Source organism: Jaculus jaculus, chromosome 1 (genome assembly GCF_020740685.1).
Source record: "Jaculus jaculus isolate mJacJac1 chromosome 1, mJacJac1.mat.Y.cur, whole genome shotgun sequence".
NCBI classification, from domain to species: domain Eukaryota; kingdom Metazoa; phylum Chordata; class Mammalia; order Rodentia; family Dipodidae; genus Jaculus; species Jaculus jaculus.
Window position 1 is genome coordinate 245702811 of NC_059102.1, and position 69917 is coordinate 245772727.

The 69917-nt window shown below is 44.7% G+C and overlaps 4 protein-coding genes across 8 annotated transcripts in view; 2 read left to right on the top strand and 2 right to left on the bottom strand.

Annotated features, from left to right (window-relative positions):
- Nucleotides 1-2319: 2319 nt before the first annotated feature.
- Utp4 (UTP4 small subunit processome component) lies at nucleotides 2320-36728 on the bottom strand. 2 transcript variants are annotated; one of them, XM_045155648.1, is made up of 17 exons: nucleotides 36662-36728; nucleotides 35800-35960; nucleotides 31143-31334; nucleotides 29048-29132; nucleotides 27449-27538; nucleotides 23411-23622; nucleotides 21603-21774; nucleotides 21407-21498; nucleotides 18302-18398; nucleotides 18137-18201; nucleotides 15740-15862; nucleotides 14201-14357; nucleotides 11440-11546; nucleotides 9612-9707; nucleotides 8034-8219; nucleotides 3058-3168; nucleotides 2320-2523 (listed from the first exon to the last, which is right to left on the bottom strand). In XM_045155648.1, exons 2-17 carry the CDS (start codon nucleotides 35956-35958, stop codon nucleotides 2407-2409), a joined length of 2061 nt encoding a protein of 686 aa, XP_045011583.1. In that variant the 5' UTR covers nucleotides 35959-35960; nucleotides 36662-36728; the 3' UTR covers nucleotides 2320-2406. The 2 variants fall into 2 exon arrangements, with proteins under 2 accessions (XP_045011583.1, XP_045011584.1); XM_045155649.1 differs by lacking the exon at nucleotides 8034-8219.
- Nucleotides 36729-36826: 98 nt separating this feature from the next.
- Nucleotides 36827-50318, top strand: Chtf8 (chromosome transmission fidelity factor 8). Of its 2 annotated transcripts, none has more exons than XM_045150677.1 (4): nucleotides 36827-36900; nucleotides 49057-49110; nucleotides 49359-49476; nucleotides 50094-50318. In XM_045150677.1, the coding sequence occupies exons 2-4, from the start codon at nucleotides 49088-49090 to the stop codon at nucleotides 50316-50318; spliced, it is 366 nt and encodes a 121-aa protein (XP_045006612.1). In that variant the 5' UTR covers nucleotides 36827-36900; nucleotides 49057-49087. The 2 variants fall into 2 exon arrangements, with proteins under 2 accessions (XP_045006612.1, XP_045006615.1); XM_045150680.1 differs by lacking the exon at nucleotides 36827-36900 and adding an exon at nucleotides 37234-37306.
- On the top strand, nucleotides 50315-52729 carry Derpc (DERPC proline and glycine rich nuclear protein). The gene has a single exon (XM_045150668.1). It carries the CDS (start codon nucleotides 50315-50317, stop codon nucleotides 51914-51916), a length of 1602 nt encoding a protein of 533 aa, XP_045006603.1. The 3' UTR covers nucleotides 51917-52729.
- Nucleotides 52730-58720: 5991 nt separating this feature from the next.
- Has3 (hyaluronan synthase 3) overlaps nucleotides 58721-69917 on the bottom strand; it is a 12905-nt gene continuing 1708 nt past the window's right edge. For all 3 annotated transcript variants that reach the window (XM_004661658.2, XM_045150653.1, XM_045150659.1), the window contains exons 2-4: nucleotides 65818-66453; nucleotides 61026-61127; nucleotides 58721-59675 (exon numbers count right to left, since the gene is read on the bottom strand). In XM_004661658.2, the coding sequence (XP_004661715.1) occupies nucleotides 58752-59675; nucleotides 61026-61127; nucleotides 65818-66453 (1662 nt within the window). In that variant the 3' untranslated portion in view covers nucleotides 58721-58751. The remainder of the gene's footprint in view (nucleotides 59676-61025; nucleotides 61128-65817; nucleotides 66454-69917) is intronic.

Here is a 69917-nt window from a genome sequence, read left to right on the forward strand (position 1 = left end):
AATTGCTTTTCACTTTCAGAAGTTCTACTTCACTGAGATGATCTGTGAGCCTTCTCTGTCAAAAATATATCCTCTACAGTCCATGAGGTTTTAAGACACGGCTGGGTGGACCGGAAGTATAATCCAGTGATATAACTTGCTTACTTACTCAAAGCATTCAAGAGTGAGGTTCAATACCCAGAGCCCCTCCCCCCCCAAAAAGGCTAAGTAACCAGGTCATAAACTAGCTTAGTTACAAGGATTCCCTTGAATTGATAACTCTACAGCCACTGAGAAGTGATTCAACAGTGACTTCAACTTTCTTTTTTTGAGGCAAGCCCAACAGACTGACTTTTAAAATAAAAGTATTTATTTATTTGAGAGTGACAGACAGGCAGAGAGAGAATGGGCGAGCCAGGGCCTCCAGCCACTGTAAAAGAACTCCAGATGTATGTGCCCCATTGTGCATCTGGCTAACATGGGTCCTGAGCCTCGAACCGGGGTCCTTAGGCTCCACAGGCAAGCACTTAACCACTAAGCCATCTCTCCAGCCCCAGACTGACCTTTTTACATGAGAGTGAGAAAGAATGAATTGACGTGCCAGGACCTCCGGCCACTGTAATCGGACTGTAGACATGTACACTCCTTATGTGCATGTATGACCTTGCACACTTGCATTACCTTTTGCATCTGGCTTATGTGGGACCTGGAGAGTTGAACATGGATTCTTGGGCTTTGCAGACAAGTGTCTTAACTGTTAAGCCTTCTCTCCATCCCTTGAACTTTAGATATAACCAGAAAGACTCAAAATAACCAGGGATGGTGGTGTACACCTTTAGTCTCAGTTCCTTGAACTCACAGCAATCTTCCTACATCTGCCTCCCAAGTGCTGGGATTAAAGGCGTGCACTACCATGCCTGGCTGAAAAACATTTTTTTTGAGGTCAGGACCGTTTATCCTGCTGAAATAAATCAATAGTCCCAGTCTAATGCAGACTGGGCACCTGCCTCATTTACATTAGGAAGTTTATTCAAGAAAGGATTCAAGGGCTAGAAGGATGGCTTAGCGGTTAAGGCGTTTGCCTGCAAACCTAAAGGGACCCAGGTCCGATTCCCCAGGACCCATATTAGCCAGATGCACGAAGGGGCGCATGTGTCAGGAGTTTATTTGCAGTGGCTGGAGGCCCTGGCATGCCCATTCTCTCCTCTTTCTCTCTGTCAAATAAACTAAAAATAAATTTTTTAAAAAGGATTCAACACAGATGACCTAAGAAGTGGCAGCTACGCTTACATCACTCCTTGTACTCTAAGACCTAACAGGTAGAGCAGAGAAAGGGTAACCAGTGAGAATAGTGTTGCGTACGTTACTTCTAATCAAACCTGAAATACACCATCCTTCCTTCATCATGAACGAATGACTGAGTTCTGCAAGGCTCTCTTCTAACCTCAGTTAACTCTCTTCCCACAAATCTGCTTTAAATTTTCATTTTCTTTTCCCATTGCAGAAGGGGGGGTGGGAATTCATCTTAGCAAAATGTTTTCTACCAGCATTGTATATGATGTCATCATAACACATGTACTTTTCTGCTCATACCTCAGAACTCCCACCACCATACAAAACCACATATACTGGGTTTCCACAGAAGGCAACAAAATACATCCACTGAGATGGGAAAGAAATCTATCTCCTGGGTTCAGGTTAACTACTGTTCTTCATGTTCTAATTTAAAGATCTCATTAACACTAGTCAGTCGAGAGCACTCAAGGGAATAACAATGTCAAAACAGGTGACATATATGGTGGGCTATCAGTTCTCCATCTCCACTCCTACTCCCTAACAAAACCTCCCTGCCCAGTGTTTCCTTATCTTCTGAAAGTGGCATATGATAGGTGAAAAGACTGGTAATAGCATGCAGTCTACCTCTGAACTACACCCATTTAACAACTGCCAAAGGCACCTATTTTTCAAATGGAGCACTCCCTTATGAAGTTGCAGTTGAATGACTTCCTTGAACTGTAAGGCTGATTTTGGCGGTTAGTGGTGAGGCTGTAAGTGATTAGTTCCTGCCCTATGTGGGGCTGGTGCCCATGACTGGTAGAGAGTGAAGCCTCATCCCTCTGAAGCTACACCACCAACAAGCCAACAGAGGTCACATATCATCTTTTTCCCCCCCCCGCATAGACAGGATCTTGAAAAAGCAGGATAAGTTTGTAGCTAGTAAGAGTATTATTGCAACTTACAAATACCTTGGAGTTTATAGAGACCTTCCCTTCTCATTCATCCAGACCAAGAAAATTATTGCTGATTAGTCTGGAAAATAACATTTATAATGACTACTCCTAAAGAATAACTTTTTTATTATCATGATTAGGAGGAAAGAAAATCCAGGGAAGACAGTTCAAAGATGGACACAGGCAGTGCCCAGTTTTAAGTTCCAAATTTCTTCTTTTTGATAGGTGGTGGGAGCTGAGCAATAATGTCATCTAGAGGCCGTTCAACTGCCACGAGTGTCCTTTCATCCAAAAGATCCATGAAGAGTAAGGGCTGCAGAGAGATGAGAGTGATAACACCAGGAGTTATTCTCCAGCACCAATTCTGAGCAAGTAAAGTTAAAAGAATAGCTCTATTTGAGCTCAAGGAAGCTAAATCCTCAACAGTTTGGGTGAAAAGGTTGTGAGCTTTTAACAATTCATTCATAAGGAGTAAAGAGTATGACTCTGGAAATTCTGAGTTGGACCAGTTGGTATCATGATCTTAATAAGAAAAAAAACTATTAAATTCGATGACTTCCATTTGCTTGAAATTTATATTGTGAAACAGTCTCCAATTATGTAAGTTACATCGCATAGTGTTCTAATAACAAAGACCTCCAGATGAGCACCAACATCAGCTCTCAATGCAAATACATTTCATATGAAGAACGAGGCATTTGCCCCCAACCTACTGAGTTAAGAGCAGCGAGATACAATGACAAGGTAAAGACAATTCCAAAAAGGCTACCCATCTCCCCCAAGCCAGGGTCTCTAAGTGTAAAGTTGTTTCATTTTAATAGTATAACAGAAAAAAAAAAAATTTTACCTTATATATTTTAGAAATTTTAAAAGCATGGGCGGTGCGCCTCAGGACGACATCTGATTCATTTGTTGGAGGAAGCGGATTGTAGAGAACAGTTTTGTCATTTGGAAGGGGCTAAAAAGACAAAGATATAACATGCATCTATAATATGCATCTAAGAGTCCACTGGGCTATATACTCAGGTTTATTTTTATTTCCGGCTGGCTTTAAACTCATTCAATAGCTTAAACAGGTCTTGAACTTGGGTTCTCAACCTCCCAAGTAATTATTCTTTTTTGAAAATTATTATTATTTTATTTTTACTTTTTGTTTAGTCCCCCCCCCCCCCCAAGGTTGAATCTCATTCTAGCCCAGGCTGACCTGGAATTCACCATTGTCATCTCAGGGTGGCCTTGAACTCATGCAATCCTACTTCCGCCTCCCAAAAGTGCTGGGATTATTATTATTATTTTTATCTTTTTTGGTTTCTCAAAGTAGAGTCTCACACTAGTCCAGGCTGACCTGGAATTCACTATGTAGTCTCAGGGTGGCCTTGAACTCACAGCGATCCTCTGCCTCCTGAGTGCTGGGATTAAAGGCGTACCACCACACCCAGCTTAAATATTTTTAAATTTTTATTTATGTGAAAGAAGCAGATACACACACACACACAGAGGGGGGGGGGAGAGGGAGGGGAAGGGAGAGAGAGAGAGAGGGAGGGGGAGGGAGAGAGGGAGAGAGAGAGAGAGAGAGAGGGAGAAAATGAATAAGCATGCCAGGGCCTTAGGCCACTGGTACTGGGGAATTGAGCCTAGGTCCTCAAGACTTTGTAGGCAAGAACCTTAACCACTAAGCCACTTCCTCAGCCCCCAAGTAGTTACTCTTAACAACTGACCCACTTCTGTCACTTTGTACTATGCATTTATGTAAAACAGTTTTCAGTATTGAGATTAAAAAATTAAAATATCAGGGGCTGGGGAGCTGGCTCAGTGGTTAAAGGCACTTGCTCATGAAGCATACTAACCTGGAGTTCAATTCCCCAGCCAACCATATATGTCATACTCAAAAGTGGCACAAGCATCTGATGTGCCCACCCCCCCCCAAACATCCCTATATACATAATACATACCTAAATGTTCACAAGATCAGTGCCAAGTGTGGTGACAAATGGTTGTAATCCCAGCACTTAGAGGGCAGAGGCAGGAGAATGTTTACATGTCTAAGGCTAGCCTGGACTACATAGTTTCAGGTTAGCCATGGGTAAGTGAGATTCTGTTTCAAAAAGCCAAAATTCCCAGCCTTCAGGAGGTAGAGGCAAGATGATTAGGAGTTTAAACCCAGCCTAGGTTACATGAAATCCAGTTTCAAAAAACTAACAAGAGGGCTGGAAAGATGGCTTACTGGTGAAGGTGCTTGCTTGAGAAGCCTAAAGAACCAGGTTCCATTCCCCAGTAACCACGTAAGCCAGATAACATGGTGGTGCATGTGTCTGGAGTTCATTTACAGTGGCTAGAGGCCCTGGAACACCTATTCTCTCTCTCTCTCTTCCAAATCAATCAATAAATAAATAAAATTGAAAAGATCGCTGAGAGTTCAAATCCAGACTGAGACTACATATTGGATTCAAGGTCAGCCTGAGCCACAGTGAGACCCTACCATGAAAACCAAAACCAAATAAAACAGACTAGCAGCTTATGTTAAGTAGTCATTATTATTAGCATTCAAATTTCACTTTGTCTAATAAACAGAAAAATTATATGTATAGCAAAATACTTTTATTTTTGTTTTGTTTGTTTTTCAAGAAACGGTCTCACTCTAAAGAACCCAGGCTGACCTGGAACTCACTCCACAGTCCTAGGTTGGCTTCAAACTCATGGCAATGCTACCTCTGCTCCCAAATGCTGTGATTAAAGGCACGCCTAGCTTTCAAAATAATTTTTTGTGATTACCAGAACATGCTGATTTGTACACCTATCTTATGTATCGATATACTAGAATTCATGTAAAAACTTCTCAGACTAAAGAGGTAACAAGTGGAAAAGCTTAACAATCTCTGCTATAGACCAAAGGACTATATTGGGTTTTCAGGCCAACGCTATCTTCCAACCATCATGCTATAAATCTATTACATCCTTGACTGTCCTGACTTCCGAGAGAGAGCGCTAACACCTTCTGTCCGCATTGTTGGTGGGCAGGATAAAGAAAGGGCTTGGTCAGGCAGGACTTAAGGGCCCTCTGAGGCTTTTGGCCAGTCTTGTAAGACTTTGCCAGAAAGGAACAAATTAGCATGCACAGGAATTCATCCCATAAAAGCGCTGTCCTTTCTAGATGTATGCCAACCATACTACAGGGCAGGCAAAAGTGTGAGGGTGTTCTTAGGCGAGGTTGCTGAAAAAACCACTCCCACTGATGTTACAGACACTCAAGACATGGCTAAGTGAATGATACTTCATCTTTAGCTTCCCAGGGAACTAGCTCTGCCCAGTACAGGACGTGACGGACTTAGCACTAGGGCTTGGGAGAAAGCCATCTGGACTGAGTTTCAGAGAGGCAAGTGAGTGAGTGGGAGGGGCTCTTCCTTTACCACTCAGCTCACAGAAGGCACTTGTCAGCCAGCTCTGCTTCCCACACCTCCAGGGCACAGGGCTCATGAGATGAGTTTCAGTGACACGTCCGTGTGCATACCTCCTCTAAAGCCATCTGCTTCATGACCCACGCACTGGTACCCTCACTTTCACAGATCTACTGAAGCAGCCTGTGTTGTTTTAATCTAAACCCAAAGTGCAATACAGACAAGCATGTGGCTCATGAGACTCCTAAGGAGAAAAAAAAAAAAAAAGGCCCTGTCCCAAAAAGACACGTACATTTGGGGAGAATCAAAATAGGAGCTGGCAACTCAAACTGAAGAAAACACATATGTCCCCAACTAAATCATGAAGGGTGGACTTTTTTTTTTTTATTTAATTTATTTATTTGAGAGCGACAGACACAGAGAGAAAGACAGATAGAGGGAGAGAGAGACAATGGGTGCGCCAGGGCTTCTAGCCTCTGCAAACGAACTCCAGACGCGTGCGCCCCCTTGTGCATCTGGCTAATGTGGGACCTGGAGAACCGAGCCTCGAACCGGGGTCCTTAGGCTTCACAGGCAAGCACTTAACCGCTAAGCCATCTCTCCAGCCCAAGGGTGGACTTTTCATAAAACACGAAGCTCAATTCCTCAAGCTTGTAATATCTTCAGGTATGAGCACAGTACTCAAAATGTCAGCCTGTCTCTCTTTTTTATTTTTTTTCCAGGTAGGGTCTCACTCTAGACCAGACTGACCTGAAAGTGACTCTGTAGTCCCAGGCTGTCCTCCAACTCACAGTGATCCTCCCATCTCTGCCTCCTGAGTTCTGATATTAAAAGCATGCTCCAACACATGTAGCCCAGCTGCCTTTTTTAATGACCTGTTTTGGGGGCCTAATTCTGGATCTTCTTTATTTACATATAGAATATATGAGAGGGGAATGGAGGGAGGAAGGGAAGGAGAGTGAAAGTGAAGGAATGAACGGGCCCGCCAGGACTTGCTGCCATTACAAATAAACTCCAGACATATGTGTTTCTTTGTCCATCTGGCTTTAGGTGGGTACTAGGGAATCAAACTTGGGCCAGCAGGGTTTATAAGCAAGTGCCTCCTTTAACCACTAAGCTCAGTAGCTTGTGTATTTTTTTTTCTCCTTTTCTTTTCTGAGGTAGGGTCTCATTCTATCCCAGGCTGACCTGAAATTACAATGTAGTCTCAGGTAGGTTGGCCTCAAACTCAGTGATCCTCCTACCTTTGCCTCCCAAGCGCTGAGATTAAAGGCATGCCAGCCCAAAGATTTAAAAATTTTTTTTTTATTTTAGAAAGATACAGGTAGATGGGGCGGAGAGATGGTTTAGTAGTTAAACACTTGCCTGTGAAGCCTAAGGATCCCAGTTTGAGGCCTGATTCCCCAGGACCCACGTTAGCTAGATGCACAAGGGGGTGCACATGTCTGGAGTTTGTTTGCAGTGGCTGGAGGCCCTGGCAGCCCATTCCCTTTCTGCCTTTTTCTCTCTCTGTCTCTCTCAAATAATTAAATAAAAATAAACAAAAATATATAAAAGAATTAATCACTGTCCTTAAAAAAAAAAAAGATACAGATAGAGAAATAAGAGGAAGAGGGAGAGAATTAGCATGCCAGGGCCTCAGTCACTGCAATTGAACTCTAGATGCGTGCACCACCAGGTGGGCATGTGCAACCTTGTACTTGTGAGTCTGGCTTACACGGGATCTGGAGAGTTGAACATGAGTCCTTAGGCTTCACAGGCAAATGCTTTAGCCACTAAGCCATCTCTCCAGCCCTAAATAAAATATTAAAAAAGGGGCTGAAAAGATGGTTTAGTGGTTAAGGTGATTGCCTACAAAACCTAAGGACCCAGGTTTGATTCCCCAGTACTCATATAAGCCAGATGCACAATGTGGTGCATGTGTGTGGAGTCTGTTTGCAGTGGCTAGATGCCCTGGCGTGCCCATTGCCTCTCTTCTGCATCTGGCTTAGACAGGAACTGGGGAATCAAACCTGGGGACTATACTTTGCAGGCAAGTGCCTTAACTGCTAGGCCACCTACCTCACCAGCCTCTACTTAAAGATTTAAAGGTCACACACCTATAATTTCAGCAGCACTCACGATGCAGAGGCAAAAGGATTGCTACAAGTTTAAAACCAGAGTAGTCCATACAGAGTTCTAGGCTAGCCAGAGTTATATAGCTTCAACAAAAAAGTAAAGGGACTGGGAAAGATGGCCCAGCAGTTAAAGGTACTTGCTTGTACAGCTTGCCTGCCTGGGTTCCATTCTCAAGTTGCTCATTTAGGTCACATGCAAAACTTGGAACAAGCATCTGGTGTTCTTTTGCAGCAGCGTAACACCCCAGCAACAAAAACGATTTCCAAGTAAAGATCCACTGAGGTGCTAGTCTTCACTAGTCTTCACTCACCAATGACTTGTCAATGATGCAGAACATATAGGTATCATGGAGGAGGATGTGCATTGGTCTCTTGGGATGAAAACTAATGTGTGTGATGGGAGTATCCCTCTGTAGCCACAAGTGGTGAAACCCCTGCTTCTGGACAGTCCGGCTCCATTCTGTATACTGCTTCTCTGGGATGCTGAACTCAAATAACTGGGAAGAGATATAAGAGAAAGTGCAGTGTATTCCTATGAAGTTCAGAGGATCTTGTTCATTTTTTGGTTTTAGCCTTCTTTTCTTCACACAAAATATCTAAGCAAACCTTGACTGTAATCATATTCAGACTTACATTTTCCCACCACTTTCTTTTTCCCCTTAAAAAAGCTTTAGGGGCTGGAGAGATGGCTTAGAGCTTAAGTGCTTGCCTATGAAGCCTAAGACCCTGGTTTGAGGCTTGATTCCCCAGTACCCATGTAAGCCAGATGCGCAAGGTAGCACATGCATCTGGAGTTCATTTACAGTGGCTGGAGGCACCGGTGAGCCCATTCTCTCTCTCTCGCTTGCTTTGCAGGCAAATGCCTTAACCGCTAAGCCATTTCCCCAGCCCCCATTCTCTCTCTTTGTGTCACTGTCAAAACAAACATACAAACAAACAAACAAACAAGCTTCAGCCAGACATGGTGGTATATGCTTTTAATCCCAGCACTCAGGAGGCAGAGGTAGGCAGGTCAGCCTGGGCTACATCAAGATCTTACCTCAAAAAAACCAAAATGAAGGAAATAGAAAATAAACACTAAAAAAAAAAGGGGCGGGGGACGTTTCTATATCTGCAAAAATGCAAGTGAACTATGCTTTTTATCTTTGGTTTTTTTGAGATAAGGTCTCACTCTAGCCCAGGCTGACCTGGAATTCACGATGTAGACTCAGGTGGCCTCAAACTCATGGTGATCCATCCTCCTACCTCTGCCTCTCAAGTGCTGGGATTATAGCCATGCGCTACCACACCTGGCATTCTTTTTGTTGTTTTTGAGATACGGTCTCATTAGCCAAGAACTATATATGCATATTAATATTTTATTTACTAGAGAAAGAAGCAACACATTTAGAGAGAATTGGTGTGCCAGGGCCCCTAGCCACTGCAAAAGAATCGCAGACACATACATTACCTTGTGCATCTGGCTTTATGTGGATACTGAGGACTCAAACCTGGGCCCTTTGGCTTTGCATGCAAATGCCTTAACCACTGAGGAATATCTCCAGCCCCATACATTCCTTTATGGTCACTTTGTTGACTCAAAACTTTATTCCATCCCACATTGTTTAGTGGCTTAGCCTGTATCATTGCTAGTCTAATTTAGTGAAGTGCTTCTAAATTCTTTCACCATCCTGTGCTTCCTGCATCTAGAATTGCAGTAATTCAACATGTAGACTATCCTATCAAACCTCTGATGAAAATGGGCTATGCAAAGAAGTTTCATTTAACACAGCAGAAAACTCTCCACCTCTAGCATTTTCAATAGAAAGTTCCTTTAAATTGTTCATCATTTCAACTGCTGGTTTCCTATCCAATGGGTGGGGATTATAAAGAACTGAAATTTTTCTTACCTGCTGGTCAGAGTGAGCGATGACAAGGTTGTTGGTATTGGGGGCGATGGCAAGAGCAGTCACTGGAAAATTGTAAGCAGGTACTGTGCAATGAAGCTGGGAAAAAGATAACAGGAGCAACAGATAAATTTATAGGACACCTTCCCTCAAGAAAGGCTGGATGAGAGGCAGGGAAAATGGCTTCACATTGCTTTTCAAGCATGAGGACCTGAGTTTAATCCCAGAGTACCCATGTGAAAAGCTGGGCATAGCTTTGGATGCCTGTAACGCCAGCACTGGGGGTGACAGTGGGGGACAGAGACAGAAGCATCATTGGGACTCCCTGGTCGGTCAGTCAAACAGAAATACTGCGAACTCAGATTCTGTGAATACTTTGTCATAGGAGAAATAAGGCAGAAAAGAAATAGATGACACCCAATGTCCTTCTCTGGCCTCTGCACATGTGTGCATGGGCATATATAGCTGAACATACACATGCAACAACACATAACCAAATAAAACAAGTGGGCATGGAGGAGACGCCTTTAATTCCAGCACTTGAGAAGCTGAGGTAGGAGGATCATCATGAGTTTGAGGCAAGCCTGAGACTACATAGTGAATTTCAGGTCAGCCTGGACTACAGTGAAACCCTATCTTGAAAAAAAAAAAAAAAGGCTGGATAATATAGGTTAGTGGTTTTATCACTGTTGTTTCTTGTGCTAGGGACTGAACTTGGGGTCTTATGCTAAGCAAGGCCCCTGCCACTGTGCTAAAGGCTCAGCCCCAAGTCAGTTTTATGCATTCATGAATGTTATGTATGTGTAACATGCATGCAAGAAAGTGTGTGGGTACACCAGGGTCTCTTGCCACGGAAAATCAACTTCAGACTCAGCGCTACTTTGTGCATCTGGTTTTACACAGGTTCTGGGGAACTGAACTGGGGCCTTCAGCAAGAGCCTGTAATAGCTACATCATCTCTCCAGGTCGGTTGTTTGGTTATGTTCATACTAGGTTTTGAGCATTTTAACCTAATTTTTAATGATAAAGATTTTGAAGGATCACATGATACAGTATATGACTGATAGTACTATTAATCATCAGTCCAAAGAATTTCCTCAAATTTTTTTCCTCAATTTTTTTGCTTCTGTTTAATTTACAAAGCTATGCTGAGCTGGGTGTGGTGGTGCACGCCTTTAATCCCAGCAGTCGGGAGGCAGAGGCAGGTGGATTGCTGTTAAGTTCGAGGCCACCCTGAAACTACATGGTGAATTCCAGGTCGCCTGAGCTACAGCGAAACACTACCTCAGAAAACAAAACAACAAAAACTATATAGATTAAAAGACAAGCCATAAAAAGGAAAACTTAGTATCTCCAACTATACACCTGTAGATCTGAATTTCTTCCTTCTCTTAATCCACAAATAACCTGGACGTAGGATTTCCTTTTTCTTTTCAATTTATTATCGCTTTTATGGTAGTGGGGATTGAATCTAGGATCCCCCCCACCCCGCAACGTGCTGGACAAGTACTCTACTACTCTGTCATTCTGTGCGTATGTGTGTGTGTGTGTGTATATACATATATATATCTGTATCCTTAGTCTGGGTGTGAATTCATGGCCCACGAACGCTGAATTTCAAATTTGTGTGCATGAATGATTCCACCTGAAAACATGTGAGCGTAGCTTTGGGATTCTAAAGTAAAACAGAAATCTTAAAATGGGAAAAATTCTTATAATAGGAAAAGGTCTAGTCATTTCTAGGTCATTCTAACCTACGTTGACTCTTGTAAACATGGGATTTGCAGCTTCCTGTATGACTCCAACTGCTGCTATGAAAGTCGACACTCACCTTTAGGCGCTTCAGGTTGAACACGTGAACGCCGGCATCGGTACCTGACGCGGCTAGCCAGTTCCCATCTGGGCTGACTGCTAGAAGACACATGGCCTCCACTGTCCCTGAGGGAAAAGATTATGTCTCTGAATACAGCATCCACAGCCGGGCCTACCCTGAAGATGATGGCAGGGGCCAATGACACACACAATTATAAATCACTGAGAGAATTTGAGAATTTTGTAAATTACTTCCTATTTTTAAATTATTCTTTGTTTGATGAGACTGAGTTGTGATCTTACAGTTTCCAGAGTTCTGAGCAAGAGTGCTTGTCATCATACCTTGCAAACCTTTTCTTTGAGGTAGGGTCTCTCTCTAGCCCAGGCTGACCTGGAATTCACTATGTAGTCTCAGGGTGGTCTTGAACTCACAGCGATCCTCCTACCTCTGTCTCCCAGTGCTGAGACTAAAGGTGTGTGCCACCATGCCCAGTACCTTGCATACTTAAAAAAAAAAAAAAAATTGTAAGCTGGGCATGGTGGCGTACGCCTTTAATCCCAGCACTTGGGAGGCAGAGGTAGGAGGATTGCCGTGAGTTCGAGGCCACCCTGAAACTACAGAGTGAATTCCAGGTCAGCCTGGGATACAGTGAGATCCTACCTCAGAAAAAAAAAATTGAACTCGAGCTTGACCAGTGAACCCTATAATCTTTTTCTTTCTGTTTCTTTCATGGTTGGGGTTACAGGTGATGAGGCACACTTAGGTTTTTACATGGATGCTAGGGATTGAACTCAGGTCCTCACACTAGGGCTGCAAGCAATCTTATTCATCCCTAAGCCGACCTTACACACTTTATTTTTGGCTTTTTGAGATAAGTGTCTCGCTATCTACTCCAAGCTGATGTTGAATTCTCAGGGTGGCCTTGAACTCAGAGCAATCCTCCTACCTCTGTCTCCCAAATGTAGGGATTAAAGGTGTGCTCCACCACACCTGGCTTCACCTTACATACTTTTAAGATGATTAACTATCTCTCATGTGAAGAGAAGCCAGAGATAAAACTAAAGGCACCCCTGGGGCTGGAGAGATGGCTTAGCGGTCAAGCACTTGCCTGTGAAGCCTAAGGACCCCGATTCGAGGCTCGGTTCCCCAGGTCCCACGTTAGCCAGATGCACAAGGGGGCGCACGTGTCTGGAGTTCGTTTACAGAGGCTGGAAGCCCTGGCGCGCCCATTCTCTCTCTCCCTCTACCTGTCTTTCTCTCTGTGTCTGTCGCTCTCAAATAAATAAATAAAAAATTAAAAAAAAAAAAAAAAAAAACATTTTAAAGGCACCCCTGGATCAGGTCTGAGTAAAACAGTAAAGCCTATGCTTTAAGTTAATTGTTTCAGACTCCTTTTTTCTACTAAATGCTTTGAAGTCAAAGACATAGCAGGGCGTGGTGGTGCAGACCTTTAATCCCAGCACTCCAGAGGCAGAGGTAGAAGTAGAAGGATCATTGTGAGTTCAAGGCCACCCTGAGACTAATTCCAAGTTGGCTGACTAGAGTGAAGCCTTACCTCAAAAAAACAAAAAAAGAGATATAGATACAAAAAGCATTTAATAGATTTAAAGCATATATTTGTTTATTAGACACTAAGGGGCATAGATGAAACAACTCTATCACCAAAGGGCTTTCTTTATACCAATTTGCAACATGATGTGGGATGAAAATCAGAAACAATGAAAAAGCTTAATTAACGTTTTTTTTTGCTGGGTGTGGTGGCACACACCTTTAATCCTAGCGCACTTGGGAGACAGACATAGGAGGACTGCAGTGAGTTCAAGGCTACCTTGAGACTACACAGTGAATTCCAGGTCAGCATGAGCTACAGTGAGACCCTGCATAAAAAAAAAAAAAAAACAATTTGCCAGGTGTAGTGGGCTCACGCCTTTTAAAAATCTCAGCATTTGGGAAGCAGAAGTAGAAGATCACTGAGTCCAAGCCCAGCCTGGGACTACAGAGTGAGACCCTACATTCAAAAACACAAAACAATTATAGAATAAATTAAAAAGGTATTCAATACTGTTGCTTTAACATATCTGACTGCTAAATGGTAGGTTTCTCCTGAATGCTTCTGAAGTAATTTTTTCAACACTGAGAGATACAAGAGGTTGATTAAGTCTAAATAACAATGAGGCAGGTGAAGGCCAGGGCCAACACAAAGGCCCAGGAAGTACCCAATTGTCCACGTGTAACTTGATGGGAAGTTAAGTCCTGAACATAAATAAATAAATCAGCAATAGTAAGAACACGAGTCATTAAGGCAAGCTCATGTTCTCAAGAATCGAAGAATGGTCATGATCATCAAAGGACACAGGACTGTACACAAGGACATTTTCATCATATATAAACATCTCATAACCAAAACCCTAACATATCTACAAAATCTCAACATATACACACTGGGAAATATCAGAATATTAAAGGGAGTTACTTCTAGGTGTCAGGATTACTGGTGATTTTTACTTTCTTACTGTGCTAACAGAAGTCCAAGAAGGATGACGAAACTTTTCAAGGAATCAAAAACCTAGTGAGAAAAGAGTAGGTGTGAGGAACATTTTAGATCTCATCGAGTCTTCATCTGCCAAATCCCTCCTCCTACTTTAAATTACAAACATGTGAGTGAGTGTATGTGAAGGGTGGGAAGCGTGTGCAAGCGTCCCTAACACTAAGGTATAAAAGGAAAAATGTCACACTGCGACACAGAATTTCCCCACAAAGACAGTTACCGAATTCCTACCTGACTGAGGCTGGAAAGTATGCAGGTGTTTGAAGCTTCCTTCCAAGAGCTGAATGATATGTAGAGGTCCTTGATTTGATGCCACAAAGAGCTTTGTTGAATCTTCAGAAAATAAAATATGAAGGGCAGAACGAAGGAATGCTGGCATTTTGGAAATCTTTGGATAAACCAATAGTGAAAACCAGTGAGAAAGTAAATTATATAAGCTTATAAATTATATTAACACCTTTTAAATTATATTTTAATATAGTATTTGAATAATAAAAATTATTTAAGGGGCTGGAGAGAGAGCTTAGAAGTTAAGGCGCTAGCCTGTGCAGCCAAAGAACCCAGGTTCGATTCCCCCAGTACCCACACAAACCAGATGCACAAGGTGGTGCATGCATCTGGAGTTAAGTTTGCTATGGCTAGAGGCCCTGGTGTACCCATTCTCTCTATCTGCCTCTCTCTCAAATAAATAAATTGTATCTCTAAGTGAGCCAATTGACAAAGGGAGTAGGACTCTGTCATACCCCCTGCAACCTCTATAGCCTCCTTTCATCCCAATAGTAAATGCTCAATTCCCCACTTAAGGGGCTGGAGAGATGGTTCAGTGGTTAAAGGTGTTTGCTTGCCAAGCCTCATGACCTGAATTTAATTCCTCAGTACCCATCCAGATGTACAGAGTGGCGCATGTGTCTGGAGTTAATCTGCAGTGACTGGAGGCCCTGGTGTACCCATACTCAATTTCTCTCTCTCTTTTCTCAGTCTCTCTCTGCTTATGAAAAAGAACAGACACAGGACTGGAGAGAGATGGTTTAGCAATTAAGGCACTTGCCTGCAAGCCAATGGACCCAGGTTTGATTCCCCAGGACCCTTGTAAGCCAGATGCACAAGGTGGCCTACATGGCTGGAGTTCTTTTGCAGTGGCTAGATGTCTTGACATGCACATTCACTTTCTCTCTACCTGCCTCTTTCCCTCTCTCTCAAGTAAGTAAATAAAAACATTTCTTTCTTTTTTTTTGGTTTTTCGAGGTAGGGTCTCACTTTACTTCTGCCTCCAAGAGTGCTGGAATTAAAGGCATGTACCACCAAGCCCAGCTCAAAAATAAAATATTTTAAAAAGCACAAAAACGGCTGGAGAGATGGCTTAGTGCTTTAGTGCTTGCCTGTGAAGCCTAAGGACCCCAGTTCAAGGCTCAATTCCCCAGGACCCATGTTAGCCAGCACAAGGAGGCATGTGTGTCTGGAGTTCGTTTGCTGTGGCTGGAAGCCCTGGCGCTCCCATTCTCTCTCTCTCTATCACCCTGTCTCTCTCTGTCACTCTCAAATAAATAAATAAAAATGAACAACAACAACAACAAAAGCACAAAGACAATGTTTCTTATTTATCTGTGTGCAGCATTGGAGATCCAGTCCCCGGCTTTGTACAACAGATTGTTCTGTAACACCTATAACCAACTGTTCACTGAGCAAGATTTTTATCTAATTCCTTTCTACTTCAAACGCAAACTCCACACAGTTTCTTCTTGTTTCAACACACACCGGGCTCTCACTTACCCTTTGGAGGCTTATGCTATCTTGTTCATACTTCAGTCGGTAGAGGAAAAAGCGGGATGCTGTTGAATAGGCTATCCAACTTCCACATGGGGAGATACAGCTGCAAATAATGTTCTCAGGGCCCTGAGAACAAAGTGAATATTTGTGTAAAACAACTTTTTTTCTTTTTTAAAGACAAGGCTTCTGTCTCATGGCAACCCCCTTGTCTTAGACACCCAAGTGCTGGGATTACAGGAGAAGTGTTCCATCACAAAGTTGACTAGGACACAAATCTCTGTGGTGTTGGTGTCTACATATACCTCTAGTGCTCCTATGCTGTGTGTAACAGCAGCAGAGGCAAAGAACCTAACTGGTAGAACTTTCATGTTTAAATTCAAGAGCAAGGTCTGCTGATAAATTCAAGAGCAAGGTCTGCTGATATTGTGTGTACCTATCTCGTGTCTTTGAGTAATCCAGGCAGCCTCAATTTGGGAACCGTGAGCAGGGAAGGCATTTAATGCAAAAGCCTGGCAGACAGGTGACTGGGAACATTGGCTTTCAGCTTTGTCTCTAATGACCTGCACTAAAGACCTCTGAGTTAGGGCTGGAGAGCTAAGTTAGTGGTTAAGGCACTTGCCTGTGAACCCAGGTTCGATTCTCTGCTACTCACATAAGCCAGATGCACTAGTTGGCACATGTGTCTGGAGTTCGTTTACAGTGGCTAGATCCCCTGGCATGCCTATTTTCAGTTTCTCTCAAACAAATAATTTAAATAGAGTAAATGAAAAACATGGATATGAAAGGAGAGTTAAAAGTGCAACATACTGTTTAAGTCTTAACTGGACATGGTGGTGCATACCTTTAATCCCAGCACTTGAGGCAGGGGTAGGAGGATAGCTGTGAGTTAGAGGCCACCTTGAGACTACACAGCAAATTCCAGGTCAGCCTGGGCTAAAGCAAGACCCCTACATTGAGGGGGAAAAAAAACTCATGGGGCTGGAGATAGTTTAGTGGTTGGTTAAGGCACTTGCTTGGAAAGCCTAGGGACCCAGATTCAATTCCCCAGTACCTATGTAAAGCCAGATGAAACAACCCCACCAAAAAACAAAACAAAACAAAAAACAGAAGGAAAGTGTGGTAATGCATACTTGTAACCCCAACACTAGGGAGATAAAGGCAGGAAAACACAAGTTCAAGGCCAACCCGGTTAAGAGATCTTGTCTCAAAAAGACATACACATACATATACATGCACAAAAACAAACACCCTCTTGAGCCGAGCATGGTGATACATGCGTTTAATCCCAGCACTTTAGAGACAGAGGTAGGAGGATGGCTGTAAATCGAGGCTAATCTGAGACTACAGAGTGAATTCCACGTCAGCTTGAGCTAGAGTGAGACCCTACCTCGAAAAACCAGAAAATAACAAAAAGCTTTTTTGGGGGTGGGTTGTGGTGGTCCCAAGACAGTGTCTCCCTATGTAGCATAGGTGACCTCAAACTTAAGGCAATCCTCCTGCATTAGTCTCTAGAGTGTTAGGATTTACATGTATGTGTCACCACACATGACCAAAATCATTTCGATATGTTTTGTTGTTTTGAGATAGGGTTTCATGTAGTAGAGGCTGCATGAAAACTCCTGATATAGCCAATGATAGGACTAAACTCCTGAACTTCACCTTCTATCTCCCAGGTGCCAGGATTATAGGCATATGCCACCAGCACACAAGGCTAGAACAAAGTGTTTTTTTTGTTGTTGTTTGTTTTTTGTTTTTCAACATAGGGTCTTGTTCTAGATGTAGTCTCAGGCTGTCCTCAAACTCACAGAGATGCTCCTACCTCAGCTTTCCAGGTGCTGGGATTAAAGGTGAGCACCACCATGCCTAGCAGAACAAATTAAAAAAGAAAAAAATATATATTTATATAGGCAGGCTCGAGAGATGGCCCAGTGGTTAAGGCACTTGCCTTCAGAGTCTAAGGATCCAGGTTAAATTTCCCTGTAACCACATAGGACAGATGCACAAGGTGACACATGCATTTGGAGTTCCTTTGCAGTGGCTAGAGACTCTAACATGCCCATTCTCTCTCTCTCTCAAATAAATAAAATATATATTTTAAAAAAGATACAAGCAGTTTGTATGGTAGTTTTCCCCCGCAAAACATAAGAAACTGCTGGAAGTATTTATCTTTGGAGAGAGGTCTGGGTGAAGATGCGTATTAGGTTTAATTATACAACCTTTGTAATAGCTGAATTAATAAATAAAAGCTATTTTCATAATAGTTGCTGAATGTTCAACTGGCATGTTACTGGTAACATAGTCCTTCAAATAGCTTAGGATATAATTTATGTAATCTTCAAAATTCAGAATGAAGAAAATTCTCTGGATTTTAGAGCCTGAACACATAGTAATCTTCCTTACCTTTGTCTTGAGGTGCAATAAGTGATCTGCATTCTTAGAAAGTGGAAGTGTATCCCCATTCTTGCCTAAAACAAGAAACTTGCCTGAGTTGTTTATCAAAGTACATTTTTTTCTTCTAAAACCTCACTCCAGTAAATTGGTCTAACAGTAACTTTGTAAGTGTACCTGTTGCAACTGTGGATCCCAGCCGCCAGAGTTCCAAGTGATGAGCAAACTGGAAGAGGAGAAGCTGTCTCTTTTTAGAACAGGAAATGAGACGCCGCTGCATCCAAGAATTGAAAAGTTATAAATAGTCCAGGGTTATCTACTGCCTCAGTACCAGATGCAGCAGCACCACATCATATATTTTTTTAAAGTGTTGAAATCCATTTACTTGATACACATTTTCTGAGTCTGTACCATAGGCTAGGCAATGTCCAAGGACAGAACATCATGGTAATGAAAAACAGCCTCTAATCTCACAAGCTTCTAAAGAGGTAACAGACTAGGCAATCATGCCAGTGTGCTGAAAGATTTAACACAGCTAGCACAGTATGGGAAAAAAACAGGACATCTAACCCAGCCTTGTAGGGGCAAAGATAGGATCACATGATGTCCACTGGCAAAGCCTTGTCAAGCAAGGGCAGGGCAGAATGGTCTAAGGAGAGCAAGGTCATATGAAGCACCTCAAAGGTAAAAGAGCAATGAGGAAACAGAATGGCAAGACTGAGTGAGGCAGGGACTACAAGAGTGTGAGACGGACTTGTCTAAGATCACCTACCTTGAAAAACCAAAAAAAGAAAAAAGAAAATGGCCAGGCGTGGTGGTGTACACCTTTAATCCCAGCACTTGGGAGGCAGAGATAGGAGGATCACAATGAATGTGAGGTCGCCCCTACACTACACAGCGAATTCCAGGTCAGCCTGGGCTAGAGAGCAAGACCCAACCTAAAAAAAAAAAAAAAAAAAAAAATCAAAATCAAACATATCAATGGAAGCCAGGTATGGTGGTGTACACCTGTAATCCCAATACTTAGGAGGCAGAGATAGGAAGAGTGGTGCGAGTTCAAGGCCAGCCTGGGATTACAGAATGAGTTCCTGGTCATCCTGGGCCAGAGTGAGACACTACCTTGGGGGAGGGGAAATCAATAAAGACAGAGGGAGGTATAGCCATCTCTCCAGCCCCCCATTCTTTTAAGTTCAAAACTAGGAAGCTGGGTGTGGTGGCGCATGCCTTTAATCCCAGCATTCGGGAGGCAGAGGTAGGAGGATCACCATGAGTTCGAGGCTACCCTGAGACTCCATAGTAAATTCCAGGTCAGCCTGGGCTAGAGTGAGACCCTACCTTGAAAAACAACAAAACAAAACAAAACAAAACAAAACACAAAATTAGGGCTGGGCATGGTGGTGCACACCTTTAATCCCAACAACACTCGGAGGTAGAGGTAAGACAATCACCATGAATTCCAGGTCAGCCTGGACTAGAATGAGATCCTACCTCAAAAAAAAAAAAAAAAAAAAAAAAAAAATTCAGTTACTTGATTATACTCTATAAACCAGGAAAAATAGTCCATTACCATTTAATTTTTGGGACTAGTGGATGGTTCCTTTTTAGATTCTTTTTGTATTTTTTAGTGTAAAGATAATTATAGAACACTAAATAGCAACAAGTAGCGTTCTTAAAGAATTTAATAAGAATTTTAACATAATAAACCTAAATTCTTCTTTTCCTAAAAGAAAAAAAAAAAGTCAGTGGAGAATAGGCTAGAAAGACACAAATAGAAATAAAAGATCTTTATGGAAGCTACTGCAAAGAAATCCAGATCAGAAAAGACAATGATCCAAACTAGGACAATGGTAACACAAAAATAATGATTCAGGAGATAATGAAGACTAGGTCCAACGTCATCAAACCATACACATTAAATATGTGGTTTCTGCATAAGCATATTGTGATAATGAGGTAAATGCAGTTAGGTTAGCTGTGAATGCAATATAAAAGCAGATGTGGGGGGCAGTAGCTACTCACTTATGGGAAAGCTACCACTAACCTGAAAAGGAACACTGAAACCTGAGTTCCTCACTTGGACTGACAGAGCCCATCCTTAAAAACAACTACCCAGAAGACTACATGTGCTTGGGCTGCAAGGCCCCTGAGAAATCCTGCTGGAGCTGAGCTGAGAAGCTCCTTCATGTAGACCAGCTGAAAGTAAGCTAGAAAAAGCTATGGTGCATGTAGCTCCATGGGAGAGAAAGGTCACCAGTGGAGATAAACACCAGTGAACTCTGCAAGCTTTTATTTGTCCACCCAGGCCAAATGAGCCAGCGGGTGCAATAGTGGCACATCTGTTATGGGGGAAACCAACTGCTCTCTAATTGGACTGGAGGCCTGTTCCATGGGAAGGAAATACATCCCTGATACTGAAAACCTACAACAGAGGTAGTAATGAACCCTAGGGGTATTAACACCTGCTGGTGTCTGGCTAAACGTAGATACTATGCTCACCAAACTGCCTGGTAAGTACTTTTCTTAATGTTCATACTCATATATTAATGCTACTCTCACTTTTGGTTAGAAAAGCTTCTCTTTTGAGATGGTGGTGACTTCATAGTGCTAAGTGACAGACTAACACTAACATCTCTATCACACCTTTCAAGGCTCAGGGTCCATTGTGGAAGAGGTGGAAGGAAAAATGTAAAAGCCAAAGGAAGGGTAGGACTCCTTATAGTGCAGAAAATGGCTTGGATAACCATGACCTCACAGTGCCTGACACTACCTACACAAGACCATCATAACAGGAGAACATAATGACATTAAAACAAAAGAGACGATAAAGAGGAAGGGGATCTGATGGAGAGTAGAGTTGCAAAGGGGAAAGTGGGAGGGGGGATTACCATGGATTTTGTCCACAACTATGGAAGCTGTCACCAACAAAACTAGCCAAATGCCCACAAAGCACAATTATTTGGAAAAGAGAATTAGTTCACAATAAAACATAGTAGGAAAGATTCTAAAAAAAACCCACTTGACCCCTAAATTAGCTTTGTAGAAAGCTTGGCTCAGAAAGGAATGAAGGATGTGTGTGGTGGTGCACACCTTTAATTCCAGCACTTGGGAGGCAGACATAGGAGGATCGCCATGAATTCAAGGCCACCCTGAGCTAGAGTGAGACCCTACCTCAAAAAGCCAAATTAAGAAAGAAAGGAATGAAGATTATAATAGAAAATGAGCTCTGTTCAGAGTCTTGTGGAATGGGGAGACCAGGGGACCCCAATGGTAGGTGATACTTACATGGGGAAAGGTGATTTTTCGCAGAGCAGCATCATAATTCTTTACTTCCACCTTCTCCATGAGAGGACGAATGACTAAGTGGGTGTCAGTGCCTGAAGCAAGGGGTAGAGAAGCAACACAGAATAAGTCCTGTCTGAAAAGAAAATACCCAGCGCTGGGCAGAAGAAAGCAGCAGCCTGGCCGGGGGAGGACCCACCTCCAGATATGAGAGCTGTTGGGCTGTGGGCCACGGCGCGCACGTCGTGAGTGTGGTGTTGGAATGGTTTTGTCCGCACCCACTGCTTCTCACTGCTGTTAGAATTCATGGAGACCAGCTGAAAATGGAATACTGTGCCCTCAGCTGTTCCCACCACGAAACTATCTTCTTGCTGGGAAATTAAGTTATGAATAGATGTCAGTAAAGCAGGTTCCAGAGGGAAAAACATTCCCTGAATTTTTCTGTATGGGAAGCTCAGAAGAAAAACTCAGGCCCCTAGCAAGGTGTGGTGGTGCATACCTTTAGTCCCAGCACTCAGGAGGCAGAGGTAGTAGGATTAACATGAATTCAAGGCCACCCGGAGACTACAAAGTGAATTCCAGGTCAGCATGAGCTAGAGTGAGACCCTACCTGATAACAAACAAACAAAAAAAACTACCCACAAAAAACAACTCATGCCCCAACACAAGAGGGAAGGACCCCAGGGTTATTTCCTTCAGGAAGCTAACAATTCCATCAGAGAAGTGGCTTTAGACAAAAGCAGGTAGCAATGCGCCCCCTGCTGACAATATTAACAATTTGTATCACCAACTGTTAGGTTTTATAAATGTTTCAATCAATGACAAGTCAGTATGATGTTGGTCCCATAAGAATATAATGGAGGGGTGGAGAGATGGCTTAGCGGTTAAGCGCTTGCCTGTGAAGCCTAAGGACCTCGGTTCAAGGCTCGATTCCCCAGGATCCACGTTAGCCAGATGCCCAAGGGGGCGCACGCGTCTGGAGTTCATTTGCAGCGGCAGGTGGCCCTAGCACACCAATTCTCTCTCTATCTGCCTCTTTCTCTGTCTGTTGCTCTCAAATCAACAAATTAAAAAAAAAAAAAAAACACAAAGCATTATGGAGCTGAACTGTTCCTATTAACTAGTGACATTATAACCTTCAAACAAAATGCAGCTTAAATCATTACCCAAGCCAGGCCCAGAAGCATATGTCTTTAATCCCAGCACTTGGGAGACAAAGGTAGGAGGCCAGCCTGAAGAGATGGAATGGCATAGCAGGGTCTCTTACCACTATAATTGAACTCCAGATGCACAAGCCAGTTTGTGTATCTGACTTTATGTGGGTATTGGGGAATCAAACCCTGGCAGTCAGACTTTGCAAGCAAGCACCTTTAATTGTTGAGCCATCTTCCCGGCCCTGCTAATCTTTTATTTTTATTTTATTTATTAGAGAGACAGAGAGAGGGAGAGAAGGAAAATGGGTGTGCCAGGTCTCCTAGCCACTGCATGAAAACGAACTCCAGACACATGTACCACCATGTGCATCTGGCTTATGTGGGACCTGGAGAATCGAACTTGGATCCTTAGGCTTTGCGGGCAAGTGCCGTAACTGCTAGGCCATCTCTCCAGCCCCCCAATCAATCTTATGAGACAAAATCTCTCACTGAACTTGGAACACATTGATGCAGCTAGTCTAGCTAGCCAGCTTGTCCTGCTAATCTGCCTGACTCAGCCTTGAATGCTGGGAATACAAGTGTGCATGCACCACAGCTCCCAGCATTTATGCGGGTCCTAAGGATCTAAACTCAGGTTTAGAACCTTGGGTGGCAGTACTTACTACTTCCCCAGCCCCCGCCCACACATACAACTATATTATATACTAATATACACGTATATTGCTATATAGTAACCACTATCTCACCTGCCCACCAGTACCCATCTTCTTACCCACAGCAGACTGACAAGAGAAGAGTGCTCAATTACTCCCCAGGCTAGACACCAACTGTGGAATATGGGGACCATACTCACATCAGCAACAGCAATGGACTGCACATCAGCATTTGCAATGAGATGGCTCTTGACAAGCGTCCCAGTAATGGAGTCCCACAGCTGTACTTTCCCAACAGAGTCCACGCTTATGACGGTGCCATCAGACAGGAAGGCCACACCCCATACAATACAAATCCTCTTAGACACACCTAAGTGTTGCCTATCTACGGCCATCTTACGAGTAACACTTCCTGAAAAATAAGAAAAGTACATATGTGGATGGAACTAATTTTAGGTTTAATTTTCAAAAAACTCATGGGCAGTCATGATGTGGTAGGTTAGTTCCAAAACGGGTCCCTAAAAGTGGCAAGATTGAAGTGAGACTGGAAGGGAGAGAGCAAGGACAACAGAAATCCCTTTTGTGGAGGCAAAATGCAAAGAGAAGTGAGACATTCATTTAAAATTGATCCACTGCATGGACATATTACACTTTGCTCTTTTCCAAAACTTCATGCATAAGAAAGAGAGAAAAAGAATCAGCAGTAAAACAAAAAATATTTCTGCCCAGCACTCGGGAGGCAGAGAGGTAGGAGATAGCCACCCAAAGACTACATAGTGAAATCTAGGTCAGTCTAGACTAGAGTAAGACCCTACCTTGAAAAAAAAAAATTTGCAATAACTAGGAAAAAACAAACACTCCAAACTTACAAAAGAAATAAATCATTGTCTTTTGTGCCGAAAGTCTTTTTTAACTGCCTTGCCTGACAACTTAATACTTCAGCCCAGGAAAAATTCACTTGTCTTTACTGTCAAGAAATACACTCGGAGCCGGGTGTGGTGGCACACGCCTTTAATCCCAGCACTCGGGAGGCAGAGGTAGGAGGATTGCCATGAGTTCAAGGCCACCCTGAGATGACAGAGTTAATTCCAGGTCAGCCTGGACCAGAGTGAGACCCTACCTCGAAAAAGCAAAAACAAAATAAAAAAGAAATACACTCGGGCTGGGCGTGGTGACGCACACCTTTAATCCCCAGCACTCAGGAAGCAGAGGTAGAATTGCATAGGATTATGTCGTGAATTCCAGGTCAGCCTAAACTAGAGCAAGACCCATCTGGAAAAAAACAAAAAAAGAAAGAAATACACTCACCCAATCAAAATAATGCAGGATATGAAATGTTACAATCCACGAAAGCCTTACTCTGGACAAACAGGGACAAAACCCTGGGAGTAGTCACTGACTTAGCAGAGCCCTAAATCTAAGATCCAAGTCAGCACTGAGGAAACCCAGAAGCTGCCTGATATGTACATGGAAATCCTCAGGAATTAGGGATCCTACATCCTCTGGAAACACAAGTGAGAATGGGGCTCCAAGAAGGAATCAGCTATAGTAAATTTAAGAAGCTGCTGGATCTTGAGACCTCATCTTCTGACTAAGAATTCAGGTAAGCGCCCAAACTCCATTTCAACAGAAGACTAGAGACTCACTCCTTCAAAGCTGAAGGCCCCAGCACACCCATTTTCTATTTACCTCCTCTCTTTTTCAAAGAAAGAAAAATCTTAACAGGCTGGAGGGATGGCTTAGTGGTTAAGGCGCTAGCCTGCAAAACCAAAGGACCCAGGTTCAATTCCCTAGTACCCATGTAAGCCAGATGCACAAAGTGGCACATATGTCTGGGTTTGTTTGTAGTAGCTTAAGGCCCTGGCATGTCCATTCTCTCTACATGTATGCCTCTTCTCTCTCTCTCTCAAATAAATAAAATAATTAAAAATTAAAAAAAAAAAAGAAGAAGAACCTTAAGTACTACTGGGGAAGGGGGAAACAATGTGTGGAGGGGGAAAAAAAATTCAAGTGAAAATCGCTAAAGTCAAGAACACCAATTTTTCTTTTCCTCAGAATGCTAATAGCCTGGTCTACATTTACGAGGGAGAAAACCTTTCTGAGGCATGAAGGTGCACAACAGGAGCATAGTGAGTACAAGGCCATGGCTGATCTAATCTAATCCCCAGAACCAAAAAATGATTAATTTCTGAGAACTATAAGTCACATAAAAGAAAAAAAAATCTGGGCATGGTGGTGCACGCCTTTAACCCTAGCATTCAGGAGGCAGAGGTGGGAGGATTGCTGTGAGTACAAGGTCACCCTGAGACTACATAGTGAATTCCAGGACAGCCTGGGCTAAACTGAGACCCTACCTCGAAAAACAAAAAAGGAAAAAAAGAGAAAAGGATAATCTGGGCTGGAGGCATAGTTTAGCAGTTAAGGCATTTGCCTGTGAAGTTTAAGGACCCATGTTCAAATCACTAGCAGCCACACAAGTCTAGAGCTCATTTGCAGTGGTTAGAGGCCCTGCCACACTCTCCTTCCTAAATAAGTAAATGAAAACAAAATCTAAGATCCAACTTCAGAAATTCACCAAACAACCCACTTGTTAAGGCATTTGCCTGCAAAGCCAAAGGACCCTAGTTTGATTCCCTAGGACCCACGTTATTAGCCAGATGCACGAAGGGGTGCAAGCGTATGGAGTTCGTTTACAGTGGCTGGAGGCCCTGGCGCAGCCCATTCTCCCTGTTTCACTGTCAAATAAATAAACAAACAAACAAACAAACAAAAATAAAATATTTTAAAAAAAGAAAAGAGAATATGCTAAAAGTGCTTGGAACACAAACAAATTAAAAACCTCAGATATAGCCTTTAATCCCAGCACTCGAGAGACAGAGGTAGAAATGCCAGGAGTTAAAGGCCACTCTGAAATTATGCAGTGAATTTCAGGTCAGCCTTGGCTAGAGCGAGTGCCTACCTTGAAAAACAAACAAAAATAAATAAATAATAAAATCTCAGATATCTATATAGACAAAGGATCAAGTCTCAGAGTGTCATCAGATTTAGCAGACACCCTAACAGGGAAACAGAGGATCCTGCCCAGCAGATCAGCAAAAGGGATCCCACAAAAACTGAAAAACCAGTATCTTGCATTTTCCTGCAAAGCCAAAGGACCCAGGTGTGATTCCCTATGACCCATGTAAGCCAGATGCACAAGGGGGCACACACGTCTGGAGTTCGTCTGCAGTGGCTGGAGGCCCTGGTATATCCTCTCTCTCTCTGTCAAATAAATAAATAAAAATAAAATATTTTTAAAAAGGAAGAAACTTACCAAACCCCAAATATCCAGATGGTTTGATCTTAACACAACTGGATGAATTTAAAGGAAGAAGACGTACAAGAGACATAGGGGAAAAGAATATTAAACAAAAAAGCATACAGGAAACTTACTATGTAAGCAGTGTTCATATTGTCCTAACAATAAAAATACGGACTCCTATCTGAACCCAGTTACAAAAGTATATGGAAAGGATCAGGAGGAAGTATGGGGCATCTATGGCAGAAAATGTAGAAAGAAGCCTCCATTGGAGAAAAATGGGTAGAGGTGAAAAATCAAAATGTACACAGCAGAGAAAAAGATCCACGCAGTCAGCTAAGACAATGGAAGAAGGGATATATGAGGACTCTTGCTTTTGTAATAAGCCTTAAGGAATTCTTTTACTATATGCACATATAACACAGCAAAAAGTAATGACAAACAACAACTTAAGCACCGAGGAAAAAGAGAAAAGGCATGTTTGACCTGCTCTGCTTCTGTATCATAGGATACACAACCTCATCACTGTAGGATTCTATTAATCTATTTCCAGGCCAAGAACAATTAAGAAAACAAACGAACAACCAAAAATACCATGCCTCTCTAACTTTCTTATTCCAAGTCTCACGAATTATGCTACTAAGGTCTTATACTTCATTTTTATTGGGATATATAAATATTCTACTGATCACTCATATTAAATGCACTATGACTAAGAGTGACTGTCATTGTGAAATCTTATAATCTACCCCACCGAACAACAAAGACTCCCCTAAAAGCAACAGTAGTAATCAAAATGGAGTGAAATTACTAGGAACATTTTAAGAGGTTAGTGACAGATTAGGCCATCAAAGTCACTAAAAGCTTGACAAGGAGTCAAGCTTTTGGAAACTGAAAAGTTGACAAGCTCATACCCCAAATAAGCAATAAAAATAGTCACCTGATTTAACATCAAACACACTAATGTAGTCTATGGAGCCAGCTGCAACGTGGGTACCAGCGGGATGCCAGCTGAGACTCAGGATGCGACCTAAGGATTTATACAACAAAACAAAAAAGTGATGCACATAAACATTCAGCAAAGGTACCTGAACTCTCCTGCTTCAATTTCCGAGAGGGGCACTGTTCTTCAGTCTCACCTCTCATCCATCATTCATTCTCCTGTGAAGCATAATGGGAAACTGCCCTGGGACTCACTGAAGTATTTAGCAACTTGTTTTAATAATGTGCAAGTAAGGGGCTGGAGAGATATCTCAGTGGTTACGGCACTTGCCTCCATAGCCAAAGGACCTACGTTTGATTCCCCAGGACCCATGTAACCCAGATGCACAAGGTGGTGCATGCATCTGGAGTTCATTTACAATGGCTGGAGGCCCTAACATGGCCATTCTCTTTCTCCCAAACAAATAAATAAAATATTTTTAAAAATAATAATGTGGCTGGGCATGGCACATGCCTTTAATCCCAGCACTTGGGAGGCAGAGATAGAAGGACTGCCGTGAGTTAAAGGCCACTCTGAGACTACATAGTGAATTCCAGGTCAGCCTGGGCTAGAGTGTAACCCTACCTCAAAAAATAAATAAATAAAATAAATAATAATAACAATAATGTGCAAATAGTAGTTGGGAATGTGTAAAGAAATGTAACTTTTTGAGAGTTATGTAGTCACATTTAAACATGTACATTTTTAAGTTTTATTTATTTGAGCAAGAAAATGTATGGGTGCACCAGGACCTTCTGCAATTGCAAATGAAATCTGAATATACACAGCACTTTGTGCATTTGGCTTTACATGGGCACTGGGGAAATCAAACCCAAGGTATTCACACACATACTCTATGCTGGGAAATTTAAAAAAAAGAGGGCTGGAGAGATGGCTTAGCAGTTAAGGCACTTGCCTGCAAAGCCAAAGGACCCAGGTTTGATTCCCCAGGACTCATGTAAACCAGACACACAAGTTGGCGCAAATGCCTAGAGTTCATTTGCAGTGGCTGGAGGCCCTTGTGGGCCCATTTTTTCCATCTCTCTCAAATAAATAAAAATATTGGGAAAAAAAAGACCTTAGCCAAATAAATTGTACAATACTATAAATACCACATAGGATACAAAAAGATATATGCAATGTATCAAGTGGAAAAAAGCAAGCTGAAAAACAAGTACAAGAACTTTTCTGTGTGTATTGGTTTAAATGAACATACAAAAGCAATATAGAAGATTATTTTCAATGTTACCTTCAGAATGGAATGATACTTATTTTCTATTACATACTAGGCTAAATCTATAATTTGCCACTGTAAACGAACTCCAGACACATGCACCATCTTGTGCATCTGGCTATATGAATGCTGGGAATTGAACCTAGGTCCTTCGGCTTCACAGGCAAATGCCTTAACTGCAATCTCAACTATGCTGGACAATGGGAGGCCTTCCAGCACTTACCCTGTACTTAGATTACCTGTAGCCATGGGAAAATAGCCCATCCTCATTAGCACAGAAACTAACTTCTTAGGGCTATTCATTGCCCTACCAGAACCCTTACTTTTTTGTCGATCAAAATTTCTTGCAAACTGGATTTTGTCTGGGGTGATTTCAAATAGTTTCACAGATCCATCTTCACAGCCAACCTATTTAGGAATAAAGGAATAGAACTCAAACACATTTCTTCTCTAAAGCTATTTATTGCTTGCCACGTAACAAAAAAGCTTGTTAGAGAAAAAAAATACTAGCATCACAAAACTTATAGCATCCTTCATATTATAGCTGGAAAGCATGCTGATATTAAAAGTTCTATCTGGTGGCCCAATTACTACATGACACAGAAGTATGGTTGCACAACATAGTTCTGCTAGAGACCTCTGGCCTAAGTGGAAAAAAAAAATCTACTAACCTTCTAATTGCGAAAAAAACAACAAATTCTGCTGAAAAACAGCTGCATAAGTTAATGTATTATAGGACATTGCAGAACTTTTTTTTTTTTTTTTTTTTGGTTTTTCGAGGTAGGGTCTCACTCTGGTCCAGGCTGACCTGGAATTAACTCTGTCACCTCAGGGTGGCCTTGAACTCATGGCAATCCTCCTACCTCTGCCTCCCGAGTGCTGGGATTAAAAGCGTGCGCCACCACGCCTGGCTCAGAACTTTATTTTTATTCTTTTGGTTTTTTTTTCAAGGTAGGGTCTCACTCTAGCTAAGGCTGATCTGGAACTCAATCTGTTGTCCCAGTCTGGCCTCAAACTCATGGTGACCCTCCTACCTCAGCTGGGATTAAAATCATGCACCACCATGCCCGGGTCCCACCCAGAACTTGTAACATACATATGAGCACAGTAAACCCAATGGTTTTAATATCCCTTACTTCTGAAACAAAAGCTATCATGAAATACAAAACAGGGTTGGGCTTGGTGTTGTACACCTTTAATTCCAACACTTGATCGGCAAAGGTACCCTTACCTTTACTGTGAGTTTGAGGTCAGCCTGACACTACATAGTGTCAACCTGGGCTAGAACAAGACCTTCCCTTGAAAAAACCAACAAAACAAAAACAGGGCTGAAGAGATGGCAGTTAAAGCATTTGCCTGTGAAGCTTAAGGGCTCAGGTTCCATGCCCAGAACCATGTAAAGCGAGATACACAAGGTGGCACATTCATCTGGGATTCCTTTGGCAGTGGCTGGAGATCCTGGTGTACTCATTCTCTCTCTCATAAATAAATAAAAATATTTTTTTAAAAATTCTAATATATAGGGCTGGAGAGATGGCTTAGTGGTTAAGTGCTTGCTTGTGAAGCCTAAGGACCCCGGTTCGAGGCTCGGTTCCCCAGGTCCCACATTAGCCAGATGCACAAGGGGCGCACGCATCTGGAATTCATTTGCAGAGGCTGGAAGCCCTGGCGCACCCATTCTCTCTCTCTCCCTCTGTCTTTCTTTCTGTGTCTGTCGCTCTCAAATAAATAAATAATTTTAAAAAAATTCTAATATATAAAGCACAAGACAAAAAGCAATCATCTCTCAGTTCCAAAGAACAGTTTGGGAAATGCTAAAATAAATTAACCATCTTATTTCACAAATGAATAAACAAAGTCAAAATTAGCAGCATAAAGGAGTCAAAATGAGAATCTCTTTGTTCTCTGTGAGTCAAGCCCAACAGACTGGCCCCCCTTCAATGTGATAAAGCCAATGGGAGAAAGAAAATTGGCACACTAGGGCCTCTAGCCACTATAATTATACTTCAGACATGTATACCACACAGTGTACATGTGCAACCTTGCACACTTGTGTCTAGCTTGCGTGGGACCTGGAGAGTCAAACATGGGTCCTTAGGCTTTATAGGCAAGGACCTAAACTGTTAAGCCATTTCTCCAGCTCAGCAATGGATTTATTTTTATTTTGATTTTTTGATTTTTCAAGGTAAGGTCTCACTTTAGCCCAGGCTGACCTGGATTTCACTATGTAGTCTCAGGGTGGCCTCAAACTCATGGTGATCCTCCTACCTCTTGGATTTTTAATCCTCAATGTCAATTCTAGTCATGTGGTTGGAGTTCCTGATTTCTATCTAAGATTGGGGTGTTATATGTTATATGCCATAACAACATTCTCCTCAAAAGCAATCTATTTTGAACTATCAATAGTTGCTTACTAACCAAAAGTTGAGAGCCACTGGGGCTGGCAGACATACTCCAAATAGGTCCTCCAAAGGCATCCAGAGCATACTTGATTTTTAACGCCTGTAAGTCATACTCCAAAATTTCTCCATTGAGTCCAGCACTGAAGAGTCGCTGTCCATTTGCCCAACACAAGGCTTCTGTAGAGCGAGATTCATGACCTGGGAAAAACTACAGAAAAAATCAAAACTTCTCAATGTGTTGTGAATTGGTCCATTACCAAGGCTGAGTGGTAACATGTGTCATGGTGACAATTATTTCCCCACAAATAATTAGTATGTGGTTTTGTGATCAGAACTTCATGTCACATCACTTTTATTTCTCTCAGCTTTTTCATTTAAAATTACTGTACATTGGTTATATGATTTGGTCTTTTTTTTTTTTTTTTTTGCTTGTTGAGGTAGAGTTTCATTGTAGTCCAGGCTGACCTGGAATGGAACTCAGTGATCCTCCTACCTCTGCCTCCTGAATGCTGGAATTAACAGTGTGCACAACCACGCCAGCCTTTTTTTTTTTTTTTTTTAAACTAAGACTAACTCAGCAAAACCTTTTCAGTAGGCTAAAAAATATTCAAGGTTAAAAAAAATTCAAGATTAGTTTAGTTACATGTAGCAGTTAATACTTGCACTTGGGAGGTTGCGGCAAGATCAATGAAAGTTCAAAGACAACTTGGGCTACAATGTGAGCCCATGTTTTAAAAAAATGGTTTTGGCCAGGCTTGGTGGCCATGCCTTTAATCCCAGCAGGCAGAGGTAGGAGGATCGCCTTGAGTTAGAGGCCACCCTGAGACTACATAGTGAATGGGTCGGCCTGGGCTAGAGTGAGACCCTACCTCAAAAAACAAAAACCAACAAAAAAAGGGTTAGGGCTTAGCAATAAAGGCACTTGCCTGCTTAATCTAATAACCCAGGTTTGATTCCCCAATACCCACGTTAAACCAGATGCACAAGGTAGCTCATGTGGCGGAGTTTGCAATTAGCTAGATGTGGTGGCACATGCTTTTAATACCAGCACTCCTGGAGACAGAGGCAGGAGGATCACTGTGAGTCTGAAGTCACCCTGGGCCTACAAAGTGAATTCCAGGCCAGCCTGATAGAGTGAGACCCTATTTCAGAGAGAAAAATGGCTTAGTATGTCCAATTTTCTAAAATTATTGAAAACATCTATGGATGACAATTTCAATGCATATAACACAAACACATGCAGTTTTCCTATTTAGGATTTTTAGTTTTCTTATTACTTAACCGGGCAGTTATAACTCTACATAGGTGTTTTAGCTTTTAACAGAAGTTTAAAGAGGGCATGGTGGCACACACCTTTAATCCCAGCACTTGGGATGCTAAAGTGGGAGGATGGCTCTGAGTTGAGTTCGAGGCCAGCCTGAGACTAATTCCAAGTCAGCCTGGGCTAGAGCAAGACTCTAACTCAAAAATAAATAAATAAATAAAAATTTAAAAATGCAGAATAAGGGCACAAAATGTTTTGTACAGCTATATATTTGTGTTTCAAAGAAAAATTTCAAGCAAAGGAGATACCTCAGTGGATATGAGTGCTGTGTAAGCATGAGAACCTGAATTTGGACCCTTGAACCCATACAAAATGCTGGCCATAGTGGCATATGCCTTTAATCCCCACTTTGGGCAGGACAAAGGATTCCCAGGCTTGTTGGCTAGCAAGTCTAGCTGAATCAGTGATCTCTAGGTACAGTGAGAGACCCTGTCTCTAAACAAATGAACTCACATGTATACCTATTATACAACTACAATGGCAGTGGCACATGTACAAGTTTATAGAATAAAAAATATAATTTCATTTTTCTTTAATGCTGAGTAGAACTCCATTGTATTAATGTACCACATTAACCAGAAAGCCATAGATTGATACTAGAAAATATTCAGTGCCAGGAATAGGATACCTTCCAGTAAGTTGTTGGCTAGGTCCCTGATACCCTCAAAACATTATAGGCCATTGCTGAGGCTCTTGGTTTCCCAGCAGGAATAGGTGGTAAGACCCTATGGCTGAAAACTCCACATACTTTGGCTGCAAGGTCACCAAGAAATCCTAGTGGAGCTGAGCTAAAACCTCCTCCATATAGACCAGCTGACAGTAAGCTGAATAAAAGCTATGCTGGGTGTGGTGGCGCACACCTTTAGTCCTAGCACTTGGATGGCAGGGGTGGGAGAATCGCTGTGAGTTCAAGGCCACCCTGAGACTACATAGTGAATTCCAGGTCAGCCTGAGCTACAGTGAAACCCTACTTCGGGGAGGGGGAGGGAGCTATGCTGCATGTAGCTCCATGGGAGAGAAAGGTCACCAGTGGAGATAAACACCACAAGCCTTAAATTTGGCCAGCTAGGCCAAATGAGCCCATGGGTGCAATAGTGGCATGTCTGTTATGGGGGAAACTAACTGCTCTCTAACTGGACTGGAGGCCTGTTTCATAGGAGGGAATACAACCCTGATACTGAAAACCTACAACAGAGGTAGTCATGAACCCCAGGTGTATAACATTTACTGCTGTTTGTCTAAATGTATACACTATGCTCACCAAACTGCCTGGTAAGCACTTCTGTTAATGTTCATACCCATATATTAATGCTATTCTCACTTCTGATTAGAGAAGCATCCCTTTTCAGATGGCAATGCCTTGGATGACTCAGAAGACACTCTGGTACTGTGAAGTGACAAATGAGTACTCAGCACTGAAATATCTCTATCACACCTTCCAAGGCTCAGGGTCCATTACAGAAGAGGTGGCAGAAAGAATGAAAGAGGCAAAGAAAGGGTAGGGCTCCTTACAACACGCTCCTCCAGACACAAAATGGTCTGGATAACCATGACCTCACAGTGCCTGACACTACCCACACAAGACCATCATAATAGGAGGAAAAGATGATACCAAAATAAAAGACAGACTGACGAGGGAAAGGAGTATGATGGAGTTGCAAAGGGGAAGTGGGGGGAGGGAGGGAATTACCATGGGTTATTGTCTACAATAATGGAAGTTGTCAATAAAAAAAAAAAAAAGGCTGGAGGAATGGCTTAGTAGTTAAGGCATTTGCCTGCAAAGCCAAAGGACCAAGGTTTGATTCCCCAGGACCCATGTTAGCCAGATGCACAAGGTGGCACATGTATCTGGAGTTCGCTTGCAGTAGCAAGAGGCCCTGATGCGCCTCTTCTCTTTCCCTTTCTCTCTGTCAAATAAATAAATAAATAAAAGAAAAATATAAGAGTTGGGATGTAGCTGTTTGGTAGAATGATTGCCTAGCGTGCACAAAACCCTGGGTTCCCCAGAGTCACATAAAGGATATGTGGTAGCATATGTCTGGAATCATGGCACTTGAGAGGTAAGAGGCAGGATAGTCCGAAATTCAAACACCAGGGGACTGGAGAGATGGCTTAGTGGTTAAGGCACTTGCCTGCAAAGCCTAAGGACCTAGGTTTGATTCTCCAGGACCCACATAAGCCAGTTGCCAAGGTCGTACATGTGTCTGGAGCTTGTTTGCAGTGGCTGGAAGCCCATTCTCCCTCTCAAATAAATAATTTTAATAAAAAATAAATTCAAACATCATCATACACAGACAGAGAGCTCAAGGCCAGCCTGGGATGAGTCCCTGTCTCTAAACAAATAAACAAGAAAAAAAGAAAGCAAAAAAGTAACAGTAAACTAAGGCATTATAATTTACTGAGTAAGGTGGGCATGGTGGCACAGGCCTATAATCTTAGCTACTCAGCAGGCTAAGGCAGAAGGATCACAAAATCAAGACCAGCTTCAAAGTAAAAAGGGCTGGGGGAGATGGCTCAGCAGTAAAGGGGGCTTGCTTGCCAACACTACCAAGCCTGGGCCCAGGTCCAATTCTCCAGCAACCTATGTAAAGCCAGATGGGCATTTGTTTGCAACATCAAGAGACCATGGTGCACCACACTACACATGTGTGCAAATAAGTAACTTTTTTAAAGGGGTAGGGAGGGCTGGAGAAATGGCTTAGCTTTTAAGGAGCTTGACTTCAAAGCCAAAGGACCCTGGTTTGATTTCCCAGGACCTACATAAGTCAGATGCACAAGTGGGCACATGTGTTTGGAGTATGCCTGCAATGGCTTAAAGGCCCTAGTGCCCTCACCCCAAGAATCATAAAATTATTATTGGAACCTGAGAAGACCAAGACATACATGGATTAGATGGCTTGTCCAAGAAGTCAGCCAAAGGCATGAATAGTCTTTATTCTTGGATGAACTTAGAAGTGCAACTTTGTCACCAAAGTTTCTGATACTACAATGCTTCACCAGGTTGTTCATTTTTTTCCAATTAACAATGAAAAAGGTAGTGACAACACCAGCAGAAAATATCACCTTACTAAAGTTGCAATCACCTTGACAAATTGTTTTCTTATAGTGGCCAAACGATCCAATAAACCTTGGTGTTCAAATGACAAGCAGTTAAACACCACAGGTTAATGATGAGCCTCTCTCATCAGATATAAAACCTTGTATTTGCTTCAGAAGTTTAGTAGTTCTAAACAATTTTACAGGGAGTAGAAATCACTCGATCTATTTGGATATAAGACATGCAAGTTGTAGAATTGAACTTAAGAAAATTAACATCACAAGCACCACATTAGGTTCCCAAATGACTTACTTTCTCCTGAAAATAGTTTGCTGACAAGTTATAAATTTCCACAGTGCCATCTGTTCGTGAAACAGCCAATCTGTTTGATTGGTTATTGTAAGCCACACAGCGGATTCCTGATGGAACATAATTAAAGAAACGCACTCGATGGACCTTAAATTCACCCATACCTAGGAAGGACAAAAAAAAAAGCTATTATTGTTAAATGTTAATTCCATGTATTCAAGTTATTCTTATCACTATGTAGGATGACAGGCACCAACTCTCTCTCAGTGCTAAGTTCACTGCTAATGATACTTTCATGGCCCAGCAAGAATCACTCTCCAGAAGCTAGGGATGGTTTTGGTTAAGGATGCTTTGGTATAAGAAAATTCAAAAAGGGCCCTCCCTAATTTACAATGCTAACCTCTGGTGGAAGAGATCTTCAGCATCTCTCCCCAACTCTACCGGACGCTAAGTCTGGCAACCACAGACCCAACTCTATAGACAGTGACGTGGGACTGGCGGGGGAGGGGAAACCGGCTCTAGGAGGGGAGCGACAGGACTGATCTAGCGCGCCTACCCGGCCACACATGCTGCCTGGCGACCAGCCCTACTTCGTCCGTCACCCGCGCACGTTCAAGGTTAGGGGCGCACAGGGAGGCACAGCGGGCACTTTCCGCCCGGTCCGCCAGGGTGCGAGAGATCTCCCGTCACGTCACCCCTGCCCTCTCCTCCCAGGGTCGCCCTCTCTCAGGGTCTACGACGCAGCCGTCACTCGGCCTCGGGAATCTGGCGAATTCTGCGGGTCTCCCAACTCCCGGAGAGCTTTCGACAGAATTCTGATGCCTGCTTGCTCCCTGCCGCCCTTTCACCGCCCCCCCAAACTCACCTACGGCCCCGCACGAACTCGCTCGCTCGCCGGGGACCTCGCCGGTCTCTCCCTCTCCCGCCCGGGCCCCACGTGCGCGCGCCAGCGCGTGCGCGCCCCCTCCAGCGCTGCCCCGGAAGTGCTGCGCTGCACGAGGCCGGAAGTGCGCAGGCAATGCTCGCGGCGGCGGCGACGGCGGCGGGAGGTTCGGTTGTCGCCCGTTGGCCGCGCGGCGCCGCGCTCGGCGGCCGCCATTGCAGGTCAGGCCGCGGGCGGGCGTTGGGGGCGGGGGGTCACGGGAGGCGGCGGGGAGCGAGGCCCCGAGTCCCGGGATGGGAGCGAGGCGGCCGCGGAGGAGCTGGGCGTTAGGGAGCCGGGGTCGGGCGGGGCGCGCGGCTCGCCGAGAAGAATGGCGAAGCCGAGGGGCGGGGAGCGGCGGGCGGACGGAGGAGGAGGGAGGAAGCGGGAGGGCAGCGCTGGGGTGGCGGGAGCTCCGCAGGCGACCCCCGGGTGGGAGGATGGGGAGCTGACCCGGGAAGGAGAGGAAAGGGGCAGGGAGGGAAGGCAGCGAGCGGGGCGGGGCGGAGCTTAGCGGAGAAGGGCGGAAAGGGTGTCGGAGCGCGGGCGGAGGACGGAGCAGGGGGCGGCGCGGGCCGGAACCTCGAGGTATGTGCGGGCTGGGGCTCTTCCCCTGGCGGGGTCGGGTGGGGTGGGGTTCGGTGGGAGCCCTGCTGGGGACCTGGAACCCAGAAAGTAGCAAAAATAGCAAAAAGGGGACTTGGGATTGGGGGCGGGGGAGGGCGGGTGATAGGCATGTGAGGTTTGTTCCAGGCACATTTTAAATCGTAGGAGGGGGAGGGGGATTGGAGAGTGACCTCAGGTTCTTTGTGGGGTGAACGAAAGCTAGATTTGGGTAATGGGGGTGGGAGGAGACTGAATGATACCAAGACCTCTTCGGTGAGAGAGGTGTGGAGCAAAGCAGTTTAAAGAATGGTGGGTGGGTGGGGACTAGGTTCCCTGGGAGATAGGTTCCCTCAAAGTCGTGGGGGATGGGGTGGCTTAGAAGGGGAATGGAGAAAAGGGAGGGGGCAAATGGAGGAATTCTAGAAAGTGGGCGGGACTAGGAATAGGTAGTGTTTGTAGCTCTAGTTGAAAACGTGGGAGGGGCCAATGGGAAGAACATGGGGTGGGGGATGGGCCGAGAACCCAGCAAAGAGGGACCCTCCAGTGGGCTTTGGAAGGGAGGAGGCTGGGGAGGGGGAGGGTGCTTTGCCAGTAAGAGTAAAGGTTGAGGTGGGGCGGGCAGAGTAGCAGAAGATGGAGAAAACTGGAGTAACTCGATCGACTGAAGCCATCTTTTCTACTCATTGTCTGCAAATACCAGTGATTCCCTCCAACGTGGGATTCCTGAAATGTGATGGGAAAGTACCACGTGTATGCAGTATAATATCTACACACGTTTTTGAACACATTCTTCCCTAATGAAAAGTGTGGAAGCATTCAGTTTCACCACCTCCATGGCCCCCTTTTTGGAAGGAAACAAAAGTCTTTTAAAATAGGAGCTTGGATTTAGTAACATAACCCTGTCAAGAGACAAGATTCCCTTTGAAACTTAGATCATCCATCCCCCTTCAGTTACAAAACCACAATAACACTGGTAATAAAAGTAATTATATTCATTGTATATAAAACATCCTCAGTTGTTCATTTGTTGGAAAGACACAAAGAAATAGTCACATTCAGAGAAATAACCTTGCATAGCTTAATCCCTGAAACAATTTGGTGAGCCCTGATTAATGTTTGAATTGTTCTCTAATTATTATTACTATTGTTGGGTTTGTTTGTTTTTGAGGTAGAACCTCACTCTAGCATGGGGGATCCGCTATGTAGTCTCAGGGTAGCCTCAAACTCATGTCAGTCCTACCTCTGCCTTGTAAGTGCTGGGATTAAAGGTATGCACTACCAAGCCCGGCCTGATTACCTGCTTTAATAGGATGTATTAAGACAATTATTATACAGTGTGGTAGTAATGTTCTGTTAGTATATACTAAAAAAATGCAAATTCCAGTAATCAGTAAGTTAATTCTAAAGGTTTACCTGATGTTAGGCACTCTCCTGAAAACTCAACATCCGTTACTTCATTCTGTGTGTGTGTCTGTGTCTGCCTGTCTGTCTAGTCAGAGTCTCACTGTAGCTCTAGGCTGGCCTCGAACTTACAGTAGATCCTGCTACCTCAGCTCTGACCACTTCTAGTCACATTACTACTATTTTTTTTTTTTTTTCTTGAGGTATGGTTTCACTGTAGTCCAGGCTGACCTGGAATTCACTCTGTAGTCTCAGGGTGGCCTTGAACTCTTGGCGATCCTTCTACCTCTACCTCTCAAGTGCTGGGATTTAAAGGCATGTGCCACCATGCCCAGCTTACATTACTTCATTCTTAACCTTTTGAGGTAGGTTGGGTAGCATAATAAAAACTAGGTTGGTCTGACAAGTATCTCAGCTCCCTGTATAAAATACAGACATAGCTGGGTGTGATGCACACACCTTTAATCACAGTGTTTGGGAAGAGGTAGGAGGATCACTGAGTTCAAGGCCAGCCTGAGCTAGAATGGGACCCTACACATATTTTATTTACACACACACAGAGACCAAGCAAAAGCTTAGTAAATGTATTGGCCTAGTAATTTACAAATTATTTGGTATCATTTAATTTTTGAAATGCATTTAACTTTAAAGAAGAATTTTAAAAATTATTTATTATAGATGGTGAATGGACATGACACGCCTCTTGCCACTGCAAACAAACACCACATGCATGTGCCACTTGTGCATCTGGCTTATGTGGGTACTGGGGAATCAAGCCTGGGTCCTTAGTCTTTGCAGGCAAGTGCCTTAACCACTACTAAGCCATCTCTCCAGCCTTGTATTTAACTTCTGAACATAAATTTGTTTAGATTTTAAAATGGTTAAACTCACCCTAGTTTTTTTGTGTTTTTGTTTTGGCTTTTTTTGTTGTGTTTGGTTTTGTTTTTTGAGGTAGGGTCTCACTCTGGTCCAGGCTGACCTGGAATTAACTCTGTCATCTCAGGGTGGCCTTGAACTCATGGCAATCCTCCTACCTCTGCCTCCCGAGTGCTGGGATTAAAGGCGTGCGCCACCACACCCAGCTGTTTTGGCTTTTTGAGGCAGGGTCTTGCTGTAGCCCAGCCTGTCTTGGAATTTACTATGTAGTCTCAGGATGCCCTTTAACTCATGGAAATCCTACATCTGCCTCCCAAGTGCTGGGATTAAAAGTATGTACCACCATGCCTGGCATACCCTAGTTTTTAAAGTAACAAAAATTTAAAATATATTAGCAAATTAAAGCCTGATTCCCTTTAAAGCTTGTTAAAAAAAATAATAATAATAACCTGCTGTGGTGGTGCAGGCCTTTAATCCTGGGACTAGGAAGGCCAAGGTAGGATAATAATGAGGCCAGTCTGGACTAAGGAGTGAGTTTCGGGTCAGCCTGAGCTAAAGTGAGACCCTGCTTTAAAAAATGAGGGAGGAAGCTTGGTGTAGTGGCACATGCCTTTAATTCTGGTAGTTGGAATGCAGAGGTAGGAGAATCGCTGACAGTTTGCAGCCACCCTGAGACTACACAGTGAATTCCAGGACAGCCTGAGCTAGAATGAGACCCTACCTCAAAAAAACAAACAAAAGGGGTTGGTAGGGAGTAAGAGGGAAAATCACTGATAAGCACATACTTTGTATGTACAGGGCCCTGGGTTCAGTCCTTAGCACAAAAAGGTTATAAAGAGGGCCCCCTTTTTTTAAATTAAAAAAACCCACAGCTTTAATATATGAATGTATATATATAAATTATATTCCCATCAGATTAATATTTAATAGCAAAGGATGAGAATCAAGTTTTATCAAAGATTAAAATGAATCTGTGACAAAGAATGTCCTCAATCCTCTTGGCTGCTTTTTCCTCACTAAGGAGCAGAAGATTAGGATAAATGTTTTTTTCAAAGATTTTATTTTTATTTATTAGAGACAGGAGGTGGGAGAGAGAGTGAGAATGGGCATGCCAGGGCCTCTAGTCACTTTGATGCATGTGCTACCATGTGTGTGCACCTGGCTTACATGGGACCTGGGAAATTTAACCTGGGTTCTTAGGCCTTGTAGGCATGTGCCTTAACTGCCAAGCCATCTCTCCAGCCCTGGTTAAATTTTTTTTTTTTTTGGTTTTTCGAGGTACGGTCTCACAGTGGCCCAGTCTGACCTGGAATTCACTATGTAGTCTCAGGGTGGCCTCAAACTCATGGTGATCCTCCTACCTCTGCTTCCCAAGTGCTGGGATTAAAGGCATGTGCCACCATACCCAGCTCAAAAATGGATGTTTTTATATTGCTAATGCTCTGCCAGGACTGCTTACAAAGAATAGTAGTGCTTTGATTTGTCAGGTTCTTTGTGATCATTACTTCAAAATAGACAGAAACCAAATTACAAGGTATATCCCAGATTGCGCTGATTGTACCCAAAGCTTCTCAATTTTCCTTGGGGTTCCTATTGTGGGTTATTTTTGTTGTTCTAGGGATTGAACCCATGATCCCGTACATGCCAGACAACTGCTGTATCACTGAGCTCCATCCCCAGATCTATTGGTTCTTCGATTTTTTGAGATAGTGCCTTGATAAGTATTCCTGGCTAGACTGGAACTTGCTATATATAGACCAGTCTGGCCTGACTTGGAGTGATCCTCTTTGCCTTTGCCTCCAGAGTCTGAGATAACAGGCATCAGTTTGGTTATTTGAATGCTACCACATTTTTTTTCTCTCCTCTCTCCAGTTTTCTGTGGGGCATTGAGGTAATCTGCACTATTGTCCCAAGAGGCAGCAGTCTTCATTTACCACATCCATGCTAACTTAGAGCTGGACACACATAGTGTGTGAAAAGCTTAGATAAGTAACAGTCTAGAAAAATGGAAGCCAACGATGACAGCCTTTTTTTTTAAGCAAAAATTTAGAAATTAAAAGGTATTAGGTGGCTTAAAGTTTCATTTACAGAGATAAAGTCATCTAGGAATATAGAATTTATTATTTGGTAGACCAAGAAAATTGAGTAGAAAGGGCTGGAGAGATGGCTTAGCAGTTAAACACTTGCCTGTGAAGCCCAAGGACCCCATTCGAGGCTCAATTCCCCAGGACCCACATTAGCCAGATGCACAAGGGGATGCATGCGTCTGGAGTTCGTTCACAGTGGCTGGAGGTCCTGGTGCGCCCATTCTCTCTCTTTCTCTCTCTCTCTTTGTCACTCTCAAATAATAAAATGAACAAAAAAATCTTTTTAAAAATTGAGTAGAAAAAAATTTCCCCTCTTACTAGGGACATTATTATAGGGAAAAGTGGTTTCTTAATCTCTATTCTTTCCCTTCACTACAGTACTGCACAGTAGTTGTGGCCTATAAAACTGATGTATAAAGTGCTAGTCCAAATCTGGTATTCAACTGGTTTGGGAACACTTACCTTAAGTGGTTCTTTCACTATTACTTTCATGATTTCATGTATAGTCTATTCTTAAAGGTGTGCCTTCAAATGTTCCTCTAAATAGAGCTGCAAATTCAAAAGGAGCTAAATAGAACAAAGTAGAAATTGATTTGGTTGTCTCTTAGTGTTATATGAGTTGAGCTTGAAGACTTAGACATCTTTTGTTGTGTAGGGAGTTTGATTGTAAGGTTATTTGTTGTTACCAACAGGATTTGACTTTTTTTTTCCTTCCAGGTACAGTCTTGTTCTAGCTCAGGCTGACCTGGAATTCACTATGTAGTCTCAGGGCGGCCTCAAACTCATGGCAATCCTCCTATGTCTGCCTCCTGAGTGCTGCGATTAGAGGTGTGGGCCACCACACCTGGCTGCTTTTTTTTTTTTTTTTTTTGAGATGTTTTCACTACATGGCCTAGACTGGCCTGCAACTCTCAATCTTCCTGCCCTAGCCTACTGAGTGCTGGGATAATAGAATCACACCACCATGCCTGGTTTCTCTTAAGCCGTTTTAAAAAATTATTTATTTAAGTTTTTAATTTGGGGCTGGAGGGATGACTTGTGTTTGCCTGCAAAGCCAAGATGCATAAGGGTTGCATGCCTCTGGAGTTTGTGTGCACTGGGTGAAATCCCTGGCATGCCCATTCTCTCCCCCTTCTTCCCTCTCTCCTCCTTCCATATTAAGTCTTTATTTTTATTTATTTGCAATTAGAGAGAGACAGACAGAGACAGAGAGAATGGGCATGCCAGGGCCTCTAGCCACTGCAGATGGATTCCAGATGCATGTGCCCCTTGGGTATCTGACTTATGTGGATCCTGGGGAATCAAACCTGGGTCCTTTGGCTTTGTAGGCAAATGCCTTAACCACTAGGCCATTTCTGTTGTTTTTCTAGGTAGGGTCTTGCTGTAGCCCAGGCTGACTTGGAATTCACTTTGTAGTCTTAGGATAGCATCAAAATCGCTGCGATCCTCCTACATGCTGAGACTAAAGGCATGTGCCACCATGCCCAACTAGGAGATACTTTTAATTTGTCACATACACACACACACACACCATACAAATGTAGCCAGGCCATTTGTCAATCTCCTCTGAGCTAGGATAGCTAGCTGAGCTTGTATTTCACTTGTATGTGCATGTGAGCTTCCAACCAATCTAGCATAAGACAAATTTTTAGAATGGCAAGGCTGTGGGCTACAGAATTATTACTTTCCAGGGCATTGTTAGGTGTCTGTCAGTATCAATAGATGTACTTACTCATGCAGGGTCTCCTACATCAATCTATTATCTATTGAAGCCCTACGGATTGGTATGCAAGTACCACCCTGTCTCAGCACTCAGAATGTCTGTTTTCCTTGGGTCACTTAGTCAACTGTTGTGAATTCCTGTTCTAACAGGAGACTGCCCAGAAGTGAAGAATACACTGAAAATATTTCTGCATCCACTTCTAAAGAATTGACACACATCATTCCATCTCATGCTTATGGACAAGTCACATATTGATTTTAGTTCTCAGAAAGTAGGGTTGTGTGTGCGTTTTTGTGCACACATACTTGTAAAGACCAGAGTTTTTACATTGTTTATCAGTTGCTCTCTACTTGATCTTTTGAGACGGTTTCACGCTGAACCTAGAGCTTACCAGTTTATCTAGACTAGCTAGCATGACCTAGGGATTCTCATGACTCCACCTCCCCAGCATTGGGATTACAGGCACATGCCAGCATACAGAGCTTTTTTGTGGATGCTGAGGTTCTCCACTGTGTGCTTGTGTGATAAGAACATTACCTATGTAGCTCTCTCTCCAGCCCAGTATGTTGGTTTTATTTCCTCTACCTTGGACTTCCAGAGCATGTTCATATATATCAAAATTTGTTTTTTTTGTTTTGTTTTCAAGGTTGTGTCTCGCTCCAGCTCAGGCTGACCTGAACTTCACTCTGTAGTCTCAGGCTGGCCTTAACTCACAGTGATTCTCCTACCTCAGCCTCCCAAGTGTTGGGATTAAAGGCATGCGCCACCAGGCCTGGCTTGTTTTGGTTTTTATGAGGTAGGGTCTCACTTTAGCTCAGGCTGACCTGGAATTCTCTATGTAGTCTCAGGGTGGCCTTGAACTCAAGGCGATCCTCCTGCCTCTGCCTCCCGAGTGCTGGGATTAAAGGCTTGCGCCACCACGGCCAGCTGTTGTTTTCTTTTTTAAAAAAATTGTCTTTTTACTTATTTTCACGTGTGTGTGCATGCATGCACATGCACCAGTGTCTTATGCCACTGTAAGTGAGTGGCTGTCAGGCTTCATATGAGTGGCTAGGGAATTGAACCCAGGCTGTAGGCTTTGCAAACAAGCACCTTTAGCCACTGGGCCATCTCCTCAGCACCATCTTACTTCCTTCAACCACCTTGTTTTGTTATATAGCATACACATCAAAGAAAATAGTCTGCATCATCATTTTGATAGTTTATGTACAAAAAGCTCAATCTGCATTATTGAATCCCTTTTTAATTTTTAAGAAGTAGGGTCAGGCTGGAGACAGGGCTCTTTGATTAAGGCACTGTCCTGCAAAGCCAAAGGATCCAAGTTTGATTTCCCAGTACCCACATAAATCCCGATGCACAAGGTAGCCTATGTGCCTAGAGTTTGTTAGCAGTGGCTAGGGGCCCTGACATGCCATTCTCACCCTCCTCCCTTCTGTGCCTCTTTCTGTCAAATATGAAAGGCAGGGGCGGGGAGATGTATGATTCTACTCTAGCCTAGGCTGACCTGGAACTCACTGTGATCCTCCTATCTCAGCTTCCAGAGTGCTTGGATTAAAGCCTCTGCCACCTTGCCTGGGGAGCCTTTCTTTCTTTTCTTCTTTTTTTTATTTTGAGTCATTTACAATATTTTTTAAAAATTTATTTGTAAGCACAGAAAGGAGAGAGACAGAGAATGGGCATACCAGAGCTTCCAGCTGCAGCAAACAGCCTCTAGATGCATACTCCACTTTGTGTGTCTGGCTTTGTGTGGGTATTGGGGAGTTGAACTCTGGTCATTAGACTTTTCAGGCAAGCACCTTAAACATCTCTCCAGCCCTTGAGCCTTAATTTTTAAATTATTTGTAAACATAGAGAGCAAGCGTGTGCCAGAGCCTCTAGTCTTTGCAGATGCATGTGCCACTTTGCACGTCTGGCTTTACATGTGTACTGGGGAATTGAACTTGGAATGTGAGGCTTTGCAGGCATGCTTGTTAACCACTGAGCTATCTTTCAGCCCAAGCCATTTTAGTGGCATGGGGAGAGAAATGGCAAGCCAGGGCCTCAGCCACTGCAATGGAACTCCAGACGCTTGTACCACCAAGTGGGCATGTGCAACCTTGTGCTTGCCTCTTCTTTGTGTGTCTGGCTTACATGGTATCTGGAGAGTCAAGCATGGATCCTTAGGCTTCACAGGCAAGCACCTGAACCACTAAGCCATCTCACCATCCCCAAGCCATTTTTGATTTATGTCTAATGTACTTAAAAAAATATATATTCTATGTTGTATTTATTTGAGTGAGGGAGAAAGAAAGAATTGGTACACCAGGACATTCAGCCACTGCAAGTGAACTCTACACACGTGCACCACCTTGTGCATCTGGTTTATGTGGGTCCTGGAGAATTGAACTTGGGTCCTTTGGCTTCCCAGGCAAGTGCCTTACCTAAGCCATCTCTCCAGCCCTTTAATGTACTTTCTAAGTTATAAAGTTATATTGTCAAAATGATTGTTTTATCCCACTTTTTAAAAATTTAGCTCTTACAGAGTTGGTCATGGTGGCACACCTTTAATCCCAGCACTTGGGAGGCAGAGGTAGGAAGATCGTTGTGAGTTCAAGGCCACTCTGAGACTACCAAGTGAATTCCAGGTCAACCTGGGCTAGAGCAAGACCCTACCTTGTAAAACAAAAAATAGCTCTTAGAAGGCTTAGAGGGTAAGGCACTTGCCTGCAATGCCTAAGGATCCATGTTTGACTCTTCAGGTCCCATGTAAGCCAGACACACAAGACATAAGGTTGCATATGTGCACCAGGTGGCACACATGTCTGGAGTTTGATTCCAGTGGCTGGGGTCCTGGCATGCTAATTCTCTTGCTCGCTCGCTCCTGCTCATAATAAAAAGGGAGGCAGTCTGTTAGGCTTGCCTCAAAAAAAAAAAAGTTAGCTCTTAGTAGAACTTGACCCTTGAAAGCAACTTTGCATGTGTTGTATTTAGTCATGACAGTAGTTTAGGTGCTAGCCCCATAGTCATTAAAGTGACTGTGTGTGGTTAGTATTCTACATTTACAAGCTGGTAACTGGATTTAGGCCTTCTGATTTTGCATTGTTACCTACCCTTTAGCTTTGGAAGTGCTGTGGGGCTATGTGTGATGGTGTACACCTTTAATCCCAGCACTTGGGAGGCCAAGGTTGTAGGATTGCCATGAGTTTGAGGTCATCCTGAGATTACATAGTAAATTGCAGGGTCAGTTTGGACTGGAGTGAGATCTTACCTTGCAAAACAAAACAAAAATTTTTGCTTTGGAAGCAGTGCATAATGGCACATATCATTGATCCCAACACTTGGGAGGCTGAGGACAGGAGGATCACAAGTTCAGAGCTAGTCTGGCCTACATGGCAAGACTCAAAATAGTGCTTAGGTTCTTTTATATGGTCTTCCTGGGTACCTTTTCATGTGTATAAAGATCTTTGCCTTCAAAGCTGATGAAATTATCCCTTCTCAGATGGAGCTACAACTGGAGCTGGTATAAAAGTTCTGGTTTATTCAAGATGAAACCTTTGCACTATTCTGAGTAGCAGTAAACTAGGTGTTCACTTAGTCTTGATTCATTTTCATTATTGATGGTACTTGGTTTTATCCTTCGGGAAGACAACTGTGTAATGATTTTTTTTTTTAAGTGTGGCTACATGGCCTAGTTTCCTATTTTGGTTTGCCACACCCTAGCTGAGTGTGTCAAATACAGGTAATTTAATCTGTATATGCCTCAGCAGCCTTATCTGTAAAATAGGGACAAGTACATTAGAGTTGTCATGCTGTTGAGTGAGAACCCACCATGCACATAGTGTACGGTCTGTGGTGAAAATTCAAATCATGTTAGCTGCTGCTTCTATTTGATATCCAGTGAGCCAACTAACTTTTCATGTTCCCAAGTGTTCTTGGTGCTTTGAGAAGAGGTCATTCTCCCATCTCCCATCCTGTAAGACTACTAGGAATATATTTTCCCTGGAGGTTGAAAGTAAAAATAACATACCAGTAAAGAAAACTGTTTAGCTGGGTATAGTGGTACCACCTGCAATCCAGCACTCGGGAAGATCCAGGATGTGAGGTTAATCCAGTGTACATAGCAAGATCCTCACTTCAAAAAAAATTAAAAAGTCTGGTCAGCAAGTTTGCTGAGTTTGAGTACAATTACAAAACCTATTTACTTTGGACACCACAGTTAATACACACTGAACTAATAACCCTCCACTAAACTCCATGTATACATTTGAAACACCTAGAATGACAGCTTTGGTGTCCCATTCCCCCCCCCCCCCATAGGGTCTTGCTCTAGCTCAGGCTGACCTGGAATTCACTATGTACTCTCAGGGTGGCCTCAAACTCATGGCAGTCCTCCTACCTCTGCCTCCCAAGTGCTGGGATGAAAGGCGTGTGCCACCATACCCAGTTTTGGTGCCCCATTCTTTCTACCTCTTCTTAATCTACCTTCCCAAAATGACAGTCACAAGCTTAAGTGAAACCAGTTGTCCTCAGGTAAAAACAAATAGAAAATACATGTTTTTGTGGGGGGGGCAGTTTGAGGTACAGTGTCACTCTAGCTCAGGCTGACGTGGAACTCTGGCACAAGGCTGAAGCTAGCCTTGAACTTAAAGCAATTCTCCTGTATCAGCCTGCTATCTCAGTGCTGGGATTAAAGGTACCCACCACCATGCCCAGCAAAATACTCCATTTTAACTCAGTCTTCTCAAGTACTCTGCCACCAGGTGGTGCTGTTGTATAAAAAGTATGAATTGAACTGGCTGTTTTCATAACTAAGTGAAAGGTAGTTGTGGTATTTATTGGGTGTCAAAACAGAAATCAGTTTGCTCATTCATAGAGTTGTCAAAAGGACATTTTCAATTATTTTTAATTAAAGAGGGCTTTGAAAGTGAATTTGGAGATAAAAATCAAGTATTAGACATGTTAACAAAGAAAACAGTAAAATCAGAATTCCTCCTCTTTTTCTTTCTTTCTTTTTTTAATTTAGAAATATGCAGGATGGCCAGGAGGCAGTTAAGAGGATCACCATAAAAGTTCAAAGCCAGCCTGAGACTACATAGTGAATTCCAGGTCACCCTGGACTAAAGCAAGACTCTACCTTAAAAAGCCAAAAAGAAAGGGGCTGGAGAAATGGCTTTGCAGTTGCACTTGCCTGCAAAGTCAAAGGACCCAGGTTCAATTCCCCAGGGCCCATGTAAGCTAGATGTACAAGGTGGTGCATGCATCTAAAGTTCATTTGCAAAGGCTGGAGAGCCTAATGTGTCCATTTTTTCTCTCTCTGCCTCTTTGTCTGACTGTCACTCTCAAATAAATAAAAATAAAAAGGAAAAAAAAAAAAAGCCAGGTGTGGTAGCACATACCTTTAATCCCAGCACTCAGGAGGCAGAGGCAGGATCACCGTGAGTTTGAGGCCACCCTGAGACTACATAGTGAATTCCAGGTCAACCTGAGCTAGAGTGAGACCTTACCCTAAAAAAACAAAAAAGGAAGAGGAAATATGCAGGGTGAAAAAATAGGACATTGAAAAAAGCTGGGGATACAGCTTGGAAAAGTACCTGCCACATTAATTAAGTGGTAAATATTAGGTTTCATTGTTATCCTAAGTGGTTTTTTTTTTTTCTCTTCTCTAGTTTATTTTAGTTTTTTAAAGAAGAAAAGCTCATGGTGCAAATTGTTATTTCCAGGTGAGTACATATTTAAGATTTCATTAATTTCAGTGATTAGGGCTATATAGGCTTCACAGTTTACTGAAAGAATCGGGGTCCTCAGTGTGTTTTATGTAAATACTTGAATTGACACCTCTGTTCCAGCACTGCCCAGTTCCCCAAGAACTTGTATTCAGTAAGTTCCTTTGAGCTCTTAATGGTGGTTTAGGACACTATTCATCTTTCACCACTCAAAAATATTGTAACCACCAGCCCTGTGCTTGCAGTGCAGGGGCAGGAGGCCTGGCAGAATGGGTGCTGATGGAGCTACAGGGGGAGATCGAGGCTCGCTACAGCACCGGATTAGCTGGAAACCTCCTGGGAGACCTACATTACACCACTGAGGTGAGGGGGCTTTTCTTTCCCTGCCTAATGCCTCAGTAAATCAAGGTATACCAAGGTGGTGCTCCCAGGACCCAGAGTCAGGGCTGTCCTCAGATTTGTTGTTGAGGTCTAGCTAAAATGCAGTTTTTTTTTTAAATTAATATTTTTATTTATTTGACAGAGAAATAGGGAGAGAAAGGATGGGCATGCCAGGGCCTCCAGCCACTGCAAACAAACTCCAGATACATGCGCCACCTTGTGCATCTGGCTTAATGTGGGTCCTGGGGAATTGAACCTGGGTCCTTTGGCTTTGCAAGCAAACACCTTAACATCTAAGCCATCACCCCCAGCCCTAAATGTAGTTCTGTCTGCTTGCTGTTCCCTTTGACATAGTGGGGACCTGTATCTTTGGGAAATATGGAAAGGTCACTTTTCTGAAAGCAGAAATTGCTTTACATGAGGCTAGGAAGAATAAAGAGGGCATGAAGGTAGATTGTAGAATGTGACTGTTCACAGTGGTACAGAGCCAAACTAGGGAGTAGGGTGCTAACATTTCCTGCCAAGAGCAATGTGAAAAGGCACCTGAGAGGAATGGACTTGCATCAAACCTCAGGCATCTCCTTCTTGTTCTACCAAAGGGACTCCCTGTGCTGATCGTGGGCCATCATATCCTGTATGGGAAAATCATCCACCTGGAGAAACCTTTTGCCGTCCTAGTCAAGCAAGTTCCGGGGGAGCAGGACTGTGATGAGCTTGGCCACGAGACTGGCACCCAGTACCTGGTGACAGCACTCATCAAAAACAAGATCCTTTTCAAAACCCGCCCTAAGCCCATTATCACCAACGTCCCCAAGAAAGTATGAAAGAACCCCGGATTTTCCCTAGAGAGCGGCCAACTCCTTGGACTCGCGCTCCACTGCCACCTCGAGGACGACTGGATGGTTCCCTGGGACCTCAGGGGGGTCCTGTTATGAACCCAGGCCATCCACTAGGCATGAGCTCGGACCCCTTCCTTATGGCAGCAGGTTCTCGTGGTGGAAATGTGGTCCCATTTCCAAGGAATCCGACTCCTTGTCCAAGTTCATCAGGCTCGTTGGCTTCAAATCCAGCACCTTTTCCTGCTGGTGCTCGTGACCCAAGCATGGCTGCTTTCCCAAGAGGAATGAATTCCACCAGCATGGGTGCAATTTCTTTCCCAAGGCCAGGTGGCCTCTTGGGACCAGGACCAGCTCTAAACCCTAGAACAGGGTCTCTTCCAGGGCCTCTGTCTAACCCCAGGTTGGGAGGTCTCCCAGGCCCAGGTCCCATGTCCAACCCAAGAGTAGGTGGTCTCTTGGGAGTGAGTCCTGACCCCAGAAGTGGTGGCCCCATAGGTCCTGGATGTGGACCCAACCTGAGGGCGGGTGTCTTGTCATCTGGGAGTGGTCCTTCCAATCCAAGGCCAATTGGCTTGGGCCCTGGACTGAGTCCCAATCTGAGGTCAGGCTTTTTAGGTGCAAATCCTGCTCCTAGGTCAGGCATATTTCCAGGGCCAGGCCTGGGGCCTAACCCACGAGCAAGTGGACTGGGTCCAGGTCTTGGATCCAACCCAAGGGCCAGTGGCCTGGGCCCAGGTCCAAATCTGGACACCAGAGCAAGTGGCCTCTTGGGCACAGGATCTGGCCTTAACTTAAGAATGGCTGGACCTCAAGGTCTAGATCTTGCCCCCATTCTAAGAGCTGCAGGTCTTTTAGGAGCAAACTCAGCATCTTTCTCACAGGCTTCTGGAAACATGGGCACAAGCCCATCCATGACGAGAGTACCTGGCCCCTTAGGCCCAAATACAGGTCCTAGCCCTCGAGGCATGGGTCTTCCTGGGACAAACCCATCTCCCATGTCAAGGGCTCCTGGCGCTATAGGCCCCAATTCAGCTCATTTCTCAAGGCCAGGTGGTCCTATAGGGATAAATGCCGGTCCCTTTCCAAGGGGGACAGGTTCAGGAGGACTGAACCCAGCTGCCTTTTCTCAGTCTTCTGGCACATTAGCTTCAAACCCAGGTACCTTCCAGAGGCCTACTGGCCTCCAAAGCTCAAATCAAGGCATTTTCCCAAGAGCCTCTGGGCCCCTGGGCCCCAATCCAGCCAACTTTCAAAGGGCCACTGGCCTGCAAGGTCCAAGTCCAGCTACCTTCCCAAGGTCTGCTGGTCCATTAGGCCCAGGTCAAGTTGCTTTCCCAAGGTCAGCTGCTGGGCACCTGGGCTCTTCTGCAGGTCCTGTGGGTATCAACCCAGCTCCTTTTGCAAGACCAGCTGGTACCCTGGGTCTAAACCCAGCTTCCTTTCCAAGGATGAATGGCCCTGCAGGCAAGAGTTTAGTTCCATTTCCTAGAGTGGGGAGCCTTCCTGGTGCAAACTCAGCTGTTTTCCCCAGACCAGGGGGTCCAATGGCTGCAATGTACCCAAATGGAATGTTGCCCCCTTAAGTACCACTTTCCCTCCAGGACCACTTTGTTTTTCAAAGCACTGTGGTTCAAAGTAGGGAATCTCTTAGGTAAAAGAGTAGATTGGGAGCTACTGTCTGAAGAACACAGGTGAGGCTCAAGTTCAAGTGAGCCTTTCCCACCCCACTCCCTTGCTTTTTTCTTGACTGAAGATGAAATACTTTTAGTGGGACATGGACTGTGGCAGGCGGGAAGGATCTTGTCCTCAAGAGAAAGGATCTCCGGCCTTCCTGAGCCCTGCTGTGCTTTAGTCCCACAGCTGTCTGCCCCTGTTTCTTCCTAGTTTCTTGACTTGTTCTGGTGGACTTTTCCTCAGGGATACACTGGCCCCCAGGTCCTAAGCTGTGTGCAGCCCTGTGCTCTCCACTGGAGAATCAACTCACTTGTTCTACGGAGTTGCTGCATAATTGGAATTGGACCATGCTGCAGTAACTGACCGGGGTGACCTGGACCTGGTCCCCTTCTACTGCCAGACCTTTCCCTGGGAGCTTATACACAGAACGGGGAGATGGACCACAAGAGGTGGGGCCAACCCACCAACTTTACATGTGACTAGGCCTGTGGCTCCTTTCTCCTGTCACTTTAGAGGTGACCAGCCTTAGGGCTCCTCTGTTCATCCAGTTCCCTCTCCACTGGTACTCCCAATCAAGAACCTCAAATTTTAAACATTGGATGGGAATTGGGGGTGGGGGAGGAGGGGGAGAAATCACTGTGCTTTGTTCAGCCTGATGTGAAGGATGGTGTTTTTCCTGCATTGTATCTTTTCTATTTCTTTAATAAATGGGATAAGAGGGCTACTGTTGTTACTCCATCTTGTTCTCTGTTCTGCAAGAGGGGTTTAGCCTCTGCTTTTCATTGTTTCAGTTTGGCCACAACCCTATATCACCTGTCAAAGTGCTTACACAAAAAGGAAGCAAGCCTTGTTTGGCTTTTGGTCAGTCATCTGACCAGTGGTGAGGAAGTTCACACAAACTCCGCCCCAACTCTACAAAAGTTAAGCTATTGTCTGTGCAATTATGAAGGTGCACCTAATTATATTCCCCAGGTGGAGACAGCTGTGGTAACTTATCCCTTTTGTTTTTTTGAGGTAGGGTCTCACTCTGGCTCATGCTTACCTGGAATTCACTATGTAGTCTCAGGGTGACCTCGAACTCTCGGCAATCCAACATCTGCCTGCCGAGTGCTGGGATTAAAGGCGTGCACCACTATACCCAGCTTCAGACTTTTTTTAATGCACTCATGAGGGCAAGCATTTGGGCACTCCAGGATCTCCAACTACTGTACTCGGAACTCCACGTGCATGTGCCACTTTATGCACTTACATCACCTTGTGCGTCTGGCTTAAGTGGGACCTTAAGAGTTGAATGTGGGTCCTTAGTGGTTAAGGCAGGTAAGCATCTTAACTAAGCCATCTCTCCAGCCCTGTCCTTCTTTTGAGTTCCACTGATGAAACTTCTAGCTTTTTGTCCCTTAGAAATGAATAAGGATCAATTCCCCAGTACCCATGTAAAGCCAGATGCACAAGATGGCGTATGCATCTAGAGTTTCTTTGCAGTGGCTAGAGGACTTCATGTGCCCATTCTTTTTCTCAAAAAAATAATAAAGCCTACTTTGTTAAGCGCAAACACATAGTTTTGAGGTGCCAGCTATTAAGTATTGGATCTGAAATGTGCTTCTAAAACTCATGTGTTGAAGGCTTGGTCCCCAGTGCAGCTCTGACAGAAGTGCATTCTCCATCAGTGGATGAACAGTTTGATGGGTTCACTGTTTAATAGACATTGAGAAGTGGAGACTTTGAGGAAGAGCTGTCACTGGGGAACAGTGCATTGAGGTGTGTATTTTGTCCTTGGCTTCCTCTAGCTACCTGAGGTGTCCAAGTGAGTTCTGCTTAAGCACGTCACCACCTGCCCAGAAATGGAGCCATTTGACAGGGGACTGAAAACATGAGCCAGAACCTTTCCTCTTTAAAGTTGTCCCAGGTATGTTGTCACATCAGTGGACACATCAGCATTGTGAGAATCTTTATTTTGGTAAGTGCAGTATAAAATTCTTAAACCTGAAAAGTTAAAAAAAAAAAAAAAAGTTTCCAAGACTGATGCAAATTATTACATAATTCCCGAAGCAGCTGTTCTTGGTTGCCAGCTGCCATTGACCTGGAAGTGTTTGCATTTTGTCATCAGGGCTTGGTGGTGGCCTGGAGAGGCCAAATTAGCACCATGGGGGTCACAAAGCACCGCAGACAGAAAAGTGGCTGGAACTACAGTGGTGGCAGGCACCATAGCATTGGAAGTACAAAAAATAAAAATAAAAAATAAGCACCAGAGTGGTGCCTAAAGTGAACAGTACAGGTGAGGTTGGGGGGTGATGGAAACCCAGATTCTCAGTGGCAGCCAGGGCTAGCACTCTGCGCAACAGAAAAGTTGGAGACAGCCATGACTACTGGAGCTGATGCTAAGATGCCTATTAGCGTCAATACAGCCAACTCCAGCAAAGCTGAAGCTAAAACCTTTTGGAGATCAGTATTGCCAAGCAAAAGGTGGCCATCCAGGAAGAACCAGAAGCAGTCAACATTATCAATCCAAAGCCTTGCAATAGCAAGAGGAGCTATAGGAGAACCTGGTTGCCAAGGGAAAACACTGCTGAACCAAAAATTGGAGGAGATAATGACCTAGGGAGGATGCCTCTTGGCTTGAGGACACACCATAGCCAGGCAAAAAGGAGCTGGTAGCTGCAGGAGGGCTTGACAGGAAGACCACAGTGCTGGAGGAGATAAATGAAGAATTTGGCCTCAGCACACTGGTAGAGTCTGGGCAGAAGATCTGTACAGTGCCTGGAACCTGGAGGGTTCACAGAAGAGTGGACCATTGACTCCTTTAAGAGGAGACCCTTAAGGACCAAAGTGCTAGAGGAGGCTGTGTGGGTGAGTGTGAACTTGATGGATAAGGAGCTGAGAAGAATGGAACCATAGAAACTGCAGCCTGACTACTTGGCTTATGCAGAGAAAGAACACATAGACTTAACACAACAAAATTGTCTCCCTGTTACAGGTAAGTAAGATGGTGAGCTGGAGGGGTAGTGGCCAAACTCCCTCCATTTTGACCATCTTGGCATGACCATTGACGCTTTTGAACAGGAAGAGATTTGGGTGAGGCTGCAGCTGCAAGCATATCATACCCAAAGAGACGGGAAGCTTTAAAAAGACCAAGCAGAGATGAAGATCCATGAGGAGGTGGTTGTAGTGCAGGATGACTTGTTGCTACTTGAGGACTAGCCAAGAAGTGGTGCTGTGGTCCCAAGCTGCTAGGCAAGGATCAGTGCCAAGTACTCAGGTGGTCCTGGACAATTAGAAGGAACCAGTGTCCCACCCCCACCATATAACACCTGAATGGTGAAATGGATATCAAGAAGGGGAACAGTGGCAGACCTCTGCCATCTGAGTCCCCAGAGCTGCAGAAGGAGCTGGCACTGCCAAAGCAGCTGGGGCAGTTGCAAGACAGAAAGTGGTAATGACTGTGAAGCAGGACTGGGGGAAGGAAGATCCCGAGAAGGGAGTCACGGCGTTTGCTACCTCATTGTGAGAGATTACCACCTGTGACCTGGCTGGCAGTCAGGAGCAGCACTTCATGGACTGTGAGGTCAGATGTGGATTACATCCTTAGCCAAAATGAACTCTGGATTGGTCAGGGAGAACTTTGGCTGGAGCATGGTCGACTTGAATGAGGAAATGTTGCAGCAGGACTACTTTGCCTCCTGTCACCAAGGAGCCAGTTATGAATAGGGCTGGTCACAGTTCTGCTTCTGGAGACTACAAGTCCCCACCTTCACCTGTATACTGAGTTGAGGACAGGATGGCCATTTACCACTGCAAGTATAGCCAGCAGCACTGTGGCTTCGTCACTTCAAAGAGGATGGCCCTAAGTCTGATGTTAAGATTGAGTACAGGGATGACCAGGCTGGAAACTCAAACCCAAGACTTTCCAGTAGCTATTCCGCTGCGTCTATGGGAAGGGCTCCCACAAGTACCAGGTGAAGAAGCCGCATGAAGAGGCACACCTAAGAGGACCTCCAGCCATAAACTTGGGCACTGTCTTGTTGTGGGAAATAAAGGGCCTGTGCATTGTGCTTGGAGGCAACATCAAGAGTATGAGTGTGAACACCATCTCCAAGTGAAGCCACCTCCCTTTGGATTCCCTCCCCACCCTTAACCTTAAATATTAAGTTCCTTCCTTATTTAATAAAGGCTGGTAAAAATAAATATGTGTACAAATTATTGTAGAAACAATACAAAAGAGGCTAAAATTCTTAAGGAAAACCAAAATGAGTCTAATTGTATAAAGGCTCTTCCCTTGCAAGAAATGGGGATAAAGCTGAAGACCCAGTTTAGTTTTGTTGCTTGAAAAAATACATAAAATAAATTAGAAAAGCCTGTCGAGGTCAAACGTTGTGAGCGTGCTATCGTACCTGTTTTTTTTTTTTTTCCTTTTGATATGAGGAAAATGATGACCATGTTGCAAGCTGATGGTAGGACAGCTAGTTTCCATCCAGAGTCCATCATCCTGCACTAACCTTAAGTAAAAGCTGAAGAGAAACAAGCCCTTAGTGAAGACTGAGCTCTGCAGTTGGCTGGCCAGATTCTCTCCATTGGAGTGCTCAAAATAGTTTCCTTCTTGGTCCGCAAGATCAGAAGAACCTACAACAATTACCTTGAGCAAATTCCTGCTGCTTCCCAACCATCAGGGATTGGGCTTGACACATCATCCAGCAGTTTTGTTAGAAACTTGAGGTTTGTGTGCTACAGCAACTGTTGGTTACACCTAGAAAATTTGAGTTCATGAGAGGAAGGGACGCACCAGGGCTTGTCCAACTGTGATTGAAAATGCACTTCATGCGTCATAGGACGCATCTGGGTACATCACTCTCCATCTTAGTGCTGGTTCTGAGGGGCTACCCGGCCCCCATGAGAAAAAATGTTTAAAAAAAGAATGAGTGAGCAAAGTATTGGTCACTATCCCAGATTACAAATCCAAAAGCTGAATATGGTCTGAATTGCAAATTACTACAAAATGGCTTCTTGTCACTCCTCCAAAGAATCAAAATCAAACAGCCCTGAGAAGTGTGAGAAAGCAAAAACCTTAGGGTATAAGAACCAGTTCCATACCCTACTTTGGTTTCTGGACAAAATCAAGCAGATGCAGTATTGAATATCCACAACCTGGCTGTAGAATTCTCTGAAGGAGTCACTGCGGAGAACACAGTCTTAACGATGACTGGCTTGGATTTGAAAGTTCACTTGGGCAACACAAAAAAAGATTTCCATTGGAGATGATTGTCAAGAACAGGAATCTGAAAGTCATGCATGCCAGTTGCCAGAGTACTGTGCAGTTCCAAGATGGTAACTGATTTGATCAAAGGATGTCAGTATTCTTCCCACACATGCAAGACAGCAGCAGCCTTGCCTGTTGTATAGGGTTCTCAGTCTCTGCTATGTTAAAAAAAAAAAAAAAAAAAAAAAAACACCTCATGATGGTTGATAAGAGGTGACTGCTGTTTTTCCTTCCACCAGAAACAAAGACCAACTGTGTCTTTTAAAAGTGAAATGAAGATGGGCATGGTGGCACATGCCTTTAGTTCCAGCACTTAGGAGGCAGAGGTAGGAGGATCACTGAGTTTGAAGCCAGCCTGAGACAACATAGTGAATTCTAGGTCAGCCTGGGCTAGAGTGAAACCCTACCTCGGTGGGGGGGGGGGGGGGACGGGCGGGAAAAAAGTCAAATGAGGATAGGGTATCTAACTTCAGAGGAGCTAGTTTGAGAGGAATTTAGGAGAATACAAGCTAAAATGCCCAAGACTTTACTTCCTATCAGAACATGTTGGGAATTTGATCTTTCTAGTAGTTGGCTCAATCATTTTATCTTCCTAGAAAGGTCACAGACAAGTTTAGAATCCATCAAGAAGTCTGAGCAGTTTCCAGTTGGAACATTCAGCCCATGGCCTCCATGGTCTTTTGCACCTCAGTATTCTAGTTTCTCCTGGCAAATGTGTGTGTGAGAGAGACAGACAGACAGACAGGAGGTTTCATGTAGCCCAGGCTGACCCTGAACACCAGATCCTGTATACTTCTCCCTCCCAAGTGATGGAATAGGATTATGGGAATGCGCCACCATGCCTAGCCAAACTTTTTTCATATGCATTAAGAAAAAAAAGCTCAATATTCCTGCTGACTTGGCTTATTCCTGGGATGTTGAAATGCGGAGGGGTAAGCATAAAAGCACCATTCGTAGACCCTGTTTACTAAGACCCAGCAATCAGGCTTCTGGGCCTTGTATCTCAGGCACAATCTTACTGCACCGAAGGCTAGTTGGGGGCTGGGGAGGGAGGAGACACTAGCTGGCCCAGATCTTAGTGGAAGTTTTTACCACGTCTGGCTGTGTTCAGATGGGCTAGGATGACACCTTCCCAAAGGCTGTCATTGCTGGCTGCATGATGGAACTTATCACTTGGTTTATCACTTCTGAGTTCCCTGTGGATTCCAGGGAAAGGAAGTAAAAGTTGAGTTCACTGCCTACAAGTGCCACTAGAATGACAAGCAGCCTGAAAGTACAGTCCCTCAGTCCTGAGCCTGAAGAGTCAGTGCTGTGCTTCCTCTGAGCAGAGCTTCCATACCCAGTCAGTCATCATTCTTTGCATTTCAGATTTGTCCCTTCCAACATTAAACTAACACACAGCACTCCCTCCTCCCTCCCACCCCATCTTTCTCTTCCACTCCCTTTCCCTCCCTTAACCCATTGCACTTTTCCCACTCTGCTTGGGGTTCACATCACACCTCAGCGAAAGCTAAGCTATACTGCTCTGGCTTCTTTCCACATCGCCGAGCAATAATAGCCAGATACAGCATGAGGAGGGCCACCCAGTAGCAGCCATACAGGATGGCCCCAGAGACAAGGAAGGCTAATTCAGTCTCACTGAACAGGTCCTGGCAATAAGCTGTGTAGGCCAGTCCCCCCAAAAGAACTGCCACCCAGATGGACACAGGAATGAGGCCAATGAAGTTCACTACAATGGTTTTTCGACCAGAAGTACCCCAGCCAGACTTATTGATGGTAGCAATGGCAAAGATCTTGGCTGGCAAGAGGCTGGACATATAGAGCAGGGAGTAGAGGGACATGAAGATCATCTCTGCATTGCCCCGAAGAAAGCAGGCATAGGTAGCCTTGATAATGCCCACCAGCTGCACTGTCAGCAAGAAGAGAAGAATGTTCCAGATGCGCCCACGGTAGAAAAGCTGTATGACTGTGGCAATGAGGAAAAATGGGAAGAAGCCAGTGACCACTGATTCGTAGGTCATCCAGAGGTGGTGCTTGTGGAACCACAGAGAGTTATAAAGCCATTCCCGGAAGTAAGACTTGCTCCAGCGGGTTTGTTGGTTAAGCCATCGGAGGTATTTCGTGGGGGTTTCTGTGAGGCACTTGGAGCGTGCTGTATATTTAGTTCGGTAGCCAAGGCTCAGGACCCGGTTGGTAAGGTGCCGGTCATCCCCAAAGCTGCACTTGCTGCCTAGGAACTTCTGATGGTACCAGTCCTCCAGGAACTGCTGAAGGAGGCTGTTGCGGTACATGCCCAAGGGCCCGCTGATACACTGCACACAGCCAAAGTAGGACTGGCAGGCCCGCTCCACGTTGAAGGCCATCCAGTAGCGTACACTGCTCAGGAAGGAGATCCATGAGTCATACTTGTTGAGGATCTGTAAGGGAACAGAGATGCTGTGGGCTTCCTCACCTGAGGCCTCCCTACCCTGGGTTCTGTGGCCCATTGCTCAGATTCCTGACCACTGATCCCTGGGTTCAGCTCAGGCCTGCAGGAACTGAAGAGCCTGAGGCTCAGAAGTGCCAAGCATACCTACTGCATCACCACCTTCACATCATCATCTGCACTGACCTTCCTAACTAAGATGATCTTACAGTCAAAGCCATGTTGTCTCAGGAGAGTCTACATAGTGAATTCCAGGTCAGCCTGTGAAACCCTACCTCAATAAATAAATAAATTAATTAATTAAAAATAAAAGCCAGAAAAGCCTGTGTAGTTACCTGTCCTGCTCCTTTGGCAAATGGAAAGCTTCTAGCATAATGTCTGAAGTATCCTCTGAAGATCTAGTTAGATCTCTTAGCATCTTGCTCAGGCCAAATTCCCTTTTAATATTTTATTTATTTAAAAAAAATTTGTACATTTTTATTTATTTATTTGAGAGTGACAGAGAGAGAGAGAGAGAGAGAGAGAGGGAGAAAGAGGCAGAAAGAATGGGTACACCAGGGCTTCCAGCCACTGCAAACGAACTCCAGACACGTGCGCCCCCTTGTACATCTGGCTAACATGGGTCCTGGGAAGTGGAGCCTTGAACCGGGGTCCTTAGGCTTCACAGGCAAGCGTTTAACTGCTAAGCCATCTCTCCAGTCCTAATATTTTATTTTTATTTTTATTTACTTATTTATTTGACGGAGAAAAGAGGGAGGGGAGGGGTGACAGAGAGAGAGAGAGAGAGAGAGAGAATGCCATGCCAGGGCCTCCAGCCACTGCAAACGAACTCCAGACACATGTGCCCCCTTGTACATCTGACTAAGGACTTAATTTAGGAGCTATCTGCTAGACCACCAGTCCAAAAAGTAAGTACTTCCTAAGATCTGTAGCTTCCAAATCCTATGATCCTCCAAACCCATAGACTGTTTTTTCCCTCTCACATTGGAGGGAGGAGGGGAACAGTAAAGGATTTGTACAGAAAGTGAGGTGAGCCCTTTAACATCAGCAAAAACTGTCAAGGGTCTGGAGGGATGGCTAAGCAGTTAAAGGTGCTTGGTTGCAAAGCCAGATACTCAAAGTGGTACATGTATTTGGACTTCATTTGTAGTGGCAAGAGACCCTGACATGCCCATTTTATATTCCCATTTGCATTCTCTCTCTCTGCCTGAAAATTAAAAAATTTAAATAACTGTCAGAACTGCCCTCTGAATAGTAGCACATTAAGACACCCATTTCCCAAGCGCATCCTATTGGGTTTGGAAACAAAGTCCATCCCCCAGCAACCCTGGTTACTTCTTACTTGGACATCTCCTCCGACACCCCCTACTTGGGGATCTTCTTCCAGGACTCGAAGCATCTCGATGGTACAGGCTGGGTCCAGAACGGTGTCAGAGTCACACACCTGCAGGGGAGTACACTGTCAGCCCCTTTGGACCTCAGGTCTGTGTGTATTCCCGCCCCACTAGGAAGTTGCTCACCGCCTGAGTGGTGTGATTCCCTCCCCTCACTGCCAGCAGAGAGCTTTATGCCCCACAGAAGGGGACAGAAAAACAAGGGAAGGAAAAGGATGCTCCAGATAACATAAAGCTAAAGTGGAAAATGCTTCATATTCAAACTTTTGCCACCAGAGTCAGGCTCTACAGAAATGGTTACAAAACATTTCTTTGGAGACCTTGGACAAAAAGGGGGAAGAAGGGACTGAGAAGATAGCTTGGCAGTTAAAGGCACTAGCTTGTAAAGCCTGCTGGTCCCAGTTCAGTTCCCAAGCTGGACACAAATAGTGGCTCAAGTATCTGACAGTTTGCAGCAGAGGGGATCCTGGCATGCACGTACTCACATGCACACACACAAATAAAAAGTATAAAAGGCTGGGCATGGTGACACACACCTTTAATCCCAGCCCTTTGGAGGCAGAGGTAGGAGGATCTTTGAATTTCAAGCCAGCCTGGGACTACAGAATGAGTTCCAGGTCACGCTGGGCTTAAGTAAGACCCTACCAAAAAAAATGAAAAAAGGAAGAAGGAACAAGTCACTGAAATCAGAGATAGCTAGACTGGGGCCAGCAGACACTTGTTAGAAGGCTGAGAAGAAGCTGTGTCATAGGCTAGCTGCTACTGAAGTGTTCCCACAGGTAGTTTTTTTTTTTTTTTAAAGTCTTCCAAGTGAGTCTACACTTTTTCATTCTTTTTTTTATAAATATTTTTTGTTCATTATTTATTTATTTATTTGAGAGTGACAGACAGAGAGAAAGACAGATAGAGGGAGAGAGAGAGAATGGGCGAGCCAGGGCTTCCAGCCACTGCAAACGAACTCCAGACGCATGCGCCCCCTTGTGCATCTGGCTAACGTGGGACCTGGGGAACCGAGCCTCAAACCAGGGTCTTTAGGTTTCACAGGCAAGCGCTTAACCGCTAAGCCATCTCTCCAGCCCCCCACAGGTAGTTTTTACCATTTCAAACTCTGGCCTCTTGGACAACCTATAGTCCTGTGATAATGATCAGTCTAGCTTTGTAAAAGTCCCTCCAAGAAACCAGGAACCTGGCCTGTAGACATTTTATACTCCCTTAACCCAGAATCTTGGTTGTATTTCTAAGACATATAGTATGGTCAATAGCTGTTCTTGCCCAATTATTCTGAATGGGCCTGGAAACTGTCAGCAGCTGCTACCAATCACACTTTGCATCAAATTCTGCCCTCCTTCCCTCAAGGAGGTGTATTATGTGACATGTCCCGATACTAGTTGAACCTGAGCTCTGAAATGTTTGCCCTAGTGGCCTTCTAAAAACACTGAAGATCTGAGTAAATGGCTCAGTAGTTAAAGATGCTTGCATGCACCGGGCATGGTGGCACATGCCTTTAATCCCAGCACTCAGGAGGCAGAGGTAGGTGGTTCTATGCGAGTTCAAGGCTACCCTGAGACTACATAATGAACTCCAGGCCAGCCTGAGCTACAGTGAAACCCTACCTTGGAGAAAACAACAACAAAAAGATGCTCACTTGCAAATCCTGACCACCTGGGTTTGATTTCCCAGTACCCAAGTAAAGCCAGATGCACAAAGCAGCATATACATCTGGCATTTATAAGTGTCAAGAGGGCTCTGGTATTCCATTTCTCTGTCTCTGCTCACAAGTAAATAAAAATATTTATTTATTTATGAATGAGTGAGAATGGGTACACCAGAGCTTCCAGCTGCTGCAAATGCACTCCAGATGCATGTGTCACCTTGTGCATCTGGCTTACATGAGTCCTGGGGAATTGAACCTGGGTCCTTTGGCTTCTCCAGCCCAAATAAAAATATTTTAAAAAGTGAAAACACTGGGCTGGAGGGATGACTTAGCAGTTAAGGCACTTGCCTGCGAAGCCTAAGGACCCATGTTTGACTCTCCAGATCCCACATAAGCCAAATGCACAAAGGAGAGGCAAGCGCAAGGTCACACATGCCCACTAGGCAGCACAGGTTTGATTGCAGTGGCTGAGACCCTGGCATGCCAATTCTCTCTCTCTCAAAATAAAAATAAATAAATAAAAACACTGAAATGGTCCTGTTCACCACTGAGCACAGAAATTGGTTTACTGACTCCCAGATTGAGTTGTATAATCACTGTTCTATTTGCTTTGAGGCAGGGTCTCATTCTAGTCCATCCCACAATGGCCTTGAACTCATAGTGATTTCCCTACCTAACCTCCCATGTACTGGGATCAAATGCATGAGCCACCATGCCTGGCTATGGTTACTGTTCTCATAGCAAGGAACAGTGTTCACAGGTGAACCCAAATTGTGTTACATAGAAACTGAAACTCTTCTTTATGAGAGTTGCTGGTGTAAGACCCTCCTTGGTTGAATCCTCAGCACTAAAAGGTGAGTTGCTGAGTAAGATCCCATCAACTTGCAGAAGGGTTTTCCCTTTCCAGTTTTCTCCATGTTGGAAAACAGCATAGAGAAGCAGCAGATGGCTTAAAAGGAATCAAAGCAGCCATTCTCACCAGGGAGGGCCACACTAGATAGCCTTACATTTCAGTGTGTTTAGAAGGCCACTAGGGTAAGCATTTCAGAACTCAGGCTGGAGCTGGGGAAGATCCCCGGCCCCAAGCTAGACTCACAGAGTCTTCTCAATTTAGGACAAGCACCCAGTGCTGCTGGTCTCAGCACTATGACCTCAATTCTAACCTGTCCTTCATACTGCTTGCTTCCATCACTCCAGGGAGGTCTTTCTAGCTGAGCAAGGTTAGGAAAGAAAGAGAATGTGCCATCTGGGTTTCTACATTGGCTAGGCAAGGTCAGCAGAGCTACTGGAAGGCTGGCTGAACCCCATCACATACACACCAGGTGTAGCCAGGGCTGCCTTAGTAGCCCAGGACCATGAAGAAGGTGTGGTTGAGTAGGAGGCCAGTTTGAAGAACCATCAGAGCACACAGATGATCAAGAAAGGAAGCTGTGGCCAGGCAAGCTTTGATGGTGTCCTGTGCTTCAAGGGAGTGGCTGATAAGATAACTGTGATTTGAGCAGCTTTTCTGGAGCTTTTGAGTCCCTGTGGAAGTTTCACAAAGGCCCCAAAACTCCAGGTGAACTGGAGAATCAAACAGCCTTCTAGGCATGTCCCTTCCTATATGGCTGTGGAGGTTCTTGAGCCCAGGAAGACAGGAAAAGTGTCAACTCTCTTACAAGGACATCTTTAAAAACCAAAGGAAAATGTATGCAAGCTGATTTTAGGCAGGTACATTATAGAGCCAGTAGGGTTAGAGGATTGAACCTCCTATCAGAAGGACTGAATTTGGCACATGGGTAAGTTTATTGAAATCACTGCTATTTTTTTCAAGTGTTTCTGAAGAATTAGAAAAAGCTCTGAACAGGCACAGAGAAGGTGCAGGTACAGTGGTTCTGGGCCAGACCCTGGGGACCGAGTTCTGGTTCTGATTAGTGCCAAAAAAATGTGTTTTTAGTTTTCTCAGTTTTCTTCAGGTTATGTTATTTGAAAGCTTAAGTTATTTGGGCTTGGCCAACCTAATAACATTTCCAGGCTGGTGCCCATGACCACTTGCTCAGAAGCAGGGCAGGGCTGCTCAGGGTTCCAGCCCTGCCAACACTGAGAAGAAAACGAAGTCATCATACACACCTGTGTCCCTCCATCTCCCATGTCAAATGTGAATTTGACATTAAGAAGCATGAGACTAGACTTTGGGGCCTATAACTTGAGCATCTGAGTGTCAGCAGGATTTCTTTTGCTCTACACACTTAAGAGGCTAGTTGCAGCTAAGTGTGGTTTTGCACACCTGTAATACCAGCAATTAGTAGTAGACTGAGGTAGGATTGTCATGAATTTGAGGCCAGCGTGGGCTAGAGTGAGTGAGACCCTGTTCCGCAAACAACAGATAGATGCTAATCACCATGCTGTTGGCAGCAAGGCGGCGCTGCACACTGGCGCTGCGCAACAGCTACAAGTGGTCTTTTTTTTTTTTTTTTTTTTTTTTTTTGGTTTTCTGAGGTAGGGTCTCACTCTAGCTCAGGCTGACCTGGAATTCACTATGTAGTCTCAGGGTGGCCTCGAACTCATGGTGATCCTCCTACCTCTGCCTCCCGAGTGCTGGGATTAAAGGGGTGCACCATCACACCCAGTGTACAAATAGTTCTTGATGGGCTGCTGGCTCCTGTTCTGGTCTGCACCTTGCTAGCTGTGTAACGTTAGGCCAATTACTCTCAGACCTTCCTTTACCTTCTATAAGCACAAATAATAAATAGTACTTATCACTTAGAAGTATTATGAAGATTAAAAGAACTAGTATGTTTGAAACGCCCACAACAGTGCCTGGTGTAATGTGAATGCTGTGCACCAGTTTGCTGCTGTTGTTGGGACACCAGTTCAGCAGGGATCAGCCCAAAGTCACATAGCTACGGACCAACAGAATTGAGTTTCCAAGCCAGGTCTAGTTGACCCCAGGGCTGCTTCAGAACCATTATATCTTATTCAGGGCAGAATATGGGTGCGCGTGACTCAACTACCTAAACCAGATCTATCTAAAGTTCCTACAGGACAGTATGGCTAGTTAGCTTCATATAGTCCCATATGCACACACCCTGGGGAGGCACTCTTACCTGGATGTAGTCCACTGAGTCACCAAGAGCCTTGAAGGCTGTGTACATGACCTCACGCTTGCCTCCCCACTTCTGCATGATGCACGAGAAGGTGCTGGCCCACACCACCGCGCGCACACGCTCCATGCCTTCCTGCAGGCTGGCCTCCGTCTCACCCTCACCGGCCTCATGGAAATTGCTGCGCCACACAAAAAAACCAGCCTGCTCTGTGCCTCCCAGCACCTCATGGAAGATGTCCAGCATGTAAGCGTCTTCTTGGCGATTGCCATCCACCACCATGACCACCTTGAGGTCTGGAAAGGAGATGCGCTGAGCTGAGCGTAGGCACTTGCGCAGATAGTCAGGATCTTCCTGGTAGGCTGCAATGCAGAGCGCCACTGAGCGCCGCCGGGAGCAGGACAGCTTTAGCGGCCGCCCTGCCCTACGCATGCGCCGGTGCTCCAGGAAGGCAAACAGGCTCTGGATGAGCAAATGCAGGCCCAAGATGGCGCCGTATAGGCCAAAAGACAGGTAGTGCTTTTCTGTGTGGATGAACTGGTAGCCTGTCACATAGGCTGCCAAGATGCCACCTAGCACTGCCAGGGCAAACAGGCTAGTGCCCACCACACGCAGAGCTGTCGTCAACTGTACCGGCATCTAGGGGAGAGAAAGCAGACCTGGGGTCAAGCAGGATCAACATTCACAAAGGCACTAAAGTATTCCCAGAATTAGCCCAGAACTGGGGAATGACCCATTAGTAAAAAACATTGCCAGAAGCTGGCCGTGGTGGCGCATGCCTTTAATCCCAGCACTCAGGAGGCAGAGGTAGGAGAATCGCCATGAGTTCGAGGCCACCCTGAGACTACATAGTGAATTCCAGGTCAGCCTGGGCCAGAGTGAGACCCTACCTCAAAAAAAATCAAAAACAAACAAACAAAAAAACAACAACCATTGCCTGGCTGGAGAGATGGCTCAGTGGTTAAGCGCTTGCCTGTGAAGCCTAAGGACTCTGGTTCGAGGTTCGATTCCCTAGGACCCACAAAGCCAGATGCACAAGGGGGCGCATGTATCTGGAGTTCCTTTGCAGTGACTGGAGGCCCTGGCATGCCCTTTCTCTGTCTGTTGCTCTCAAATAAATAAAAAGTAAAGGAGTACCCCACCACATCTGGCTTTAAAAAAAAAAAACAAAAACAGAAAGAAAACCATTGCCAAGGCTGAAGAGATGGCTCCGCAGTTAAGGCACTTGCCCCCCCCAATAAAATATTTAAATAAATAAAGCCATTGCCAGGGCTGGGGAGTTGGCTCAATCTGTGGAGCACTTGCTGTGCTGACATGAGGACCTGAGTTCTGTCCTTAGGACCAGTGTTTTAAGCCAGACATGGTGGTGCACACCTTTAATCCCATCAGGAGGCAGAGGTAAGAGGACCACTGTGAGTTAGAGGCCAGCCTGAGACTACACAGCAAATTCCAGGTCAGCCTGGACTAGAATGAGACTGTACCTCAAAAAATAAATAAATAAATAAAGAGAGAGAGGGAGAAGGGGCTGGAGAAATGGCTCAGTAGTTGCCTGCAAACCTAATGACCTGAATTTTCTAGTATCCACATAAAGCCAGATGTGCATGGTGGCACACGAGTTTGGAGTTTGTAGTGGCTAAAGGCCTTGGCATTCCTCTCTCACACTCCCCCCACCTCCCCCAGGCATGGTGGCCCACACCTTTAATCCCTGCACTTGAGAAGCTGGGGTGGGAGGATTGCTGTGAGTTCAAGGCCACCCTGAGACTACATAGTGAATTCCAAGTCAGCCTGGACTACAGCAAGACCCTACCTTGAAAACCCAAAACTGCCAGGCACGGTGGCACACACCTTTAATCCTAGTACTCAAGAGGCAGAGGTAGGAGAATTGCCATGAGTTCAAGGCCACCCTGAAACAGTCAGCTTGAGCTAGAGTGAGACCCTACCTCAAATAAGACAAAAAAAAAAATCATCATCATCCCAGCCCAGAGAAAGCTGAGACAGGCACATCCCTCCTGGCCAGTCTAGCCTACTTTTCAAGCTTCAGGCCACTGAAAGACTTTGTCTCAAAATAGGCATCTTCTGCTTGAGGAATGGGTACGATGTTACCTCTGGTGATCTATACATGCACATGTGTGCATTCATGAACATGTACACATACAAAAACTCATAACCACTTACTGATCCTGACTAAGACTGTGCGTGTGAGAACCCAGAAGATAGATTGCTGTGATCAAAGTCCCAGCTCTGCCACTTAGTATCTGTGTGACATTGACTATTAGCCATTTCACCTGTAAAATGTGTTGTGACACTAACCTCAATAGGATGTTTGAGGTACAAGTGGGTGATATGTAAGGAAAGCAAAGTAGCATTATCAGGCAAACTAAAGACCAGAGGAAATCAGGCAGCGCTTCTGGGACATGGTGGTTTGGGATCTGCCTGCCTCAAAGCTCTTACCAGGTAAATTTCACTGGGCACGCAGGGGATAGCTCTGCAAACAGTCTGGGAGAGGTGGTGCAAGGTAGAAGCCAGTGGCTTACAGTAAGCCACGACCTCTAGTGGGTGAGTGTGCTCAGAGGAGAATATTCCCAGTAAAGCAAAGCATAAAGCCCATGAAGAAAGCAGGGGAGGGGGGGAACGGGGGACGGGGACAGCAGCAAACATGAAAACGGGTGTTGGGGAGACGCGCACACACACAGGGCTTCCCTTTCTCATCGCTAACTCACAGAAACTTCCCTGTGTTCTGCTGTCACCTTTCTCCCATTCACTTGAGCAGCAGGAAGAAAAGCCTGGGGAAAGGCACACTAGGAAAAGAGGAGGAGCTGGGGTGTGGACAGCCTCCAGGAAGCCCAGCACTGAGAAGTGCCATAGGAACCGCAGCCACCTCTGCAGCGGACTGGAGAGGTGGCTGCAGGGGAGCCCCATCCGCTTGGTCCTAGTGCCCGCATGGTCTCTCCTGGCACACACCCCCTCTTTGCCCAGCGCCTGCAAACAATACAGGTTTCCATTTGATGGGGCTCCTAGCACCTGCCCCATCAGAAACAGCTGTGCTTTAATGAGAAGAGCCCAGGACTTGGCACCAGATGCTAGGCTTTGAACGAGCTCCACTGCCTCCTGGCAGCCTGACCTTGCCCAAAGACTTAAGTGTCACCATCCCTACACGGAGGTCCAAATGGTTCCTTGCTTCATAGATCGCGGGCAAATCACTTTACTGAAAGTGGCATCACGTCAGCCTTCTGAACTGCCAGGTGGGAGAAGGTATGAAGAAGGAGAACCAGGGGCTGGTAAGGTCTGACCCCGGCTCCTCCATTCCCACCTATTCTTGCCACCTGCCCCATCCGGAGAATCCATCTCAGACAATGACCTCTTTCAAGTATGTTTCAACTCCAGGTCCCCCGGAAACCAAGCCCACACCCAAACTCAAACACACTTTCCTGCAGGGGTCACCGCCGACAGGATGGGTGAGGAACACATTGTAACTGTCTAAATCCGTTGGAGACCGAGGCAACAGCAGTCTTTCAGCAGCTTGGATCCGAAAGCGCTGCTGGCAACACATCCTCTCCGGGAAGCACGGCCTCTGGGCTCTGTGCCCCGGTCGGCCCGGTGGCGGGCCGCGTGCTTCCTCCGCAGGATTCCGAGCCCTCCCCGGTGTCCCCTCCCAGCACACGCCCGGCCCAGGGCCTGGCAGGACTACGTCTGCCTCCCGCCGCTCCCTTGAGCTTGCATATGGGGGTCGCCTGCGATGAAGGCACCAGGAGTACTGAGTGCGGCTGGTCCAGCAGCCTACCGGGCCCAGGCGCCTGCTTAAGGCGGTGCCAGAGGCTGTCCCATCAGGTCAAGGCGCCCGAGAGGCTCTCTCCACGCCGCTCGCACAGCTCGAGCCAGGCGAAGGCGGCGCGGCCACACCCACGTGCCGGTTTCCCACGGCTCAACCCGGAAAGAACGGAAACCCCCAAGAAATCACAGGCGGACCCGGCGCTACTCATCTTCCCGGGGGTCCCAGCCACCTTGGCAAAAGAGTGCCTGCAAACAAAGGCGGCATCCCTGCTGTCGCCAATGCCCTCCATCCCAAGCGGGACACCCTCTCCGCAGGAATCGAGGGACATTAA

Bases quoted from the DNA above. Each gene is read 5' to 3' on its own strand.
- Chtf8 (XM_045150677.1), top strand. From the start codon at position 49,088: ATGGTGCAAATTGTTATTTCCAG. The intron at 49,111-49,358 runs GTGAGTACATAT...CTGTGCTTGCAG, and splicing joins GTGCAAATTGTTATTTCCAG to TGCAGGGGCAGGAGGCCTGG. The intron at 49,477-50,093 runs GTGAGGGGGCTT...GTTCTACCAAAG, and splicing joins ACCTACATTACACCACTGAG to GGACTCCCTGTGCTGATCGT.
- Derpc (XM_045150668.1), top strand. From the start codon at position 50,315: ATGAAAGAACCCCGGATTTTCCCTAGAGAGCGGCCAACTCCTTGGACT.
- Utp4 (XM_045155648.1), bottom strand. From the start codon at position 35,958: ATGGGTGAATTTAAGGTCCATCGAGTGCGTTTCTTTAATTATGTTCCA. The intron at 21,775-23,410 runs GTGAGTATGGTC...TTAATTTCCCAG, and splicing joins AGTCCATTGCTGTTGCTGAT to CAAGAAGATAGTTTCGTGGT. The intron at 15,863-18,136 runs GTAAGGAAGATT...CTTTGTTCTCAG, and splicing joins TATTGCACCTCAAGACAAAG to GGCCCTGAGAACATTATTTG.